General features: G+C 41.7%; 3 protein-coding genes across 3 annotated transcripts in view; 1 reads left to right on the top strand and 2 right to left on the bottom strand.

Moving 5' to 3' along the window:
• Window positions 1-4268, bottom strand: part of MAT1A (methionine adenosyltransferase 1A) — a 14831-nt gene extending 10563 nt beyond the window's left edge. The window contains exons 1-2 of the mRNA XM_052641112.1: window positions 4175-4268; window positions 440-517 (exon numbers count right to left, since the gene is read on the bottom strand). Of these exons, the coding sequence (XP_052497072.1) occupies window positions 440-517; window positions 4175-4268 (172 nt within the window). The remainder of the gene's footprint in view (window positions 1-439; window positions 518-4174) is intronic.
• A 33318-nt stretch (window positions 4269-37586) lies between these two features.
• DYDC1 (DPY30 domain containing 1) lies at window positions 37587-55416 on the bottom strand. The gene is made up of 6 exons (XM_052641398.1): window positions 55270-55416; window positions 52696-52797; window positions 45351-45443; window positions 41827-41883; window positions 40919-41020; window positions 37587-37616 (listed from the first exon to the last, which is right to left on the bottom strand). Exons 1-6 carry the CDS (start codon window positions 55414-55416, stop codon window positions 37587-37589), a joined length of 531 nt encoding a protein of 176 aa, XP_052497358.1.
• A 10789-nt stretch (window positions 55417-66205) lies between these two features.
• DYDC2 (DPY30 domain containing 2) lies at window positions 66206-71612 on the top strand. Its single transcript, XM_052641402.1, has 3 exons — window positions 66206-66352; window positions 66489-66659; window positions 71346-71612. The coding sequence occupies exons 1-3, from the start codon at window positions 66206-66208 to the stop codon at window positions 71610-71612; spliced, it is 585 nt and encodes a 194-aa protein (XP_052497362.1).
• The last annotated feature ends 477 nt before the right edge of the window (window positions 71613-72089 follow it).

The following is a 72089-nucleotide window of genomic DNA, read 5'->3' as shown; positions in this document are numbered from 1 at the left end:
CCTCTTTTGCCCCCTTACAGCTAAAGCGCCACTGCAGGCTTTAGGGTATGGGGTCCTGAGCACAGAGTCAAGGCAAGTTATTTATAAACACGTCAGGGTGAAGTTCACCCTTAGAGGGACACGGGTCCCTACAGTGCTCAGTCTGAGGGCTAGGGTGGCGCTGGAGAGGGAAGGGTGGGTCTGAGCATTGGACAAAACAAGCTGCTGACTGTGAGGAGAGTGGGGCTCTGGTCTCCACACTAGGACCCCTACCCTATGACCTTGGCCAAGGGATACCCAAGATCCCCTCTGTAAAGTTGAAGCGACTAGTCCTATCACCCCAGGGCCCTCTAGGCCCCGAAGTCCCCGGTTCCCTGCTGTGCCAAGGGCTTCAACCTGGGCACAGGTTTCGAGTCGAGCCCACTTAGGGCTCCAGCAGGAGGGGCCAGGCATCTCTTACCACAGGCCACCTTGGCATTGGGGTCCTGCTTGAGGTGGGCATCCAGCACTGCATCACTGATCTGGTCGCAGATCTTATCTGGACAAGAGGGAACATGAGCAAAATTCACAGACATGTCAAGCCTAAAAACTGAAATGTTAAAACAATTAGATATTTTGCCAATTTACACATCAAGTCTACCCAAGAGGACACTTTTAAAGCATAAGAAATTGTAAATTTTTGGAATTTTTATTTCTTCCCACTTTTGCCTTAATTTTGGATGATGTATATTATATAAAGTCATAGAATTTCCTAAAAGAAAAGTATATTCCAAAGCCAGTTACAAGAGTCTAAAGTAATTCACATATACACACACGTATATTCTTCCAATCAAAAAGTATCTCATTCATAGAAAACTAGATTTATAGGAATATCTAACTGTATCTAAACAAATAATAGAGACAGATGTGCAAGGAACTAAGATACACACACAGAAATATCTCATTCCTCAGCATATTTCCTTAAATTCTAACATCAAGAAAAGTCCTAGAAACAGAATTTAAAACACTAATGGCATCAGTGAGATTAGGCGCCGACGGGTAGAAGAGGCCAGAACAGGTAGAGGCTTGTACTGCTGGTTCCACCAGTTAGAGTGCGCTGTGCATAAAGCCACGCCCACTTCCATGACTCCAGCTCTAAGAATCCTGCAAGAGAACCTCTACAAATCACGGCCATTGCTGTTTTGCTGAACACTTCCACAAGCTGCTCTGAGATCCTCCCCACCATCATTCAGCCTCCTGAAGGCCTGATGTCCCAGCAGCCGGGTCTGATCTGCTCATCAAGGTGGGACTGACAAAAGTTCAACATGGGCTGGTACTTCATCTTGTTCTTCTATGATTTGCCTTAAATATTCCTCATGGTCGATGGGATTTCCCTAGTGATCCAGTAGTCAAGAATCTGCCAATTGATGCAGGGGACGTAGGTTCAATCCCTGGTCCAGGAAGATGTCACATGCTGGAGCAAGCCGGGTGTGGCCACTGCTGAGCCCCTGTGCCTGGAGCCCGTGCTCCACAACAAGAGAAACCACCACAATGAGAAGTCAGCACACTGCAGCTAGAGAGTAGCCCCCTCTCAGTGCACCTAGACAAAAACCATGCACAGCAACGAAGACCCAGTGCAGCCAAAATACATAATTTAAAAAAAGACTCCTCATGGTCGAGCATGTAGACACTGGAGAAATCCACTCTTGCTCTGGAGTTATGTGTACTGCCAATGTTTACCAACTCAGAATTAAAAGTGACGTCTATTTGCACATATTACATCTTGTTTAGTGTTCAAAATACCTACAGAGTCCACTCTTAGTAAGTTAATAAGATTTTTCCCAGACTTATTGGAGTATAATTGATATATTAAAATTTGAATATAATTAATGTATGTAAATTTGGCAAGTTTGGTCATATGTACATACTTGTGTTATCATCACCACAATTAAGATTTAATATACAACCATCACCTCTCAAATTTCCTTGTGTCCCTTTTGTCATTTTATAAGTTTTTAAATTAAGAAGGCAGGCCCAGAATCAAGCATTTCTGATTTTGAAAGTACATATGAAATTCTGTAGTTAAAATGTTAATCTGAAGGTTAATTCTCTAATCTTTCCTTCAGAAGCTGCTACTAAATATATATTTGAGTTTTTCCATCTCCCTGCTGATCCTGGTTATAAATCAAGGTTTGCCTGAGTTCATGCCCCTGCAACCACCTACCAGTAAAGGCCTCCTACTGCTCAAATACCACTTTAGACCCAGCCATCAGGACTCCTAGGAGCCACTCACATGCTGATCATGGGCGACTCTGCTCACTCAGAGGACACAGGTCACATTTTGCAGTGCACACAGGGAAATGGGGTAGGGATATTAGGGATAAACTGGAGTTGAGAGAGGGTACTAAGATAGCTGCGTAGATTAAGATAATGCCTTAGGAGGGCCTTTCTCAACTGTTTAAGGCTTTCAAATTTTCTATCAATATCACTTAGTAGCCTTAAGACAGCTAATAGTTTTCTTGGAAGTTGAAAAGGAAGCATTAATCTTATCTTTCTGATGGAGAGGAATTCAGCACTGGAATGACAAGAAAACCACCAAGAAATCTGTTTTACATGGACAGCTAATGTACAGTGGTAAGCTAAATCAGACAAATTGAAGGGCTGCCATTAAGCAGACAAAACGGTCAACTGAATAGAATTTCCATTTTCTGTCCACTGAGCACATAGCTGTGTGTACAATGGGACCACTGGCCACTGTTTGTGAAAAAGCACCCTCTTCCTCCACATGGAGCAACTTCTATATATGGCCATTTTCTGACCTGTAGATGGCCTTAATAAGTCATGGAGCTGTCCAGAATACATCAGACATAGCAGAGAATCTGAGCCTATGAGTAAAGTAAACCTAGGAGTTTATAAAGTCATGCAGAATGAAAGATGCTGTTTACACTGAAATGAGCTAAGCTACAAACAACATTCAGTTTAAGCCAAGATTTCTCAGCAGCACTATTGACATTTTGGGCTGGAAAATTTCTTTGTTGTGGGGGATGGTCTTGTGTTTAGAAGCACACCTGGCCTCTCTCCACTAACTGCCAGTATCAGGCCATGCCTCAACCCCCTGGAATAGCTGTAACAACCAAAAAATGTTTCCAGATATTACAAAACTCCCTTAGGGGAAAAGGGTTGCAAAAGTTTCCCCAGTTGAGAACCAGTGGCTAAAGCATATGGAAGGGGGCAGCGCACTGAGATATCTAAAGCTGAGTCACAAGGTATAAAAATTAGAGCTCTTTGAGAAATAGCAAGGATGAGGAAGATGAAAAAAAGTTAAACTCGATGATGATAAGTCACCAAAAAGTTCAAATACTCTGGTGAATTTTGAAGAGGTGCTTAAAAGCATAAATCAGTGTGTCTGGCCCCCAGGGTTCTCCTAGATCAGTGGTCCGCAGAATGTGGCTCCCACATCAGCAGTATCAGCATTGCCTGGGAACTTCTTCAGAACACAGATTCTTGAGCCTCACCCAAGACGTATTAAATCAGGAACTCTGGGGGTGGGGCCAGCACTCTGTGTTCTAACAAGCCCACTGGGTGATGGTGAGGCACCCTCAAGTCTGAGAACCACTGTCCCAGAAACTGGAGGCTCCCATCGTGGTCCTCACGGAAGCCTCTCTCATTTCTCCACATCGCACTTTTCAGAGATCAAAAAAAATAAATGCTGGGATTTTCTTGCAGGACCTAGAGATCTGTCTCAGCCCCTATTAGAATGCACTGCTGTTCATTTCTAAACTCTACATGCTTTACATTCAAAACTTAGTGACCCATGGACTTGTTTGTGGGAACATTCTCTGTTGACTTAAGCTGCTCATTGATAAAAAAAAAAAAAAAGCTTTACCAGAAAACAAAACAAAACTCTGTATAAAGTGAATACCTGATGATACCTTCTACACATACAATATGTTTATCCAAGCAACCATATATTCTCTATTGTAGCCCCAAGGAAATGCTGGTGGTGGGCAGCAGCACAGACCCTTGGCTTCATTAACTTACAATCTAATATTTGCATACCAAGTAACTGTTTTACAAAACTGCAATAAAATAAAAAAGACTGCATATTGCTCTTCTTGAGATCCTTGATAGTAATTTATGCACATTGTTTTCCAGGCCTTTAGTAACAGCCCCCTACCCTGTATAGGTTGCCATCTGTCCAAGACCACCTACTCACCCGGGTGCCCCTCTCCTACAGATTCCGATGTGAACATGAATGCTCCTTCCTCACTTAGAGAATGATCACACAGGCCATCCACTGGTCCATTCATCTCTTCACACTTCTCCACTCAGCTTCTTCGAGGTAACAATTTTAATGCTGGGACCTGGCCTAAGGTTTTTTTAATTTTCCTCCTTTAAACCCAACAGGCTCGTCTTTGGCAGAGCCACGGGGCTCACTTCTGCCTAAGTGCCCGCAAGCACGTGAGAGTAAAGGTGCGGATGGGCGAAGAGGAGGGACTGGAGAGGGGTGTGTCACTCCCTCTGACTGGCCAGAGCTTGCTCCTGAGGGACTCCTATATATGGAAAAGTGAAAGTACCTCAGTAGTCATGTGAGAAAACTGGAGGAGTCCATTTTCTGGGAGAGGGGGTCTTCTTACCTTGCGGAATTTTAGCCCTCAGCTCTCATCTCCCAAGCCCTAAGCGTGTGATCAATGTATGGCAAAGAAGGCTGCATAGACTCTGCAGAACTGAAGCTCCTCTGGGACTCTGCTTTAGCTCTACAGCTCATCTCCTCAGTGCTCCAAGGCTAACATCCCACGTAGGAGGTGGGGGTCTGTGGTTGCCCAGGGATACAAATAGGAAGTAAGAAACTCCTTCCCAGGGATACGGTTTAGGCTGAGATCACAGCACAGGGTGGCTGGCCGTCGCTTCTGTGTTCCCGGCCTCCTCCGCCCACATACCTTGTCTGGATTGGGCTCTTCCCCTTCTTCTACCTTCTCAGAGCAGAGCATGCACCTGTATTCTGAGCCAGTTTAGACATTCAACAATAGATTCATTTAGAGAAAAAGCTTTTGAGCCCACTTTTTTTCTGCTAATAGAAATCACATAAACTGTCAACTTCTCTAAGATGCTGGCAGTCACGTTAACAACCAAGATGTTAAAAAATATCTAGATAGGCTATGGAGAACAATGATTTTTGGGGAAAAAAATCCTGAGAGGCAGATTCATTATAGGGAAATTATCAGACTCCAGTTTCCCAAAGCTTCCATATGATAAACACATATGGTCCTACACATTAGGTCCTATATACTTGAGAAACATCCTTCTGGCAAGATCTGCATTATTTTTGCTTTGACCAAGAAAATAAGTAGGGTTATATACTGAACCAATTCTTGCATTAAATGCCAGCATCTTTTACTTCACTCTCTCCAGCTCTCAGATCTAACTGCATCCTTTGACCCAAGGAACAAAAGGGAATTGAAAGCACAGAGAGAGAGAATGGGTGGAGAAACTGGTTCCCACTAGAATGCAATAAAACGTAATCAACCAAAACCTCATGCACCAAACATTGCTCTGTGGGAAGCAAAAAGTAGAACACGGTTGTATGAACTAATAATTCTGGCAACCAAATTCCCTCTTTACTTAGAAGATGAACATTAAAAAAATTTTTTCCAGCGCTCCAAATGCTAAGTTTTCCAACTGGTCAAGAGTGGCAGTACTACCCCTCCATATTAAAGTCACCTCTGCTGGGATAAAATAAGAGATTTTATATATACACATTCAATCAGAGGCATTTCACAAAGAGGGAGCTGGAATGCTCAGTCACAAGATTGCAGAATGTCCAAAGGGGAAAAGGCCACTGGAAAGGAATGGAAAACTAGGAATCAATATAGGGACTTTAGACAACATGGCCTTGTCCCTGTCAACACACAGGAATCCTGTTTGCACTTAAAATATTTCAACATCATTGTCCCTTTGTAAATTTCTTCTGGGTACATTGGTTTCAAACCTGGAGGCGATATGAGCTAATGTTTAATGCAAGCTGTAGACCTGGATTACACTAGCAGTTAACAACTATAGTCATTATGTTCTTTTTTTTTTTCCTTTGTTGGCAAAGTGATGACTCTGCATTTTATTTTTTCATTTAAATTTATTTATTTTAATTGGAGGCTAATTACAATATTGTATTGGTTTTGCCATACATCAACATGAATCCGCCATGGGTGTACACGTGTTCCCCATCCTGAACCCCCCTCCCACGCTTTAAGAACAAGATGTGCATCCAGATCCCTAGAGCTAGCAAGAAGTCAGAAAACAAAGCAGGCTAATTGCCCTCTGAACTCCAAAATGAATAACAGCATCATGGGGTAAAGAGGCAGGGGGTGGGTGAGGGGGAGTGAATGGAAGTGGAAGGGACAACGTCCTGTCCAGAGAAGCAGCACTTCAGAAACATATGCAGGAGGCTTCTGCAGCCTGGACACAGATTCACAGGGAGAGAGGGATCTGGAAGGCACCTAGTTGAGAATCCACTTTATATGAGTCTCATATGACATTCCTACTAAATACTAGGCCACCATAGGCTCTTTCAGCAGATGAATGTTAAAAAGTGCGCAGAACACAGTGGTTAGGAGCATAGGCTTCAGGGCTGGGGTCCTGTTTTGCCTCTAATCCTCTATGCACCCTGGGGTGGTTTCTTACCCTCTTAAGGGTGCTGTTTCCTCATCTTTTAAAGGGGGTTAAATAATTACCTACCTCATAGCATTGTTGTCAGAACTATACGAGATCACATGGGCATGTTAAGTACCAAGCATACTCCTAGCACATAATAAGGATGTAATAAAATATTACCCAAGCGCCTTATAGGGGCTTCCCAGGAGGCATCAGCAGGTTCAACCCCTGGGTCAGAAAGAACCCCTGGAGTAGGAAGTGGCAACCCACTCTAGTATTCTTGCCTGGGAAATCCCATGGACAGAGGAGCCTGGTGGACTACAGTTCATGGGGCTGCAGAGTGACACAACTGAGTGAGCACACAAGCACCTTATATGTTTATGATGATTTTCTCCTGGAAAAAGAGTAGATATCTATATGTATGTTATTTGCATCTTGTTTTTTCTTTTTGACAATATACTTTTGTCCTCTTTTTACATCTCATTTTTAGCACTTGACTAGTATCCCACATGAGGCTATAAAATACATTATTTAACCAGTCAGCTCCCAGTGGCTGGATATTTTCAACTTCTCTAATTATTTAACGTCACCATGATGCTGCAGAGAAAATACTAATCATTGGCATGCTTTTAAAAACAAGACAAAATGCAAGGCCCTGATAACACTGAGCTAGATCAAAGATTTCCCTTTTGCAATAAATTTTACCCAGTTAGCGACTGAGAGACTTCACTTTCACTTTTCACTTTCATGCATTGGAGATGGAAATGGCAACCCACTCCAGTGTTCTTGCCTGGAGAATCCCAGGGACGGGGGAGCCTGGTGGGCTGCCGTCTATGGGGTCGCACAGAGTCGGACATGACTGATGCGACTTAGCAGCAGCAGCAGCAGTAGCAGCAGCAGCAGAGAACAGAAACAGCTCTGCAACCAAGAGTCAAAATAGCAGCATCAATCTGTCCTTTGCAGATGGAACTGGCAGATATTAGCAACAATGTAATTATATAGAAAGCTGAACCCACAAGAACTACACAGCCCTAATCTACCATCATAAACTCACATTAAAGCCTCCATTATGCACAGACTGTCCCATTCTCCCTTACACATGAATTGTCCTAATGTCCCCCAACCCAGCCCCACTGATTACCTATGCCCAATACAGTGTGTCAAAGGCCCAAAGTTGATCTCATTTCCATGCAACAACCTTCAACTCTAAAGCTTTGCTGACAAACCTCTGAAGAAACTTGGCTTTGAAAATACCACTTTCAGTTAGATTTACCCCTGCTGCTGCTGCTAAGTCGCTTCAGTCGTGTCCGACTCTGTGCAACCCCACAGACGGCAGCCCACCAGGCTCCGCTGTCCCTGGGATTTTTCAGGCAAGAACACTGGAGTGGGTTGCCATTTCCATCTCCAATGCATGAAAGTGAAAAGTGAAAGTGATTTACCCCTGAGGAATCTCTAAATGTCAAAAATAACAAGTGGAAGACCATGCATTATCATCTGGGGCTGAACTTCAGGCTTCTCAAAACAGGAAGGTAAGGGTAAGGCAGAGTTACAGATGCCCTAATAAGCACTAAAGAATATCCTAAGACGGAGACAATCCGCAAAGACTGGGAGGGCATTTTTCTATTTTCTAGGATCCCGGTATATAAGGAATCTGTCAAAACAATGGCCAGCCACTAAGCTAATGAAACACAGACTTCACACAGGACAAAAGTGCAGAACACAAAATAGTTCAGGAAAACATGAAACAGTGACCCAACAAATGGCAACAGCAAGTGCAGGGAGAGGAGATCTTTTTCCAGAGTTGTCACATTATAACATTAAAAAATGTCCATTTTCCAACAAAAATTTACCAGGCACAAAAAGAAACAAAAAAGTATAGCCCTTGTGCAATGGGGGGAAAAAGAAACTAATAGAAACTGCCTTTGAGGAAGCACATGCATTGTACTTACTCATACTTACTGGAACAAAGACTTAAAATGAACTATCTCATCTATTCTCAAAGATACAAAGAAACCATAGATGAAAAAAATTAAAGGAAGTCAGCATAGTGTCTCACCAAATAGAGAATATCAATAAAGTGACAAAATTTTAAAAATAAACCTACTGGGAATTTTGGAGCTCAAAAGTATAACAACAGAAATAAAAAATTCATTAGAGGGGTTCAGCAGCACATTTAGGCAGACAAAAGAGTCAGTGACTATGAAGATAAGCCAATTCAGTTAAGTTCAGTTGCTCAGTCCTGTCTGACGCTTTGTGACCCCATGAATCACAGCATGCCAGGCCTCCCTGTCCATCACCAACTCCCAGAGTTTACTCAGACTCACGTCCATCGAGTCGGTGGTGCCATCCAGCCATCTCATCCTCTGTTGTCCCCTTCTCCTCCTCTCCCCAAATCCTTCCCAGCATCAGGGTCTTTTCCAGTGAGTCAACTCTTTGCATGAGGTGGCCAAAGTATTGGAGTTTCAGCCTCAGCATCAGTCCTTCCAAAGAAATCCCAGGACTGATCTCCTTTAGGATGGACTGGTTGGATCTCCTTGCAGTCCAAGGGACTCTCAAGAGTCTTCTCTAACACCATAGTTCAAACACATCGATTCTTTGGCACTCAGCCTTCTTCACAGTCCAACTCTCACATCCATATATGACTACTAGAAAAACCATAGCCTTGACTAGACTGACCTTCGGTAGCAAACTAATGTTTCTGCTTTTCAATATGCTATCTAGGTTGGTCATAACTTTTCTTCCAAGGAGTAAGCGTCTTTTAATTTCATGGCTGCAATCACCATCTACAGTGATTTTGGAGCCCCAAAAAATAAAATCTGACACTGTTTTCACTGTTTTCCCATCTATCTCCCATGAAGTGATGGGACCAGATGCCATGATCTTCGTTTTCTGAATGTTGAGCTTTAAGCCAACTTTTTCACTCTCCTCTTTCTCTTTCATCAAGAGGCTTTTTAGTTCCTCTTCACTTTCTGCCATAAGGGTGGTGTCATCTGCATATCTGAGGGTATTGATATTTCTCCCAGCAATCTTGATTCCAGCTTGTGTTTCTTCCAGTCCAGCGTTTCTCATATGTACTCTGCATATCAGTTAAATAAGCAGGGTAACAATATACAGCCTTGACGTACTCCTTTTCCTATTTGGAACCAGTCTGTTGTTCCATGTCCAGTTCTAACTGTTGCTTTCTGACCTGCATATAGGTTTCTCAAGAGGCAGGTCAGGTGGTCTGGTATTCCCATCTCTTTCAGAATTTTCCACAATTTATTGTGATCCACACAGTCAAAGGCTTTGGCACAGTCAATAAAGCAGAAATAGATGTTTTTCTGGAACTCTCTTGCTTTTTCCATGATCCAGCGGATGTTGGCAATTTGATCTCTGGTTCCTGTGCCTTTTCTAAAACCAGCTTGAACATCAGGGAGTTCACAGTTCACGTATTGCTGAAGCCTGGCTTGGAGAAGTTTGAGCATTACTTTACTAGCGTGTGAGATGAGTACAATTGTGCAGTAGTTTGAGCATTTTTTGGCATTGCCTTTCCAAAATATACAGGGCAAAACTGACATAATTTAAGGTAGAAGGTAGAAATAGTTGGAGATTTCAACTATTTGAAGTATTCATTTTTAATAATATGTAGAGTAACTAAACAGAAGATCAATACAGAAAGAGAGGACTTGAAGAACACTGTAGACCAACTAGACCTAACTAATGTACATAGAAAAGTCCATTTGAAAGTAGAATATAGATTATTCTCACGTGAACATGGAATATTCTCTGGAGTAGACCATGTGTTAGGTGACAGAACTTTCAATGCATCTGAAAAGACTGAAATCATACAAGGAATCTTTTTTGACTACAATGGAATGAAGAGAGACATCAGTAACAGAAGGAAGCTAGGAAATTCACCAAAACATGAGAATTAACCTGCACAATCTTGAATAAAAATGAATCCAAAAAAATTACATATGAAATTAAAACATACTCTGATGTGAAGGAAAATTAACATTACAGAATTTGTTATGCAGCCAAAAGCAGTGCTCAGAGTGAAATGTATAATTTTAAATGCTTATATATATATTTTTTAAAGATCCCAAGCCAATAACTTAATTTTACACCTTGAAAATCTAGGGGAAAATAGCACATTCGACCCAAATCTAGCAGAGGAATAACATAACAGGGATTAGAACAGAGATAAATGAAAGAGAGAACAGGAACACAAAATAGAATCAACAAAAAGTTGGTTCTTTCAAAAAAATCAAAATTGATAAACATTTAGCTCAATGGACCAAAAGACACCAAAGAGAGAAGACTGGAGTTTTTAAAAGCAGAAATAAAGTTGGTGACATTAGTACAGACCTTATGGAAGTGAAAAGGACTATGAGAGCATACAAGAACTGTAACCAAATTAGATAACTGGAAGAAGTAAGCAAATTTCTCGAAACACAAACAAAATTGACTTAAAAAGAAATAGAACATCTGAAGGAAAAAAAACTTAATGAGAGACTGATTGCCAATCAAAAACCTTCCAATAAAGAAAACCCCAGATCCAGACGATTTCACTGTTGAAGTTCCCCAAATACTTAAAGGATACTTAACACCAATCCTTCCCAAATTCTTCCAAAATATAAAAGAGGAGGCAATACTTCCTAACTCATTCTATCTGGCCAACATTACACTGATACCAAGACAAACTAAGATATCAGAAGAGAAGAAAACCATAGACCAACGTCCCTTATGAATATGGATGAATGAGTCTTAGCAAAACACTAGCAAACATGTTTCAGCAACATATTAAGAGAAAGATACATCATTACCAAAGTTGATTTACCTAGAAATGCAAGGGTGGTTAAATATGAAAATCAGTGTAATACACTATAGTGATAGAATGAAGGGGAAAACCACATAATCATCTCATTTAATGCAGAAAAAGGACTTGAAAAATCAAAGTGATAAAAATATTCAACAAATTTGGAGTATAAGGAACTTCCTCAACATGATAAATAGCATTTTTGGAAAACCTACAGCTCACATTATACTCAATGGTAAATAACTCAAAGCTTCCCCCCCCCCCCCCGCCCCCCGCCAAGATAAGAAACAAGAGAAGGAAACCCATTTTCACCGCTTTTATTCAACAATGCACTGGAAATTCTAGCCAGAGCAAATGGGCAAGAAAAAATAAACAAATAAAAGGCACTGAAACTGCAGAGGAAGAAGTAAAACTGTCTCTATTTACAGATGACATCACCTTGTATATGGAAAATTTAAAGAATCCACACAAAAGTACACTATTAGGGCTTATAAACCAATTCAGCAAAACTTTGGGGTATATAATAAACACAAAAATCAGTTATTTCTATATACTATCAATGAATAACATGAAAAGGAAATTAAGAAAATGATTCCATTTACAATACCATCAGAAATAATAAAATAAAAATTTAACAGGGTTCAAGGTTTTACAGTGGAAAACTACTAAAAATTTCTGAAATAAATTTAAATGGAAATACATCCCATATTTATGAGTTTGAAAACAAATTGTTAAGATGGCAATAGAACCCAAAACAATCTACAGATTCAATGCAATCTCTATCAAAATCCCAGAGGCATCTATTGCAGAATTATAAAGGCTTATATTAAAATTAATACGGAACTGAAAAAGATCTCAAATAGCCAAACAATCTTGAAAAAGAAAAATGAGGTCGGAGGACACAAATACATTTTCCAATTTCAGCTACAGAAGCTACAGTAATGAAAACAGTGTCCGATACTAGCATAAACAAAATGTTTCCAAAACTAGAAAGCAATACATCATTCCCAAACTTCTGGGCTGTTTTAGGTTTATTTCTCATAGAGAAATAAAAGCAAAACATTTCAGATTAAATGGTGCTGTGGGGTTCTAATTATAGCACTCAACCATAGTAGGCCTTCTAAAAAAAAAAAAAAAGTTGAGTTTTATTCTGGTGTAATTTATGGTAGCTGTGGGAGAATTTCAGAAAATACAGAAAAGAAAAATAATATATTATATCCTTCCATTCATAGATTGATGAGCATGATTAATATGTTGGCATATTTTCTCCTGAAGGAAATATATCCATGTATCTCTATAGTATAGTCCCCTGTATGTGTTACTTAGATTAAAAATCTGAGAGTTAATTAAACCTTCTGAGTCCGAGTTCCAGATGAGATGGGGAAGGACAATAAGCAGGCTCTTCCCTGTCTCTCTCACTGAATGCAGCTAAAACATCTTCACAGAATACATGAAGTAGCTATGTGAGGATTCTGCAAAGTAAACAGTAGTAGACAAATAGGGGAAGAGACCAAAATTCAAAGTATCACGGAAAAGGCAGGGAGGTTCCCTGTTTTTCACCGCTCCTGTATCTTGGCCCCAAGGCAGCACAAAACTCAGGAGTGGGTGTCGGGGCGCACACAGAGAAAGCTCTGGAAGAGGCCCTTTTATTGACTCAAGAGCAGGAAAAGGGATTCCTAAGTTGAGACAGTGGAGGGAAATCGTTTGTACTTCTTTTCCTTTTTCCATTCTCTGGAGCTCCTGCCCCTAGACAATTCCGGGGTGACAAAATTAGCAGCTGGGCCTGTAGGCACCTAAAATCCTGAAGGAGGGGAAACTTCTCTCCAAATGGAGGTGCTGTAATCCCAAGAAAGTGGGACCAATCCCTGTGGTTTTTTCATAGGCACCTAGCTAAATCCCAGGTGCAGGCTTAGCCATACAAAACGTACAGCAGAGCAGGGTAACTAAAAGCCAGTTTTCTGCACAACAGATTAAAAGGACAGGCCCAGAGTGGGAAAAAAACTGGAAAGATCACAGAGGGAAGAACGCGAGAAAGAGCTCCAATAACACTGTAAGATGCTAATAATAGGGGAATGGGGATTCAGTGTATACAGAAACTTTGTACTAACTCTGCAATAATTTTGTAAATCAAGAAGAGTTCTAAACGTTTTTAAAAATTGAAAATTTACCTCAGCTCCTTCACCCCTATATTCATTCACATGACTCACTGAATTATTTACCAAGCACCTACTGTCATGCTCCAGATTCTGCTCTAGTCTCTGGAAATACAACCAGCAAAACAAAACCCAGCATGACTCCTGACATCAAGGAGCTGACAGTGCAGCAGAAAGCAAAAGAAATAACACGAAGGCATTGTCAAGCCGCAGAAAAAAGTGTCACCACTTTCAAAATTACAAATTATCTTCTTGAGAAAAACCTGTGAGGGCTTCCCTGGTGGTGCAGCGGTTGAGTCCGCCTCACAATGCAGGGGACGTGGGTTCAATCCCTTATCCAGGAAGATCTCACATGCCTCGGGGCAGCTCAGCCCATGCGCCACAGCTATTCAGCCTGCACGCTCTAGAGCCCGCGCTCCGCAGCAAGAGAAGCCAGCACAACCAGAGGCTTATGCACTCCAGCTAGAGCTTAGCCCCCGCTGGCCACAACCAGAGAGGACCCACAGACAGCGATGAAAACCCAGCACAGCCAAATACAACCAACTAAATACATAAAATTATTTAAAAAACACAAGAGGAAGAAAACTCTTTGAGAAGTTAAAGGCCCAGACTGAAGACCATACAACCTGACAATTGACAGCCAAGGAGCAAGAATTCCAAAGAAGAGGAAGAGGCCGCTCTGGAGCTAAATCTCTAGCAGCCCCTGGCCTTAGCAGGAATAATTCCTCTGAGTTTAAGTTTACACCGGAAGATCAGGCTAGCTGTCATCTCTCCGTAAGCCAGTCTGTGCTGAGGGACAAGACGTGGATAGGAAGCTGCATGCCCTGCTGGGCTGCCGTCTCAGCAGTGGTAGGAAAGGAGCAGGGTAGCTGCCAGGACAGGCTCCCCCAGGCTGCCCAGGGACCCACGCATCTACCATCTTTCCCCGTTCATATATGACTGCTAGGCGTTCATTCTGTGAATATGAACTAAATGCCTACTCCGTATCAGGAATAGAGCAGGCCCTCCTGAATATTCCAGGCAACACCAGGAGAAAATGTTCCAGGCACTGGGAAGATCGTTTACAGAGACCCACAGCTAGAGAGAGTATGAGGCCTTTGTGATATTTCAAGTTACTTGGTGAGGCTGGGGTGTGGGCTGGGGAACTGCCAGAGAGAAGACTAGATGTGGTGGCAGGGGCTAGATCACGAAGAGCTCTGTTCCTGTAAGGAGTCTAGACTTTTTCCTAGTTACAAAGGGAAGTTGATGAAGGGCTTCAAGCCTGTGCCTGGAAATGAGAAAGTAACACTGAAACATATACATTATTACTACATGTGAATTAGATAGCCAGCGGAAATTCGCCGTGTGAAACAGAGAGCTCAACTCCCATGCTCTGTGGCAACCTACAGGGGTGGAATGGGGTAGGAGGTGGGAGGGAGGTTCAGGAGGGAGCGGACATTCTTATGCCTGTGACAGATTCTTGTTGATACATGGCAGAAACCAACACAATATTGTAAAGCAATTGTCTTCCAGTTAAAAATAAACTAATCTAAATTTTAAAAGATGCGCATAGATGAGACTTTCTGTGGGAGCCGTTTTGCCAGCTGCTGCCACTGTTTTATGCCCGCCCCAGGGGGCAACAGAGGGTGAGACGGTTGGATGGCATCACCGGCTCAACGGACTTGAGTTGGGGTAACCTCCGGAAGTTGGTGATGGACAGGGAGGCCTGGCGTGCTGCGGTTCACGGGGTCACAAAGAGCTGGACACGACTGGGCAACTGAACTGACTAAACTGAACTAGAGCTGTCTGTCCCAGAGGCAGAGAGATTACTTGGCATAGGTGGAAAGCAGAAGTGGGATTTGATACCTCATTGGACGTAGGAAGCAAAAAGGTGGGAGGATTCAGGGATCACTTCCAAGTGACTGACCTGGGTGAACACACGGGATGCCACAGCAGAGAGACAAGGACAGCAAATGCCAACGCAGGGTGTTCTCAGGATGAACTAGGCCCTGCCAGGAGGCGAGTGAGTGCCGACGCTCTGGGGAGGACTGCGTGCTCTCAGGGACTTGTGCCAGTCTCCTACCCTGCAAATATACCGGCATTGCCTGTTACGCACATTACATTCCCATGTCTTACTCAACAGGTCAGGTTGTGTTAAATGAGCCTCCAGAAAACTGAAAGTCTTTACAGACATAAAGTATTAAAATAATCCCATACTCTGATCAATAAAGCCATTTCTACAAGAATTTCTATAAGCATGTGATTCTATATTTAAAAACTAATATTCTGAAGGTTACTGTTATCATGAAATAAACACTACTCATTTTACATAAGCAAGCACACTTGCCAAGGTAAATACATAACTGAAGTGAAAATGGAGCCAGCACGGGTATGTTTAATGTCAGCCAGTAATTTTGGAGGAAAAAGCAGGAAGATGGGTGGGACGGAAAAGCAGCATGGGATTGGCCCACTGATCTCCCAACATAGAGATGTCTCGCTCGAGGGAAGGAAGGGGCGGGTTACAGAGGCCCAGTTGTTAGACAGGGAATCACAAATCCCCTGTGCTCCTATGGAGCCCTCTACTCAGCTAAAAATTGCTTTGCTGTAGATGATTTAGCATTTTTAAAGTAGAAAAATAATGAGTCAAATCTAAGATTCAATTCACAGCAATCAATATGAATGTTAAATATACTATACATGATTTCAAGAAATTAGCCATCCCCTCTCAACTCTAAACTGAGAAGTTAGCTAGGATGTATCTAGACATCTGTCAGCATAGGCTAAGGACCCTAAGGACTACAGACTACATGTATGCATATAACTTCCATTTTGATTAAAATCAGCATGGCTGTAGTCAGTCATTATAAATAAGTTCTATTTTAAAAATTGCAGGTTATCCCAACTGACCTTAGAAATTTAAAATATCATGTCCTTCCCTCTAAACTCATCAATACTGGTAGGAAATCTGCAAAGTGTATGGATTGACAGTGACCTGACCTCAGTCCACAATTTACTTAATGGGGTTAAATCGCTAACCTACAGTTTCACAACACAGCCAAAGGATATGGAAAAGAATGAAGTTGTCACCTTTCCCCCAGAATACAGTTTCTTTGCTAAACAAATCTCCATCCCCAAAACCTAAACACTTTAGAGGCAAAAATTGTAGAAAAAGAAAATCACAGTCATTAAGTCATCTGGCTTTACTTTCTCTCGATATTCTGTCTTTCCCTTATTTAGTCTGAAGTGAAGTGTTAGTCACTCAGTCGTGCCCAACTCTTTGCGACTCCATGAACTGCAGCCCACCAGGCTCCTCTGTCCATGGAATTTTCCAGGCAAGGATACTGTAGTGGGTTGCCATTTCCTCCTCCAGGGGATCTTCCTGACCTAGGGATCGAACCTGGGTCTCCTGCATAGGCAGGCAGATTCTTCACTGACTGAGCTACAAGGAAAGCCCTTATTTACTCTAGAAAATATTTTTATATAACTGAACAGTGTTGTTGAGATCTAAATATTTTAAATGAAATAAGAAACTAAAATAATCATTTAGTTAATTTAGGCCTCCCATCCAAAAGTAAATAAAGTTGGATCAGAAGTATTTCATGTTTGGGAATGTCTACAAAACTGTCTTATTTGGGGGGCTGAGGACAGATTCTAAAAACCTATTTTGAAAAGCAACACACACCTACGTGGAAGCAGCCTTCCATTCCTACTGTCTCTGATGTAAATATTCCATATTAATAAATATATACAGAAAGTCTTGCAGTTTACAAAGCACTCCTGTAAATGTCAGCTCTCACAGTAACTGAGCAGGCTGCCATCCCCATTTAACAGAGGAGGAAGTCCAGGGAGATTCCATGATTTAGTTTGGGCCACGCAACTGCTAAGTGACACCACGCTCAAACTCAGTCCTTCCAACTATAAGTATTCTCTCCTTTACCCACACTGTGTTGCCTATTAAAAGTGCTTCAACTTTTCCCTAATTCAAGATAATAAAAAAGTAAGTACTCACAAAGTTGTGGTTGTTTATTTATCTGCTGCCAGCTACTCTTCTCCTTTCTGCTACCAGAGCTTAGGAGAAAAAAAAAAAAAAGCCTCTCATAGCCTCAGGTGCAGAAAGTTTGCCATTGAATGCTCCAGAATTATACCCAAAGGGTCCTTGGATGATGAAACAAACACATCTCTAATTCCACTGCTCAGCATGATCTGCTTTCACTGGCTTCTGAGACATAAGGATCACCTGTACTGCAGCACCATATCCAGTGACTCACCAGACACCATAATGGACAAGTGACACTGCTCAGCCCAGGCTCTGAACCTGCAGCAGAGGGCCTACCACCCACCTCGTCCACCACCACCGCCCAGCCTCCAGCACCCTCCTTGAAACTGCGGCACTACTGCTCAGCCCTCAAACTCCTCCAGCCACCCATGTGTCTACCAAACCTCTCCAGTCCATGACCCCACACACACGCCTTCTGAGTCTACCTTGGACCTTTGTTATTCACTGCAGTTCCTTAATGAGCAGCCTCAGCATCACCTGCCCACCTGTTAGAAATCCAAAAGGTTAGGGCTCCACCCTAGACTCGGAAATTAGGATCTATGCTTTAACAAAATCCCGCCAGTGTGGCTGAGTCCCTTTCCTGTCTACCTGAGGCTATCACAACATTGTTAACTGGCTATACTCCAGTAAAAAATTAGAAGTTCAAAAAAGTTAAAAAAAAATAAAAATTTTTAAAAGAAATTAAAATTTGAGAAGCACTACCCTAGGAAAAAAGGTCAAAGGATGTGAAACTCCTCCTGTCTAGTTGCCACCCCATGCAGTCTTTGGGCACCAGTATTTCAGGCTCTCAGAAGGTGTTACAGCCAAGTTCAAACCCTCCAGCAACAGCCCCCCTGTTCATGTATTCCCCTAGTGTAACCAATTCAGCTAGTGTATCCAGTTCATCTAGTATATCCAATTCAGCTAGGTTTCCCAGTTTAGCAAATAGTCTCACTAAAGTATTAATAGCTATTAATGCCTACAAACATTCTCCGATAGAATGTTACTGAGAGAACACAGTGGTAGCAAGAAAATTCTAAAGGCAGAGAAATCTGGGTTTATATCTCAGCTCTCTCAGTGATTAGCAGTGAGAGTCCCAGAAGCTTAAAAAGCTCTCTGAACTTCCATTTCTGCCCCCATAAAGCAAGGAAAATGCCTACCTTGCAGAGGGAGTACACATACTACTGCAAAATATCTTGCACACCACGCCCGGCACACAGTAAGCACTCTCTTCCTTTTGAATAAATGAGCCAACAACGTCAGAGATAACTGAACTTCAAAACTGTGGATGCAAATAAACACCTAGGAGGTGCTGCTCCAAGCAGCGGAGCCACATAGGAGACATTCTGGAGCAGGTCAGCATTTCTTATGACTTGAAAAATCCACCAACCATTACCAGCCTGAAAGTCACACACTGCACACCTCCCACCTGGTAAAACTCTCCTATGCCAAATTATACTTCGGAGTCATCTGATTCAAAAGCTCTTTTTCTTCTCTCCTTGAAGAAAGTGCCTAATCATCAAAGTAAAAGGCAAAAAATATTAGCAGTGGTGGAAGTAGGCTGAGGTTTTAATACTACAATAGGCTCATTTTTAGCACTTAAAGTATCATTTCAGCAACATCACCAATGGACAAGTTATTAACTAGAATCAGAAAAGGAGTATGTCAAGACTGTATACTGTCACCCTGCTTATTTAACTTCTATGCAGAGTACATCATGAGAAACGCTGGGCTGGATGAAGCACAAGCTGGAATCAAGATTGCCAGGAGAAATATCAATAACCTCAGATATGCAGATGATACCACCCTTATGGCAGAAAGTGAAAAAGAACTAAAGAGCCTCTTGATGAAAGTGAAAGAGGAGAGTTGAAAAGTTGGCTTAAAGTTCAACATTCAGAAAACTAAGATCATGGCATCCAGTCCCATCACTTCATGGGGAATAGATGGGGAAATAGTGGAAACAGTGGCTGACTTTATTTTGGGGGGCTCCAAAATCACTGCAGATGGTGACTTCAGCCATAAAATTAAAAGACGCTTACTCTTTGGAAGGAAAGTTATGACCAACCTAGGCAGCATATTAAAAAGCAGAAACACACCTTGTCAGCAAAGGTCTGTCTAGTCAAGGCTATGGTTTTTCCAGTAGCCATGTATGGATGTGAGAGTTGGACTATAAAGAAAGCTGAGCACTGAAGAATTGATGCTTTTGAACTGTGGTGTTGGAGAAGACTCTTGAGAGTCCCTTGGACTGCAAGGAGATCCAACCAGTCCATCCTAAAGGAGATCAGTCCTGGGTGTTCATTGGAAGGACTGTTGTTTAAGCTGAAACCCCAATACTTTGGCCACCTGATGCAAAGAGCTGACTCATTTGAAAAGACCCTGATGCTGGGAAAGATTGAGGGCAGGAGGAGAAGGGGACGACAGAGGATGAGATGACTGGATGGTATCACCGACCCAATGGACGTGGGTTTGAGTAAACTCCGGGAGTTGGTGATGGACAGGGAGACCGGGCGTGCTGTGGTCCATGGGGTTGCAAAGAGTCGGACACGAATGAGTGACTGAACTGAACTGAAGAATCACTTTATTATTCAATATAACTGATAAAATCATGCTTTAGCCTGATTTTTAAATTGTCAATTTACTATACTTGAAGAAAATTAATTTGAAAATTTTAAATTAAAATATGTGGAAATAATTTATAAAGATAATTGTTAAATCAGATTGGATATAAATTTTTCAGACTTAATAATGTTTCAATCACTTGTTAAAAGACAAAAAAATCATAAAACATGAATGGAAAAAAAGGTACAGTTAACTAAAATAAAACATTTCTACTAAACAAGAAATACCATCAATAAAAAATATAAATAGATAATTTGAACAAGCAATTCTCAGAAGAGCAAACCCATTGTTTGGTAAACATGAGATGATTCGTAACCTCACTAAACATCAGGAAAAATTCAGATTGACAAAGAAGCTAGCACATTACAGTTCTGGCATTGAAGTGTGACATTACCAAGTACTGGAAGGGAATGACACACAAGGAACCCCATATCCTGCCAGTAGGACTATATAGAACAGTCGCATGACTGCCGTGGGAATCAATTTGCCATCATCTAGACGCTTGAGAATAGGGACCAGGATCACACAAGGGGGTCTCGTGTCTCCCAGAGCAGAGTTCTCCAACATGTGATCGCTGAGCCGGAGCAACACCACACCCGGTAGCTTAATAGAAATGCAAATTCTCCAGCCCTAGCGCAGACTTACTGCCTTACTAGGGGTGCATTCAAAGACTTCACAAATACTCTGATGCATGCTTGAGTTTCAGAATCACTGCACCAGAGAAGCTCTCACATATTAGTTTTCACCTGTTCCACAGGACATAGTGTCGGAGAAGGCAATGGCACCCCACTCCACTACTCTTGCCTGGAAAATCCCATGGACGGAGGAGCCTGGTGGGCTGCGGTCCATGGGGTCGCTAAGAGTTCAGCACTACTGAGCAACTTCCCTTTCACTTTTCACTTTCATGCATTGGAGAAGGAAATGGCAACCCACTCCAGTATTCTTGCCTGGAGAATCCCGTGGACAGGGGAGCCTAGTGGGCTGCCATCTATGGGGTCGCACAGAGTTGGACACGACTGAAGCGACTTAGCAGCAGCAGCAGCAGCAGCAGCAGCAGCAGCAGCAGCAGCAGCAGCAGCAGCAGCAGCAGCAGCAGCAGCGTCATTCAGTAGGAGATAGTGTCAGAATACTAGGGACATGGCCCCTAGTTCACAGACTCTCTGGAAAGGGATGTAGGGTAGAGTGTCACTAAGTGTCAAGGGATGGTATGCAGACAATCAGATTTCCTCAAGTGCACACATTTCCACAGAGATACATACAAAGATGTATATTACAAATAAAGCATTTAAAACAGTCTAAACACCTGCCAGCAGAGGAGTGGGTACAATGGTACATTGTACAACAGTTAAAATAGATGAAGTGTATTCATGAATTAGCAGAAATAAATCTTGAAAATATAGCAGGAATGAAAAAAGCAATATGCAGAATGACACCTATTATAGTTTGATACCATCTAACATTAAGTTTCAATCTCACTCCAAAATATCGATGCTACTTTTGAATAAATCAATAATCATTTGCATGAAAACATCTGGGATGCATGCCTGGGCAGTACATTTACTGATCTCAAGGGAATGGTTATCTGTGGGCAAGAAATGAGAGAAATGTCAAATATATGATGAAAAGTTAATATCTGTTAGGTCTGGGTTGGGGTAAAAGATACTGCTTGTATTATTCTGTGTGCTGTGCGTGCTAAGTCACTTCAGTCTTGTCCGACTCTTTGCGACCCCATGAACTGCAGCCCACCAGGGTTCTCTGTCCACGGATTTTCCCATCAAGAATACTGGAGTGGGTTGCAATTTCCTTCTCCAATTATTCTGTGTACTCTTGTGTATATTTGGGGTATTTCATAATAATTAAAAAAATTTAAAATACTATTTCATTATACTTGTTAATACTAGAAAATCTTGTTTCTGTACAAAAAAGGAATGTTTCAAAGCCACAGCCACAAGAGGTGTAGGGCCTTTAAAAACTGAATCTTTGTGACATCTAGTGGTAGTAGTAATAGTTACAATTTAAGGGAAGCCTGGTAGGCTACAGTCCATGGGGTTGCAAAGAGTTGACAGGACTGGGCTACTAATAATACACAGTTAGAAGCAAATTTGATTCAATGTACCTGATTTCTGCGTTTAAATAAATTTCACAAAACTTTTAAAATTTGCCCTTTTATTTCTGTTTTCAGTAGTCTATTATTGTTGTTCAGTTGATAAGTTGTGTTCACCTCTTTGCAACCCCATGAACTGCAGCATGCCAGGCCTCCCTGTCCCTTACTATCTCCTGGAGATTGCCCAAATGGTCTATACTTGAATATTTTTAATAGGGATGGCACTTAGTGGGGATGGCGCTTAGTGGGGATGGCACTTTGGAATAAGGCTATCATCTCGTATTTATTCATTATATGCCTCAGTCACTGGTCTTGTGAACAATGTATCAGTAATATTAGTTTCAGTATCCCCCCAAAAGGGGACCCCTGTCACCCCATTCTCTGGGAGAGAGCAGCAGAGAGGCTTGGAGCATCTCCCTCACACCCTGCTACACACCCAGCTGCCAGGCATCCCTTCCTACCCCTGATCTGCTTCTCCTGCATAATCCCTCTAAGCCCTCAATGGCCCCACCATTATTCTAGGCCAGGGTTCTTCCTGCAGTCAGCTTCCAAGTTTGCTTATGGAATTTGTCATAGGTAACACTTGTTTTTTTTACATTCCTCCACTAAACTGTGGGTGACTTGAGAGCAGGAATCACGTCTGATACATACCTTTCCCTTGAGAAACCAGAACAGTTCTTAGCACATAGTGCGTGCATGCATGCTAAGTCACTTCAGACGTGTCCGATTCTTCAAGACCCCTTGGACTGTAGCCCGCTGAGCTCCTCTGTCAGTGGGATTCTCCAGGCAATAATAGTGGAGTGGGTTGCCATGCCTTCCTCCACGGATCTTCCTGATCCAGGAATTGAACCCACATCTCTTAAGTTTCCTGCATTGGCAGGGGGTTCTTTCCCAAAGAACATTCACTAATGAATTTCCACTACCACAGCCCAGATTCCACCCTTCATTACCTGAAGCCTAGACTAAGACCACAGCATTCTAAGCCAAAACCATGCTAACCACAACTTAAACTAAGCCTCTCAAAACCATCTCTTTGCAAAATAGCACCACTTTCTCATCCCCATTCCCAATAAAGTTTTCAATGTACGTGTCTCATATCCATTCCCACTCTCACCCTAAATGTTTTAGCTTTGACTTTAATAGGCTTCACAAACTGGTCCAGATCAGCCTTCCTGAACTTCCCTCCTACTTCATCACTAAACAGACCTACTATTTCTCAGGCATCCTGCAGGCATTCTCACCTTCATTTCTCTGCTCACATTTCTACTGCTCATCCACAATCAGTTCTGTACCTTTTTCTTTTTGCATGTGTGTGTGTCTTGTTTTGTTTTGATCTCTCAATTCCATGAATCTCTAAGTGACTTCTATCCATGTAAACAGTTCATAGCACTAACTACCCAACTGGTTGTCTGCAGTTCCATCATTATTTACTTTCTCACCATGTGCAGAGGGCTTTGCAAGGCTCTGAGCACCTCTCACAAAAGTCTATGGTGGGATTTGCTAAGTCCTCAGAGGGGAGCCAACAAGAGGAACTTGTTGAAATAAGGAAAGTTAGGTAAAGGGCGGGAGGCCACTGACCACAGTTGGGATAAGCTGTTACCTTTTTTTATCTGAAGGGAGCTGGCACATGATGCTGAACAGTGTGTTAAACAAGCAACGTTTTATAATTTGATGAAAGACTGATGACAGTGACACCAGAAAGGGGACAAGCTACAAAACCTACCTCATGGCTTTGGAACATGAGAGAAAGAGGAGTATCAGGCTCCCTGTACTGGATGAAAGATAACCACAAGAGGGTCCGGGAGGACTCTTCCATCATAAATTTGGCACCTGAACAGTAATGAAGCCATTTATGATACTGCAGAGGTGAGTATGCATAGTTATGTATGGATGTGAGAAGTGGACCATAAAGAAGGCTGCGCACCAAAAACTGATGCTTTGAACTGTGGTATTTCAGAAGACTCTTGTAAGTCCCTTGGACTGAAAGATCAAACCAATCAATGCTGAAGAAAATCAATCCTGAATATTCATTGGAGGGACTGATGCTGAGGCTGAAGCTCTAATATTTTGGCCACCTGATGCAAAGAGCTGACTCATTAGAAAAGACCCTGATGCTGGGAAAGACGGAAAGCAGGAGGAAAAGGGGACAACAGGGGATAAGATGGTTGGATGGCATTCCCGACTCAATGGACATGAGTTTGAGCAAGCTCCAGGAGATGGTGAAGGACAGGGAAGCCCGGCGTGCTGCAGTCCATGCGGTCACAAAGAGTCAGACCTGACTGGGTGACTGAATAACAGCAGAAGGTTAGGAGGATGAGCTTCTAGGAAAGTAAGTCAAGTCTGCTTCAGATGTGGCTTTTTGTAAAGCTCTCAGCATAGGTAAGCACATTCAGCAGCTTAAGCATGTCACACAGAGCTGGGCAACAAGGCCAACTCCAACACATTAGATGAACAGCTCCGAAGTTCCTTTCTGAAACTTCCTTTCAAACACAGGCTCACAGCAACAATCCTGTAAACTCAGAGTAGAGCCTTCAACATTAAGAAGCACTCAGCCCACTTCTCTCCTTCACTAACTTCATGCCTCACCCCTTCCCACCCACTCACAAACCCACTTCTGTCTTGCCCCCATCCTTAGAGTGCGTGTTTAGGCTGGACAATGGGCACTGGTCCTGCTTCTGATTTATAGTCAAGCTCTTTGGTAGGGTCAGAATCCTTCCTTAACACTGACTCCTTGGCTGGGCCAAATCTTTGCAAAATCCTCTACCATGAGCTATGCTATTTGCTCTTGTCTCTCCATCCCTCTCCTATCATTGCTCTGCGCCAGGCCAGGAATCTGCTTTGAACAAGGCTACTCACCTCCTCCCCTAGAGCCACAAGGCTACTCACCTCCACCCAGCTGACAGGGAGCCTGGGAGCCACACACTCCACTGTGGTTCTTGTTGGACTCTAGACCCCACGGTCTTGTGATATCTACCAAATGTCACCTCTAGGGCACCTCCATTACCCACTGACTGCCCTACCTCTGATTCTGTAAGGGGCTATTGGAGCATATGATTTAAGAATGCTGAGGAGGTCTCTACTTACCTAGCAGAGTACCCAGCATGAAATAACATGGTAATGGTAACAACTTCACTACTTGAGTACCTGCTAAATGCTAGGGAATGCTACTAGAGCTTTATATGAATTAAGTCATTTAATCTTTACAAGTGTAAGAGGCAGGCATCATTACTTATTACACAGATAAGGAAAGTGAGGCAGAGTAGGTATCTATAAAGTGTTTTCAGAATGAATAAATTTAAAGTGGGTACACAGAGTCATCCAACAATCATTTTATTCATCCATTCCCCCAGCAGATATTTTAAAATTCATCCTCACTCAAGTACATAACCAAACTCTGTCCTCCTTTCCTTCTTTACCAAGAGGACTAGAAGTCCATCCTGCAAATTCTAGAATGCACCACTATCCCAAATGTTCTTCCCCTTCACTCACAACATCTACTTCCCACCCCTGGATGAGAGCAAAAGGGTAATTCCAAAGTGCCTTCCTTCCTCTGTAATTTTGTTCCACACCTAGTTCTCCTTCTCCAGGAACCCTGTTCTAAGGCTCCTGAACCACACTTCCAGCCTCTGCCTCTCAACTTGCCAACAAGTTGACTCAACTGCCTCTTGCCTACTGCCAAAAACATGAAACTTTTTTCTACCCAAAGGAGAATCCCTTCTCAATCTTGCAAAATTCTCAAGCACTTTCTCTTCATCACAAAATTTCTCCAAAGAATAGCTTTATAATATCTTTCCCTTCTCTACCAAAATTCATGCCTTAACCATATGATCTGAATTTCACATCCACGTAATTCATGAAAACTGTAAAAAGCCCTCAAGAACCATCATGGGTCTTTCCATACATCACTCCAGTATCTCAAGTCTAAACCATGGAGGCTGGCATCCCTGGCCTCCATGATCTGGCTCCTAATAGTCTCTCTAGCCCTCTCTTTGACTAGTTCCTTCATATCCCCATGGGCTTCCCTTGTGGCTCAGTTGGTAAAGAATCCACCTGCAATGCAGGAGACCTGGGTTCAATCCCTGGGTTGGGAGGATACCCTGGAGAAGGGGAAGGCTAACCTCTCCAGTATTCTGACCTGGAGAATTCCATGGACTGTACAGTTTACGGGGATGCAAAGAGTCAGACATGACTGAGCGACTTTCACTTCACTTCACATCCCCATGGGTTTCACATGTTCAAAACTTACCTTTCCCTTAAGGTTCTTTTCAAGGTTCTCCCTTTCACAAAGCTTGCTCAAATAACTCCCTCCTCAGGTTCAAGAGGAAGAGGACATATATATACCTATGGCTGATTCATGTTGAGATTTGACAGAAAACAACAAAGTTCTGTAAAGCAACTATCCTTTAATTAAAAAATAAATTAAATTTAAAAAACAACTCCCTCCTCTAATTTCTTTGGTCCTATTTGTGCCAATTAATTGCTTCAAACAAACTGCCCCAAATATGTGCACACAGTTATGCTTTTTAGTGACACAAAAGCTCTGTCAGGGAAAAAGTAATACTTTATTTTTATGTCCTACAGTAACTAGCAGAGGCAGGACTAGGGCAATGCAAACAGAGTGCCTAGGGGGCAAAATTTAAGAGCCAGGCATTCTCCTGTTCCTGTAATTACAGAGTTTGCACTTAAACTTTTATCACATTTGCCTTACCCTGGCCCTGCCCTGTAACTAGGGATGTCTCTTTGATACAGATTGAGAATAAAAGAATCTAAACTGACTAATCAATGAATGAATCAATGGTGTGTAAGTACTTTGGGTGGTAACTACTCATCTTTGTTGGAAATGAGATTGGAGATGATATATATATAATGCAATCACGTGAGACAGGAAAAGAAGTTTGCTAAACAGTTTCTAGGAATATAATAACACCCAGGAAGATAGAGTCTCACCTAATTCTTACATAAGATGCTGCTGTATCTGAATATAATACCTGGATTTATTTACTGCTGTCAAGCTGTGAGGAACCTGAGGGTGAAGCCAATAGGAGAGAATGACAGAGCTGCCCTGATCTGCCACGCTTGGGGCCTGCCATCCTCTGCACTTCTTGTGGAGATGATTAGTTATCTGATCCCTGAAGCCAGCTGAATTGGGGCTTTAAGTTGTTTCAGCCAAAGCAAGACTAATATGGTATCATTTCCCAAGATGGAGTGATGTGTGTGGCAGAATAGCCAGGTTACCTCTGCACCACCCTCCTCCCTTCTTCTTCCAAGAGAAGGATGAGTGGGTCTGCTGTAAAGGCCGCAGGCCCTCCTGGGACTTAGAGCTCTTGCTCCTCAATGTCTCAGCCAATCAAACCAACCAAACACCCTCTGTGCTTTCATCTCCCCCTCTGAGAAGCCAATAGACCAGGCTCTCCACCTGGCACAGACAGAACTGCAGCTTCCTGACTGCTTTTCTCGAGACTAACCAGTAGGAATGAAACACTGTTTTGGCCCAGTGTCCAAAGGGCACTCTTTGATGAAATTAACATCTGTGAAGTCGATTCTTTGACTCATAAGGGGCATCTGGCCCCTTATGCCTGGTTTCAAACAGGATAAGAGATATAAGTCATTAGGTACATTCAGGACTCCTGAAGTCCTCAGAAAATAATCACACTGAACGTCATAAAACTAAGAAAGATGAGTATAGCAAAGGAACAGTTTTTCATGAGAAAAAGTCTATAGGGTTTGATCTTGGGCTTCAAGCCAGAATGGTGTATAAGGTTCAGGTCTTGCACATGAAACAAAACCAGGACAAAATACCTGAAACAATACATTTCAAGACAGTGATGGCTGAGCAACAAGGGACAGTAATCACGAAATGAGAGAAAAAAGTGTTCTCTACTACAGTGAAGGAGGGGGAAGTATATGAAGCCTGGTGACTCCTTGACTGAAGGGAAAGGAACTGAAAGCATAGAGAAACCTACAGAGGGTCCTCTTCGAGTCTTCAGCTGGGTAATAAATGCCTGTGTATGAGGAAATGACACAAAGCTAAAGAAGGAACCCCCTGAAATGATTAGACAGCATGGCTCAAAAAGACTCAGGAAAAAGTTCTCTTCCCATCAATCACACATCAACAAAGTGGTTTTACTATATGCAAAAAGAATCTGGAAAAGAATGAATATATGTATATGTAAAACTGAATCACTCGACTGTACACCTAAAACTAACACAAACTGTAAATCAACTATACGCCAATAAAATTTAAAAAGAAAATAAATAATTTTCTAAAATAATAGATTTTAATTGGAAAAAATAAAGTCATTTCAAAAATACAATAAAATAATTGATCTTCCCACAGCCAAAGTGGGACTCCTCATAACTCACTAGCACCGGGTAGCATACGTTCGAGACTATTGCCTTAGTTGCAGGGCAAAATTAGCCCAAGACGGAATGCTCTCTTGGTCCCAATTCACAAAGCTTCTTAAAACTAAGACCTGAAAAGATATCAAACTATTTCCAAGTAACTTAATTACACCTAGGAAAAAAGCTCGAAAATATTTACTTTAGGAATAAAAATGCGCAACATTCAAGAAGACAAAATTCACATAAAAAGTTACCAAGCAAAGAAGAAAAATAACCTATAATAAGGAAAAAATAAATCAAAATTGCCCCAATGCAATGACAGAATTACTAACCAGAAACATTAACGCAAGCATTCCAATTGTCTCCTATACATTTTATAAGCTAGCGGAAAGAATGAACATATTAAGTAGAGGATGGATGATATTATAAAAATAATAAATATAAATGCTAAATATACCAGACAGGATTAACAGTAGATATCGCAGAGAAAAAAAAAAATCTTTAGCAACAGAAACTTTCAAAAGTGAAACATGGAGAGGCAAAAAAACAAAAAGAAGGGAACTACAACATGAGTGAGCTCAGTTCACCCTAGAGAGAAAATAGTGAAGAAATACTTAAGAAATAAAGACTAGAACTTTTTCCAAATTTAATAAAAACCTAAGCCAAGAAACTCAAATAAACCTAAGGCATACAAAATATGAAGTAAAGTACACCAAGGCATATCAAAATCAAATTGTTCAAAACCAGTAATAAAGATAAAATATTAAAATCAGAGAAAATAGACATATTACATAAGAACACCTAAGGGTGATGTTAGATCTCTTATCAAAAACAAAGCAAATGAGAAGAGAGCAAGAAATCATCCTTAAAATACTGAAAGAGAAAAAACTGTCAACTTACAGTTTTATAAGCAGTAGAAAACTGCTTCAAAGACAAATGTTAAAATCCAAAAAACATTTATATACAAAATTCAAAGGCTTACATCTCATATCATTTACATGATAGATGATTATAGATTTCATTTAATGTTAGAAAGAAATGTACCATTTGGCCTTATCTCACTAGGATGCCTAAGAACAAAACTAAACAATTTTAAAATAAAGGTAAAATAATGATTTCCAAAAATAAAGATCTCTAAAAATATCTCCCAAAACCCTCTTCTCCATAAAAACAGTAATAATGCTGGTATAAACTGTCAAAACCAACTTTTTCAGAACTCAAAATTAACCAAAGACTGGCAAAAAATTCAGGGAATATTCATTCAAGAAAAATAGCTGAATCTCAAGAATAGCATGAACCCTGTGGCTACTTACCTTTCTCTATTCCCATTCCCCTATCCCAAGTCTATGGTAGTCTTGAAAATCAACAGAGCTTTCATGTTGACACCATGGTGAAAATCAGTGACCTATTAGCCAAAAATAAATAAATAAAAAAAGGCAGAATCAGGATGGAACTTATCTAAAGGCCAATCCCCAGAAAATAGTCATTATTTGACTTGCCTGGAAGTTCCATGGAAAATCCCACTTGAAAAAACTCTATCTGACATGACTCGAAGTTCACCTATGCAAACAAAAAATCAGCACCAACTTTTTTTTAACATCATGGCTGACTGATACAGTGATAATGACTGGGACAAAGAACAAGATGACCAAAACCTTAAGCCAAAAAGCTTAAGAATGAGATTCCGTAGGGGACTATTAAAAGTTCTGCAATATTGCTAGAAATTGACATGTTTGCTGGGTTGCATGCCTAAGGCTATATATACAGTTAAGAAAGACCCAAGAAGACCCTAAGCTCTCATCTCTGGCTGAATGGGAGGAGGCTCAACACAATCAGAAAGCGAAGGTTAAAGCAGAGCTGTAAACTACATACCTAAGCATTGAATGTGCGCCACAACAAAGTCTGGAAGATTTATTGGTTTCAAACATCTAAAGAAACCTCTGTCAAATCAAAGGCTGACTAAGCAACCCAAGCAGACTTCAATGACCACATAGGACAAAACATACAGACATGATAAAATAAATTCAGAAAAGTTACTAAACAAACAAATAACAAGAACAAATAGCAATAGTAAATTCTGGGGCGAGGGTAGAATCTGTTTTCCAGAATTGTTAATACATATGTTTTGAAATCCCCACTTTTCAAAAAATTGCAAGGTATGCAAAGAAACAAGAAAGTATGGCCCATATTCAGAAAAAAAAAAGGATTATTAGAAATTGTCCCTAAGGAAAAGTCAAGCATGGGATTTATTAGACAAAACCCTAAATCAACTATTTTAAATTTGTTCAAAGCGCTAAAATAAACCATAAAAACTAAAGAAAACATAGAAATTCTGGAGTTGAAAAACAGTGACTAGAATGGAAAATTCATCTGAGGCATGCAGTAGCAGAGTTGAGCTGGCAGAAGAATAAATCAACATTATGGAGATAGGTCAATTGACATTATTCACTCGGAGACAAACAAAGAAAAAAATATGCAATAACAAAGCCTGAAAGACAAATAGAACACCATCAATTATACCAACATGTGCATAAATGAGTTGCAGAAAGAAAAAGAAGCTAAAATAATATTTGAAGAAATAATGGTCCCAAACTTCCCAAATTTTACAGAAAATATTAAACCACAAATCCAAGAAGCCCCAGTGTACTGCAAGTAGGATAAACTCAAAGAGATGCATAGTGAGGGAAATCATAATCAATCTATCCAAAAATAAGGACTGAATCCTGGGAGCAGCAACAGAGAAGCAGCTTATCACATACAAGGGATGCTCAATGAAATTAACAGCTAATTCCTCATCAGAAACCTTGGAGGCTAGAAGGCAGTGGGATTACGTATTCAAAGTGCTGAAAGAAAACACTGATAATAACTCTATATCCAACAAAACCATCCTTCAGAAATAAATGAGAAATTAAAACAAAGCTAACAGAATTCATTGCTAGCAGACTTGCTCTGCAAGAAATACTAAAGAGAATTCTTCAGGCAGAAATGAAATTGGACAGTAATTTGAATTCCTATGAAGAAATAATGAACATTGATACCCATGATTATGTATTTTTTGTTTGTAACTTTTTCTCCTATATTATTTAAAAGCAACAATTAAAAATCTGTGTTAATGGGCATACAAATTTGAAAGTGTTATTTCTATGACAATGATAGCACAGAAGAAGAGGAAGAAAGTAGAGCTATGTAGAAGCAGTTTCTGCTTCTTAATAAATAAAATTAAGTAGGCATTATTCTAAACCAGAGTATTATTTATTAACATATTTCTTTTAAAGGACAGTGTCTTCAATAAACAGTGTCAGAAAAATTGGATAGCCACATGCAAAAGAATGAAACCACTAGCTTACACCACTCACAAAAATTAACTCAAAATTATTAAAGCCCTAAATCATAAAACTCCTAGAAGAGAACATAGGTGGTAAGGTCTTTGACATCATTCTTGGTGATTATTTTTTAAATTTGACATCAATAAAAAATCATTAACAAAATAAAAACAGGCAAAGGACTTGAAAGAACATCTCTCCAAAGACATAAATATGACCAACAAGCACATGTAAAGATGCTTAGTTATAAGTAATTACGGAAATACAAACCAAACCACAATGACACACGACTTCACACCCATTAGGATAGCCACACACAAAAAAAGAAAATGGTAAATATCAAGTGTAAGTGGGGATGATACATTGTTGGTAGGAATGTGAAATGGTGTAGCTGCAGTGGAAAGTAGCTTGGAGGTTCCTCAAAAACTTCAACATGGAATTACTGTATGACTCACTCTGAGGTATATACTCAAAAGAACTGAAAACACATGTCCACATACAAGTTTGAATACACAAGTTGATAGCAACATTATTCACAATAGCCCAAAGGCAGAAATCACCCTAGTGTCTATGAACTGACAAATGGGTAGGTGTGGTATATATCAAAGCAGTAAGTTATCATTCAGTGACAAAAAATGTACTGATATATGGTACAACTTAGATGAACTTTGAAAACATGATGGAGGTGACAGAAGCCAGGCCATATATTCCATTTATTTGAAGTTTCCAGAACCGGTAAATTCATAGAAACCTACTCAGCAGTCGGTAGGGGCTGGGAGGAGGGAGGAATGGGGAGTGATTACTCAGTGGGTGTGTAGTCTCCAGCTCTGATAAAGACATCCTGGAACCAGACAGTGAGGATGGCGGCATGATATCAAGTACAGCGATGGCTGACTTTATTTATGGCCACTGAACTGTACACTTTAAAATGGTAAAATGGTAAATTTCATGTTATGTGCATCTTACCACAATAAAAAGTAAAACATATAAAAAGTCTAATTCTTTATGAACATTGAGCTATACAAACAATTGTTTCAGATCTTTAAAAAAAAAAGTTACTTTAATTTTCTTGTCCCTATCCAGAATCCAAATAGTGAACTGACAGAAAATACTGACTTTGATGAAGAAGGCAATGGCAACCCACTGCAGTATTCTTGCCTGGAAAATTCCATGGACAGAGGAACCTGGCAGGCTACAGTCCATGGGGTCGCAAAGAGTCGGCCATGACTGAGCGCATAAGCAGCACTGACTTTGAGGCCCAACAAAGGCCCAGTCCAGGTCAGCTCTGTCACTTACCAACTGTTTAAAATGAGGCAAAACCCCTCTCTTCGTGCCTCAGTTTCTTCATCTGCAGACTAGTGAATCATACCAATTATGCACGGTCCTGAGTAGTGGAAACACCATACATAAGGAATAAAGGAGCTTATTCACTTACCAAGGTAATGATAATAAAAAATAACTAAATCAAAGAAGTACCATGAGTCCATAATGATAATCAATTAAAAGAAATTCAGGAAAAATTGTCATTATTCATAACTACTTGAATTCCTTACTTTTAAGGTTAGCAATTAAGGGAAAAGAAACAATTATCTCTTTTTAGGAAGAATTACTTTTGGGGATAACCAAATGATTCTCAATGATTATGAAAAACTTTTCAGAAGAATGCTGGACATAAATGTAAGAGGAAACTAGAATTAACAATGAATTTCACAAACTCCAATGCAAAGTTTGATTTGGATAAAAATTAGCAACTAATATTAAAATGATTAGGATTGGATGGTCACATAGTAACCATACAAATTACTTCAGAGTTGCAAGAGGGGCACGGAAGACTAGAGGCACAGAGTATCATCACCGTAACCCAACGGTTCTTCTTAACTATACCAACGGTGGGTCAGATGCTGTGATTTCTGATGTTATACAGAAAAATTAGATTAGGAGTTGCCTAGAGTTGATGGGGGAAGGACCTAGGTGTCATGACCACTAAACCAGACAGTTTCTTCTTGGGGTGATGAAAATGTTCTAAAACTGATTTTGGTGACAGTTGTGCAAACCAGTGAATGTACTAAGAACCAATGAATTGTAAATTTTACATGGGTGATTGTGAATTTTATCTCAATAAAGCTGTTATGTCCCAAAATATATATAGCTGGATAAGTCATCTTCAATCCAAACAAAATTTAAAATATAGCATCTACAGAGCAGACAACTGAATTGGAGAAAAATTAGGTATCCAGAAGTATCAAACACAAATGAACAATAGAGAGCTTAAAGAAAAAACACATTAGGGGGAAAAAATACTGGAAAGTATCTGCTTTCTCTATTTTAGCTGAAAATAAACATTTACATAGTACCAAAATTGTGTGACACAGTGACCACGAAAGTTCCAAGCATTTAAAAATGTTGAAAAATCAGTGCTCCAGCATCATAATATTAAACCAAAATTTTAATAAAAGTGTAGTTTTAAAAATTGCTATGTCTCAGAAGTTAACCTATAACTTCAGCCTTAACTTCAGCTGAACAGTGAACTTAACACTTGGCTATTCAAGATTCAGCCGAAACGTCTATTTAACTGCATGATGCCAATACATGTGGAATCTAAAAAACTATAACAAACTAGTGAGTAAAACAAAAAGAAGCAGAAACCTATAGTTTATTTCTGTTTAGATCCTTTATGTCTCTCCATTCTTTCATCTCTTCCTTCTCTTTGCCTTCCACTAACAGCCAGATCAGGAGGAAAACCTACAGTCAGTCAGTCAGTTCAGTCGCTCAGTCGTGTCCAACTCTTTGCAACCCCATGAATCACCGCACGCCAGGCCTCCCTGTCCATCACCACCTCCTGGAGTTCACTCAGACTCACGTCCATCGAGTCAGTGAGGCCATCCAGCCATCTCATCCTCTGTACTGCCCCCAATCCCTCCCAGCATCAGAGTCTTTTCCAATGAGTCAACTCTTCGCATGAGGTGGCCAAAGTACTGGAGTTTCAGCTTTAGCATCATTCCTTCCAAAGAAATCCCAGGGCTGATCTCCTTTAGAATGGACTGGTTGGATCTCCTTGCAGTGCAAAGGACTCTCAAGAGTCTTCTCCAACACCAGAGTTCAAAAGCGTCAATTCTTCAGCGCTCAGCCTTCTTCACAGTCCAACTCTCACATCCATACATGATCTCAGGAAAAACCATAGCCTTGACTAGATGGACCTTAGTTGGCAAAGTAATGTCTCTGCTTTTGAATATGCTATCTAGGTTGGTCATAACTTTTCTTCCAAGGAGTAAGCGTCTTTTAATTTCATGGTTGCAATCACCATCTGCAGTGATTTTGGAGCCCCCAAAAGTAAAGTCTGACACTGTTTCCACTGTTTCCCCATCTATTTCCCATAAGGTGATGGGACTGGATGCCATGATCTTCGTTTTCTGAACGTTGAGCTTTAAGCCAAATTTTTCACTCTCCTCTTTCACTTTCATCAAGAGGCTTTTTAGTTCCTCTTCACTTTCCACCATAAGGTTGGTGTCATCTGCATACCTGAGGTTACTGATATTTCTCCCGGCAATTTCAACCAAAACAGGATCTTATCTAGCTACTTAAAAGTATGCCAGAACAGGAGACATCCCCACCCCATCCTTTGTTATCATTGTTTAGTCTTTGCTACCCTATGGACTGTGTAGCTCACCAGGCTTCTCTGTCGCTGCAGGAGATGCGGGCTTCATTCCTGGGTTGGGAAGATCCCCTGGAGAAGGAAGTGACAACCCACTCTAGTATTCTTGCCTGGGAAATCTAATGGACAGAGGACCCCATCCTTTGGGTGGGTCTAAAATACGTCTTGCTGCCATTAGCAAGAAACTCTAAGACTCAGATTCAAACTCAGCATAAGTGTCTGCCCGAAGATGACAGTCTTGCCCTCGTCCCAGTGGGCATCTGCTGTATCTGTGAGTCATCTCCTGGTAGAGATGGGAGCCTCTTCCCTTGCACCCTGATCACCAGCTGAATCTTCCTGAGGGCTCTCTCCCCAGACAAAGGTTGAACACCTTTCATCTCCTTTCTTATCCCATTCTACCTTCTTCCTCTTATGCCAAGCTCTGGCTGGGGACTCTTGACATAAGACCACCCCCTAGCCCAGAGCCACAAAGCTTCACCTTGAGTGTTGACTAACACTCAGAAACTCTTGTTGCCAAATCCCAGGGCCAGACTGCACTCTTTGGGGAGGGGCATGGGCTGACTTGAGTCCAAGATGCCCTCTGAGCCTGGTTTTCCACACCTAGCCCTCCTTGATGGTGCCACACTGGTTGAGGCCAAGGCCTTGAAGGACACTCTCCTGCTGCCTTCAACACTTCTGCCTGGGTGCAGTGAACACAGGTCATCCATATGGGGGGGCAGAGTGCCTGGCAGCCTGATGGACACAGAAGTTATCGATGGCTCCAGGGCCCCTGGAACTTTTTTCTAAAAAAAAAAAATGTACAGAACTGGACTTCCCTGGTGGTTCAGTGGTTGAGAATTCACCTGTAAATGCAAAGGACACAGGTTTGATCTCTGGTCTAGGAAGATTCCACATGCTACAGGGCAACTAAGCCCCTGCACAACTACCGAAACCTGTTCACGTAGAACCTGCGCTCCTCCACAAGAGAAACCACAGCAATGAGAAGCCTGCATACCACGATGGAAAGTGGCCCCCGCTCACTACAAAAGCCACCCATGCTCAGCAGTAAACACCCAGCGCAGCCCCAAATTCTTTAAGTTTTTTAAAAAAAGTACAGAATTGATGTAACGTTTCTTTTCAATGAAATCTGTATTCTTTCCCATAATTTTTTTCCCCCTTTTTCTTTTCCCATTTAAGCAATTAGGTTGTTCTCTTCTCATTGTGTCAGGAAAGGTATATTATAACTAAAACCAGATATTTTTTTTTAGAAGAAGCCTCTTCTTGGCATAAACATTGATTTGGAAAAATTTTTTATAAAAGCAAATATCTCCCTAAAGTTCAAAGCTAGCCCTGAAACTTCCAAGAGGCCAAGAGTGCAGTCAGGGTCCACAGACCGCCCAGCATCCACTGAAGGAAGCGAGATCTTCCCTTCAACAGCAGCACCTTATCCCTCTGCCCAAAGATTGTTCCAAAAGAAACAAAGCTTCCCTATCCGGGAACTTGACATCCCTCCCCACCCCAGCTGCGTCAATAAGCATGGATTAAGTGGAACTACAAAGATCATTTCCCAGCAAACTGGGGAAGTCTTTGCAGTGCACTCCCGGGAGGAAATCATCATATCTAAAGCATGCTGAATGTTCCTGAGCCCTGCAGAGTGGCAGCCTCTTTCACTTCTCACAGACCAGTAACTTTCACCTCAGGCAATCTTGTTCTCATACAGACGCACACAGTTCTTCTCAGCTGGTCTCCCACTTGCTCCTTTTGGTTGCTTTGGAAAAAGTTCTCTCCTGTTCTCTCAATGACATCATACATGTAACCAGTTACATTAAGAAAACAATATTTTAAGGCCACACTTGAAACTTATTTATAAAGCTGTGGTTAGAGGGAGGAAAAGCAGAGTACAAGTTTGGAGGGAAAAAAAAAATACAATTGGGGACCTCCTATTTTGAATCTTGAAACAAGAAGAAAAATGTATTGTTCTTAGGTTGGTTGAGCCTACAAGTCTTGATCAATGTTTAATGCAACCTAAAAACAAAATGAAAAGTAAATATGCTTTAATACAATTATAAATTTTAATTAATACAATTATTAACTATATGCTTTGTATTTAAATTAATTAAAATTAATAAAAATTAATTGTAGCATATTATATTAAAATATGCTTTAATACAATTAGAAATTTTAGTTAATACAATTAGAAATACAATTTTCCTTGGAAGAAAAGCTATGACCAACCTAGACAGCATATTAAAAAACAGAGACATTACTTTGCCAACAAAGGTCCATCTAGTCAAAGCTATGGTTTTTCCAGTAGGCAGAGTTAGACTATAAAGAAAGCTGAGTGCTAAAGAATTGATGCTTTTGAACTGTGGTGTTGGAGAAGCCTCTTGAGAGTCCCTTGGACTGCAAGGAGATCCAACCAGTCCATTCTGAAGGAGATCAGTCCTGAATATTCATTGGAAGAACTGATGCGAAAAACTGAAACTTCAATACTCTGCCCACCTGATGCAAAGAACTGACTCATTGGAAAAGACCCTGACGCTGGGAAAGACTGAAGGCAGGAGGAGAAGGGGACGACAGAGGATGAGATGATTGGATGGCATCACTGACTCGATGGCCATGAGTTTGAGCAAGCTCTGGGAGTTGGTGATGGACAGGAAGGCCTGGCGTGCTGCTGTCCATGGGGTCGCAAAGACTCAGACACAACTGAGTGAGTGAACTAACTGAATACAATTAGAACTATGAAAAGTACAAGCTACACAAAATTAGAGCTTAGGTAACTTCTATGTGACTATGTAAATAAAGTTTTTTGATAGTTTTGGATTATTTCACATAAAATCCAAATTCAACATAATAGTAATTTAATTGTATTTTCAATGTATTTATTAACCCATCCTTTCTTCTACTTCCCTTGCTATTCCCTCTTATTGTTGTCTGTATCTTTCTTGCAGATTCCTGTACCCATTCCTTAGATGCTGAAATTTCTCATGGTTTCACCCTGAGAGGGTTTCCCAGGTGGTTCCGTTGTAAAGAATCCACCTGCCAATGCAAGAGATACAGGTTTGATTCCTGGGTTGGGAAGACCCCCTGGAGAAGGAACTGGCAACCCACTCCAGTATTCTTGCCTGGGAAATCCCCTGGACAGAGGAACCTGGTGGGCTACGGTCTACGAAGTCAAAAAAGAATTGGACATGACTTAGCAACTAAACACACACACACACACACACACACACACTTCACCCTGAGACCCCTCCTCACATTCTGCATTCCCTCTTGAGCATCTGACTCACTCTCCTAGCTTCACTTAGTATATATAACTAAATTCCTCTCTCCTGTCTGGACTTCTCTCCTGTCCTCCAGACCTACCTGCATATCTCAGAGTGACCTGAAACTCAACACGTCCACAATTGAAGCCATTGTTTTCACAAACCTACTTTCTCTTCATATGTTCCTCAGTTCAACCAATGGTAAAGTTCAAAAACTGGTGACGAGTCCAGTTGCCCAAGGCAGAAATCTGGGCTTCATCCTTGATTTCTTTCTCCCCCTTATCCTCCCAGCTAATATGAATCCACTCAGCTGTCCCCATCTGTGCTGTGTGCATCCTGGTCCTACTCACCTTGCACCTGAATGACTATGAGAATTTCCTAGGTTGTCCGCTCTTCCCACTCCCACCCACTCAGATCTTCTCTCCACCTTCTAAAAACACATATCTAATCCTCACATAAACCCTTTTGATGACTTCTACTGCAGCTAAGTCCAAAATCCCTAACATGACACACAGAGCCCAGTATGATCTTGCCTGTACGCACCTCTCCAACCTTCAAATCACTTCCTTCTCCTAGCTCCATGCAACTCAAACCAAAATACTGGACTATTCCAGTTCCTTGAAAGCATCTTGCTCTATCTGCTAGACTTATCTCAGGCTAATTCTTTAAATGTCATTTCCTGCATAAGACTCACCCAGGCTAGCTCAGGTTTCCCTGCTCTGTCCTTTCAGTGAACTTTCCCCACCAGCCCATGGCTCCCAAAGGGCAGAAACCCAATCTGTTTTGCTCTCTGGTATTTTCTAGCTCCCTGCATAGTACTGAACCACAGCAGCCATTTAATAAAAATGTATCCACTGACTGATTAGAACCAAATCCACCCAGCTCCACTTTCTGAACAGCTCTTAAAACACCATTTACTAATTTCGGTCATCAGTGCTATCTCTCCGTAGATTACAATAGCCCCCTGGTGGGTCTTCTCAAATCTATCACTCCATTTTCTTCTACATGCTATAGCCAAATGGCCTTCCCAAGATGCAGCTCTGAGCATATTGACCTCCACTGCCTTTAGGATGATAAATATATGTCTGAGCACAAATTCAGGTCCTTTAGTGGTCTGGCCCCTGATTTCTCCACTGTCCCAACTCTGATCTCTCCCTGCCTCCCATTCCCTCTCTCTTCACCCTGAGCTGGATCCTGATACTTTCTGTGCCCCCAGACTCCCACCCCACCACTGAGTGACAAGGCTGACTTTCTCCATGAAGCTTTCCCTGATCACGGGTCTTCAGCCAGGCAGCTGTTCTGCTTTGTCAGTGCCCACCAATGCAGGTGACTCAATGCAGCCTCTTTCAGGGCATCCTGGGTTATAGCTGCTGACGGCATCAGATATCAACAGCTCCTTCTCTCGCTCTCGAAGCATACTGCTTTGGAGGACAGATTACCTGGCCACTCTAACAGTGACAATTACCTGCTTGTCTAGTTGTTTGTTTCTTTCCTCGACAAGGTCAGAACGACCTGTTTTGGCCATAAAAGCACTGGGCACAATGTGTGTGCCCAGGAAACACTGTATGATTATTAAATAAGCTAACGTACATAAATACTGTAAAAGCATGCACTCTCATTAGGTTATTTACTTGGCTCCACGGTTTACTACTGAGAACCAAAATACCGGTCCCCAAAATTTAAAGACTATGTATTTTACCACATGGTTTTAAATATACGTTTTGAAAAGATTTTGAAATTTTCAAAGCCTCACTTCCGAACAACCGTATCACCCTCTGCACAGGAGGGTACATTGCTCACTCCACATTAATACCCAGCTACCTCCCCACCAGCGCCCACACTTCTGTGTGGAGCCAGACCAGGGCCTGCCCTCACTCTTGGGGCCAGCAGCGCACTGCACAGAACACCAATTAGAAAAAAGTTGGCACCCAGAAAGCTGATTTCTTTCTGTGAAGCAAAAGATCGACTTTGCCATCCAACCCTGGCCTGAGAGACACTGGGCTTTCCCAAGTAAAACAAGAAACTCTGCTTTGCACAAAATACTTTCCTAAGGATACTTACGTCAGAGAGCATTGGCTCATCGAGTTCTTCCACTCTGCTCAAGTTTGGTGCCCCATATCGATCACTAATTTCAGCTAGTGTTTTGCCTGAGTCGGCTCCATCCTATAATCATATGATCATAAGTGAATCATATAATTCATTTTCACTTTCAAATGACTTTGAGATTAATACATTAATTTGCTTTCAGTTCTGCTAAGGCATTTCTGAATTATAACATCAACATTCAACACTGTCAGTTAATGGAATGAACCAATACCTGTTAGTGACAAGTGAATTCTAAAAACAAAGGCTAAAATGTGTTTTTAAAAAAATACATCATAAAATTTAAAACATATCACTGCATGTAATCATATGGTCAATAATCTCATAATATTCTGGTTTTTAAAAATACAAAAACAAACTGGATATTCCAGTTTTATCCACTTTGAGATTTGGCTTTAAAGTACACCCTATTTGTGACTTGTTATTACTAGATTATGTATTTGAACTATCCGTTTTGATAATCTCCATATTAAAACTTTAGCTACTGGGCTTCCCTGGTGGCTCAATGTTAAGGAATTTGCCTATCAATGCAAGAGACATGGGTTCGGGAGGACCCAACACGCTGCAGGAGCAGTTAAGCCTGTGTGCCACAGCTACTGAGCCTGGGCACTGCAACCACGGGGCCCGTGTGCCCTACAGCTTGTGCTCCACAACAAGAGAAGCCACCACGGTGAGAAGCCCGGGTACCTCAGCTGGAGAATAGCACCCACTCACTGCAATTAGAGCCTTCTGCAGCAAGAAGACCCAACACAGCGAAACACAGATAAATAAAACTGTTTTTAAAACGTATCTACTAATGCACTAAAATTTAGTGTCACGATCCAGGATACTTATTCGTATCCCATAACATAACTTTTTGTTCTCACCTCTCCATGTAAAGTATCTTCACCCTTAGCCATATTTTCCATGCTCATTCTCAACTCCTATAATATATAAAAATGGAGAAAAATACTTTGAATATGCTTTTCATTTTGATTCCAGGTTTAATTTTTAAGCATTTTATTTTTACATTATGACCCATTTAACAGCAAAAATGCTAACCTTCTTAAAGAAGAAATCTGAATACAAAACTACAGATACAGTCTCATTTAATACTCTATTAATAGGTGACTACCATATTCTGTTTATAATTAAATAAAATGTTCCCTGGTGGCTCAGATTGTAAAGCATCTACCTACAGTGCAGGAGAACTGGGTTCGATCCCTGGGTCAGGAAGATCCTCTGGAGAAGGAAATGGCAACCCACTTCTGTACTCTTGCCTGGAAAATCCCATGGATGGAGGAGCCTGGTAGGCTGCAGTCCATGGGGTTATGAAGAGTCAGACATGACTGAGTGACTTCATTTTCACTTTTCACTTTCATGCATTGGAGAAGGAAATGGCAACCCACTCCAGTATTCTTGCCTGGAGGATCCCAGGGATGGGGGAGACTGGTGGGCTGCCACCTATGGGGTCACACAGAGTCGGAGACGACTGAAGCAACTTAGCAGCAGCAGCAGCAGAATATTTTAAAAAATGAAATAGGCTGAAACACTAACCCTGAAGCCAAATTACTAACAAAAGTGAAAAGTGACAAAAATTTTAATAAACTCTTAGAATAAGAGATTTTGAAAGAACTTTCAGTTAAGTAGAATTTTATACATAGTGAAAAAGAAGCAAATATTTCTAAAGCAATTAGTCTGGCCCAAGGCACTACCTAATACATGTGACCTCTCCACAGCACCTGGCAATGCCCTCTATAAAGCACTCTGAATACATAGGACACTGCTTTCTGAATGTGAAAACCCAGAATCTTCTAACCAAACCAAACCTTGTTGTGGCCTCTATCTTTTCATTCTAAGGCAGCAAGCTGACTTAACTGCTATTGAGCTGATTCACTTCAGCTGTCCAAGGGTGAGTCATCTTGTAACCGTTTATATAATGGCCCTGATGATTAGGGACACATGTGGTACATGAGAGTCCCTTGGACTGCAAGGAGATCCAACTAGTCAATAAAGGAAATCAGGCCTGAATATTCACTGGAAGGACTGATGCTAAGGCTGAAACTCCAATATTCTGGCCACCTGATGTGAAGAACTGACTCATTGGAAAAGACCCTGATGCTGGGAAAGATGGGAGGTAGGAGAAGGGGACGACAGAGGACGAAATGATTAGATGGCATCACCAACTTGATGGACATGAGTTTGAGCAAGCTCTGGTAGTTGGTGATGGACACGGAAGCCCAGCATACTGCAGTCCATGGGGTTGCAAAGAGTCAGACAAGACTGAGCAGCTGAAGTGAACTGAATGGTACATATGCGCTTCCCACGTGGCGCTAGTGGTAAAAAACCCAACCTGCCAGTGCAGGAGATGTAAGAGACATGTGTTTGATCCCTGGCGACCCACTTCAGTATTCTTGCTGGGATTATCCCATGGACAGAGGAGCCTCGCGGGCTACAGTCCATAGGGTCGCAAAGAGTCAGACACAATGGAAGCAACTTAGCACTATATGCTTTTCTCCAGATCACTCCCTTCTCCTGCACACATCTTATCCCACAACTTCGTGGTTTTGACGGAAAAATTCATGTTCTCATAGGATTCTGTTCCCCAACCAAGGGTTGGATACTTGACATAAATTCATCCAGTCAGAATCCTTCCCAAGATTCTTCTCTTAACTGAAACCTAAAAGAAAGGAATCCATTCCTTTCGGATGGTCGGAGCCACAGCATTACAAGACGCAGGAAGCATTAAGGACCATGGTGACCCTCACCCATGTGCAGCGAACCAGGCCGCAGTGAGAGGCAACAGCAGAAGTGTGAGCCCTGGCAGCACTGATTCTCTTGCCCCCAGAGGCCTAGAAGACCCAGCTCAACCAAACCCCTTCACAGTTCAGTTGTAAAACCCTTGCTTCAACCCAGGAGCCTTCCAATACATTTCCTTTTGCAAATGATAGTTTAAGTCATGTCTCTGAAGCCACAAGAAGGCCAGGACGAAAAGACCTGGATGAATCTGCCTCCAAGCAAGGCAGTAGGTTGCAGGGAAGAAAGGGGTGATAAGCCAGTAGGAATATGGATTATTAATGTCACTGCAGCTCTGGACACTCAGTCTGAAATGCCCAGAAAGTAAGTAACATGAACAGGGACCCTTTGAAGCCAATCCCTCCTATAAATCACAGACTTTCCATATCACTCAGCTATAACTATCAGAGCATCTCAATAAGATACACTTTCAATTCTTTTATCATTTTGATCACTATCTTCTTGATGTATTCTGAGTTTTCTTCTTTTACTTGCGATCACTCAGTCTTAACTGAAGCGGAAGGGTGTGTGCATTGACATGTGTGTGCATGCATGGATATCCATGTACCCTACCCTCATTCAGACAAAGACAACATCAGCATCTCTGTTCTTAAAACTCTGTACGGGTATTTGATTTTATCCTTTTAAAATCTCATCTTTTTGACTCACAAAAGTAGTCTTCCAACACTTGGACTACAATAGGACTAAATGATTTCACTTTGTAAAAACAATTCTTATTCATCTCTTATAGAATGATAAGCATTGTACATTGATGGCAAAAAAATAGTAAATTAATTAAATCTCATTTTTTAAAAAATTTAATTTACCCTTTAATTTATTTTTAAATTGCTTTAAACAATGATACTCTCATCTAAGCCATTAATAAAACCTGCTACTATTTTAAATTTTTAAAATTTTAATCATGGAATAAGTAGAGCAATAACATTTGAGTAACAATTGATAGTTGTAAGCATACAATATGAAATATCCAGTTGAAAAGTATAACTCAGTCATGCAAAATTTAGTCTATACAACATATACGTTTTGGATACAAGAAAACATTGACCAGGCAAGAGGCTTGACATAAAACAGACACAGTCAAGGGAGATGGACTTTTTTGGCATAAGTTACTGAAAAAGTTAAAGATATGAAAAATCCAAATAAGAACATATTTTAAAATGTAAGTTATTGTTCACAATACATCCAGTGTGAAGAAAAGAGACAAACTATTGTTTCAGAGATGAGAATACCTCCAATACTACAAAGAACTTTGCCTCCAGTATCAGCTGCCATAATTAGGAACCACTGTCTCTTGACTAAAATGTTGACCACATCAATATTAGAGAACGCCACTGCTGACAAAGCCGTTTCACACACACGGTCTTATTTGATCCTTACAACAGCCCAGTGAGATATTGCCAACAACATTATACTGTTCTCCCTATTTTTCTAAAAGGTAAACTGAAACTGAAAGGGTTATAGGACTTGCTTAAGTAGCACAAATAATATGTGGCAGGTCTTTAGATTGTGAATCCCCTACTATAACAACTGAAAGTAACAGTGAGGATTCTAAGAGGTTTTCCATAAAACAAACATTTATAAAACTTTAATTTACCTTCTCAAATTGTTCTTGAGCTCTCTGCAGTTCTTCTATTCTCTGTCTCTCTTTTTCTTGCTCTTCCAACTCCAGCTGGAATTCTAGCTGTTGCTGAATATTCAGATATAAATAAGTCATATTAGAGTTTATTGCAAGGAATTCACTCGATTACTCTGAAGTATCCCAGGATAATTAAGGTTACACCCACCTAAATTTCAGAAACTTAAAGAGAATAAATGGTCACAGGCTCCCAGTACTTCAGCTTTTACAAATATTTCTGATGTACAAAATTTAAAAGGAAGGTTCCTTAATTGCTGATTTTAGAAAAGCAGTATTTGTACAAAATTAAATCATTTCTCCTATTCTTCTAGAAGCTACAAATGAGACTGCAGTGATTTTTCTCAGATGAAATTTCTTTAAGAACAGATAGATCTTCAAATAGCCAAACTCTGGTTGTAAAACAGTAGATAAAAACATTTTAAGTATATTACCTGAACCCAGAGATAATCAACAACATATTTGGTCCCATCTCAACATATATCCTAGCTCCAGGAGAACAGAAGTCCACAGACTAAATTCCTCTGGCCAAGCCTGACCCAACTCCTGTTTTTTTTATAGTCCACAAGTGAAGAAAGGTTTTTATACATTTTTATGGTTGAATAATACCAAATGAATAATATTTTATTTCACCTGAAAATTATATGAAGTCCAAATGTCAGTGTCTATAAATAAAAGTTTCTTGAAACACTGCCATGCCCACACTCACTCACTTATCTACTGTGACTGCTTCTGCCCCATGACAGCAGAGCCCAGTATTTGCAACAGAGGCGGCAGGTGGTGCTCTCACTGCCTTGCACTGCTGCTCAGCACAGTACACACAAGCTCACTGACACCATCAGAACTCACAGAGTGCCATAGTATCACTACACCAGGCTATTTCTTTTAACCAGTGCATTATCCATCAAGAAAAGAAGTGAATTTTGAATGCTGCTCTTTTAAGACAAAGCAGAATGTGGGTTATTTTACTATCAAATTATTCAAGAGCAAATGATGTTTCTCATTCAATGACAGTGCACTAAAAGAATACAGTAAATGTCAATATTATCAGAGTAAGCACTTATCACAATGGTTTCAACTCACATGAACACAAAGGTTGGAAATATTAGATAATTTAAAACAAAATTATTTCAAGAGCAGAATTTCTTCACAAAAATTAAAAGTGAAAAGGAGGCCGCAATGAAAATGAGCTCCCAAATGGCTCCTCTGTTAGCCAAGCAAAGAAACACGTTCATCAGTGGTGATTTAATCAAAACAAGTTTGATTTCAGTGTCTAAAAAAATAGTAATAATAAGGTTATTAGCCTTTTGGTGAGAACAGTTGCTCAGAGTGGATGACATGAGGAGCAACTTCAATGGCCAATTAAAGACAAGGGAAATATTGATATTCCTTTCCCTTGATGAGTAGACGAATGCTCTCAGCACTGCTTAGCTATTGTTTATCGAAGGAGTTGATGCTGAGTTTGCAGTGACTGAAAAATCAACCTCCATGAGCAATCTTCTTGGGACAGTACTACAGGCAAGAACATCTTCAGACATTGAGGAACATTAATTCAGTACAACCAGATATGAAATCTGCTAAGATGTGTAACAAACTGCCAAAAAAAGTGTGTGTGGAACAGAAAAAGGCCTAATTGGACAAATTTACAAAGTTTGTGAAAACATAGTGTTTAAAACCTATGAGTTTTCACTGTATGATTCAATGGCAGCTACTCTTCAGGAAATATTTGACTCTATCATGTGTTAGAGTTCCAGATGAACTTCCAAATGTTCAAGCTGGATTTAGAAAAAGCAGAAGAACCAAACTGCCAAATCCGTTGGATCATCGAAAAAGCAAGAGAGTTCCAGAAAAACATCTGCTTTATTGACTATGCCAAAGCCTTTGACTGTGGATCACAACAAACTATGGAAAATTCTTAAAGAGCACCAAAGAATTGATGCTTTTGAACTGTGGTATTGGAGAAGACTCTTGAGAGTCCCTTGGATAGCAAGGAGATCAAACCAGTCAATCTTAAAAGAAATCAGTCCTGAATATTCATCGGAAGGACTGATGCTGAAGCTGAAACTCCAATACTTTGGCCACCTGATACGAAGAACCTACTCATTGGAAAAGACCCTGATGCTGGGAAAGATTAAAGGCAGGAGGAGAAGGGGACGACAGAGGATGAGATGGTTGAATGGCATCACCAACTTGATGAACATGAGTCTGAGTAAGCTCTGGGAGTTGATGGACAGGGAAGCCTGGCATAGTGCAGTCCATGGGGTCGCAAAGAGTCGGACAAAACTGAGCAACTGAACTTAACTGATCATGTGTTATTGAGCCAGCAGTGTTGAAACTGAGACCCCCTAAAGTTGAGTTCCTGTACTGAGTTTATGATTAATCTCTCTATCCAAAACTTTATTCCCTTTGTTGTCCTCTCTGACCTCAATTCTGTGCTAACCGAACACTATAATCAACCAGAGTCAGATGACTAAAATTGCTATTGTCGGTAACATCATTAATGCACCAAAATTGCTATTTTATCATTAATGTACAAATTCAGATCATTTCTCTAGGACAAGATGAGCTAACTGACCCACTGAGCCATGGACCACCTGGCCAGGGAACTGTAAATGGGTGACACCTTGACTTCCAAAGGAGTCAGTGCTGAGTTCAAAACGACTGAAAAATCAATCGCTGCCTGAAAAAAGCAATGATTAAGAAATATCACAGAAGTATTGAGGCAACATGGATAATCCTAGAGATTATCTTACTAAGTATAAGTCAGACAGAGGAAGACAAATATCATATATCACACTTGTACATGGAAACTGAAAAATAGTACAAATGAACTTAACATAAAAAACAGAAACAAGCTCACAGAGATAGAAAACTTATGATTACCAAAGGTAGGGGGAATTGGAGTAGGGGTTAACAGATGCACACTGCCATATATAAAATAAACAAGGATACTGTATGCCACAGAGAGCTATATTTAATATCTTGTAATAAACTATAATGAAATAGAAAAAGTATCTATCGATATATATATAACCAGATCACTTTGTTATACACATGAAACTAACACAGTATTGTAGATCAACTATACTTCAATTTTAAACATAGAAAATGTCACAGAAATGTCACAAGATTAATCCCAGCCTCTTTGCTTTTCCCCTTTAAGAAACTCACTCACTCGGACACTAAGTGAGAGTGGATACAGTTTGTCTCCTATGCCCTTGCTTGTTACCCTGCAGTAAACTCTGTACTTGCCTTCACCACAACCCAGTGTCAACAGGTTTCGCTTTACTGTGCACTGGATGAACAGACTTAAGTTTGGTTCCGTAACAGTGTCAACAGCGACCCTCATTTACCCTTATGAATTTAACCATCATCGGTTCTATGAATTTTCATAAGAAATAGAAGCTGGGGACTTCCCTGGTGGTTCAGTGGCTAAGACTCCATGCTCCCCATACAGGGCCTGGATTCAGTTCCTGGTCAGGGAACTCCAGGTCACATGCCACAGCTAATAGCATTCACAAGCCTTGGCTAAAGACCCTCCGTGCCACAACACAGAAAATCCTGCGCACCACAATTCAGACCCAGCGCAGCCAAATAAATAAATAAAAACTTTTACAAAGACCACATATTTAAAAATAAAAAGAAATAGAAGTTGAATATATCTCGATAGTTTCATGCCTAATAGTTTTGTTGTGAATTTTTGAGCTCAGGGACAAGACTGAGGTATTTCTGAATGAGAAGGCCATTTTCAACCACAATTATCAAACATTAATTAGCTTCTGCTGTAGACTTTTAATCAATTCAACTAAAAGTATAAGGCAAAATAGCACTTATATGTAAAACTGAACACTTCAGTAAAATCATTTTTACAACAGCTAATACCGTCTGAATCACGTCAAGCTGCTGTATACATTCCCGGTGCTGTCAGAAACGAGATTTCCATTCCCATACAGATCTGTGCCAGATACATTTTCCAAATTCAAATTATAGTTTCAGAGTGTGTTTAGGCCTGATGTAAGTGCAAAGGAAATTCCCACATTTCAAAATCCATTTACAATGGATTTCAAAACTGTAACTGAGAAGCTTTTACCAACCTTCAACTGGAAGGGATTAATTTACCAGGTAGAGACACACTAAAAAAAATATCAAGAGAAAAATTGAGCAGACTTCTACAAGTGCCTTCCAAGAGATCGATACACTGAATATTATAGGCACAGGGACTAATTATCAATAGTTGGTAGGACCTATGAGTGAAAAGACATTTTCATAGATGAAATACATAAAATCTCATTACAGATCAGCATTAACAGAAACATTTCCATCCCTTTTGATGAGAGGGAACATTATCTTTGAAGTCCAAGTAGGTGAACTCTTATCTTTAAAGGGGGAGTGTAATTCTTCTCAACAGTAAGCCTACATTACAGAAAGAAATTATATTTTTTTTATTTTTTATTTCATTGATAAAACATTTGTAGAAATTTCTCTCTTGCTATGGCTACATAATATACTGTAGTCCCCACACAATATCCTCAGTTTTGCCTCTTGGCCTGAAAATATACACCTTTACAGGAAGAGTTTGTTAACCTCACTAGAAAATAATTTCTTACCATCAGTCCAGTGCCACCCCATAAACAGGATAATAGAAGCTCATTCCATTAAGAGAATTTTAAAACTATATTAAGGATTTGTAAAAATACATTTTTTACAAAGAGATAATAAACAGTGATTAATAGTTATTCACAAAGGGCTGTTAATTTCTTCATATTCTTATGTCATCCCCACTAAAATAAAAGTGATGGGCTAGCTAGCTGAAATGCAGAAATGTTATCATTCAATCATTTCAGACATCAGTACAGAAAGTGAAATAACTCTAATCAGTCAATAACAATGCAAAATGTAGTTGTTAAATACCAGCCACACTGGTCAACATAACCAGTTTCTTCACATTTTCAGGAAATGTTTGAAATTCAACTGCTTTCTTCACATGTGACCAAAAACCATTAGAAAAACATTCAAACAAATATAAAAGCTATCACTTCTAAAATGAGCTCTTAAGTAAAAAATACCAATAAAAATGTTTCCCTCTTCACAAGGACCTGGGCTTGCTGAAGAGAGTCTAAAATGTCAAAGAACTTCAAGTCAGCTATACTGTGAGGACACTTGCTTTTGCAACCAAAAGGCAGGTGACCAGAGTCCTGACCTCCAGTTCATTTGACTCAAAGGGCACAGAGAGCCTCTCTGATTTTTCTTCATCTTAGCCTCACTGTTTCAAGTGCTTCTCTGCTGGTCCATCTTTCCACACATCCCTTCTTCTTCTCTCATCTCTCTGCCCATCAATCTACTTCTTTAACCAGCCACCGTGCCTTCTGCAGGATATCACTGTATCTTCCACCCACCCAATACAATGCTTAGGGTTCGATGCACAGCCAGAGAAAAGTTTCTAGTATTGTCAAACTTTATTGAAGTAATGTAAAAAAGAAAAGTCAACGGAAGTTGGGGTATCTCCACAGCTGTGATCTAATTGTCTTGGGGAAGGAGAACTGCTAAGAAGTTCCCTTTATTCAGATAGACAGGGGACAGATGCAGCTCCAGGAGCTGGAAGAGGCAGGGCAGATCCCCACTCAAAGTTGGGGAGACTGCAGCAGACACTTGCCCATTCGGATGGGCATTTGACATCCAACACTTTGCAAGCTCCCCACAAAAATAAGCCCAATGACTGAAAAATGAAGACTCAGAAGAAGCATTAAAGGCCTCTACAGCCATATCCATCTAAGGTGCCTAGAATGTTTTACCAAGTATTGAGGATGGGAGACAAGATAGAGAAGCTATTTTCCATGTCTACATTTTCCTTTTTATCCACACACCCAGTGAATCCCTTTCTGAAATATGTAAGCTGGAGCTGAGTCTCTAGAGTTAGGGACTATATGGTAGAAGTATAAGGGTGACTCAAATTTGGTTTAGAAGTGCTCCATAAATTAAATTTAATCCAGAAGTCACTCTAGGACTTTCCCCTATCTGGTTTATAGTCCATAACCCACCTCTTCAACCATTCTCAAACCAACATCCTTAGCTCCCCAGTCCTGCTAACCCAAACTCACTTCAGTCTGTCTGTCTCCTTCACATCTTTACCAGTATACCTCGGGTAGGAAGAGAAAATCACACAACATCAAAATCAGACCAAACGGCCCCATTATGGCTGGTTGGACTCAGGGAATTCAGTGCTACCAAGGAACGCTTAGTTTCCTTGGTCAACTCTAGTTCTGCAAAGTCACCATTTCAAACCTTCACCACTCTCCCGTCACCTCCTACCTTACCACCTCATTCTGGGTAGATGATCATGGTCCCTGCTTTATAAAAAAGCAACAGTCACACAGAAACTGCTTTCATCTTTGCTCCACAAAACCTACACACATGTACTTAATGCCGTTTTCTCCCCTTCCCTTCAATCAAAGGACACTTTCACCTGCCTAATCTTCATTCCAGAGACAGTTTCCTCTGGTCTCCAGGAAAAGCTGACCCCAGTAACCATCCCCTTCATTTCTTTATATCAACCACTCCCCTTCCACTCTGTTCCTTAAAACAAACAAAAGAAAACCCCTTCCCTGAAAATCTCCTTGAAAGCATTACATCTACTCACCATCTCCACGTCCCCTGCGCTACCCCACCCCACACAGCTGCTCCCACCTAGGTCACCTGTGGCCTCAAGTGAGCACCTGGCAATTCGGCTCTCACTTGACCAACCACAGACATGACTGACCACTCAGGTCTCACTGAGATGCTGTCCCCTTGGCTCCTGCGATAGCAGACTCTCTGGGGTTTCCTCCTACTTCACACTGCTTCTTCCCCAGTAAGGAAGCCACATACAGGGGCTTCCCTGGTGGTCCAGTAGCTAAGACTCCATGCTCCCCATACAAGAACTAGGTCCCGCATGTCACAACTAAGAGTCCGCAGGTCTCCAGTGAAGATCCCCCATGCCAGCAACTAAGACCTGGTGCAGCCAAGTAAGATAAGCAAATAAAAATAAGCATTAAACAAAAGAAACCACATAACAGACATAACGCTGAAGATGTAAGAAAGCCTCGTCTAAGCAACCAGAGGCGAGGAGTTTTCTGCACCTTGGTGTCGGGGCACCGCCCCGAGGGTGCCGCCGCCCCGAGGGTGCCGCCGCCCCGAGGGTGCCGCCGCCCCGAGGGTGCCGCCGCCCCGAGGGTGCCGCCGCCCCGAGGGTGCCGCCGCCCCGAGGGTGCCGCCGCCCCGAGGGTGCCGCCGCCGGGGCTCCAGGCGCCGCCGGCCTCCCTGGCCTCACCTGCTGGAAGAGGAGCCCCTCTGCTCTAAGTCTCTCCATCGCCTCCTGCTCCTTCAAAGCCACTGCTCTTTCATGCTCCAGTTGGGCCATTTCCTCTTGTCTCTCGCATGATTTGAAGAAAGACATCCCATTACTAATTACAGATAAAACAATTTGTGAAACACAGTCTTAGAAGAATCTTAACCGCCACCAATAGGGAAAGGAAAGCAAATTGCAGTTCATCCAGTAGCAAACTATATAATAATTGGGGAAAATGTATTATTTCAAAAAAGAGCATAAAATCGAAATTACACATTGAATGTGGGCACAATTGTGTTAAAAAAAAAAAAAAAAAAAAAACTCCAGACAAGTATGTAGAAAAAAGATTAGACTACCTAAAAATACCTAAAAATCTAAATAGAGGTCTTTGTTTTCTTCTACTTTTTCATGTCGCCCAGTTTTGTATAATAAACATACTATTTTTATAATAGAAAGAAATTATAATATTGAACTTCTTTTAAAAAGCAAAGACACTGGGCCAATTATTTCACTCATATAATTTTATAACAGAAGATCCAAAATGGAACAGGATAAAAAGCCCAGAAATAAACCCACGCATCTTTGGTTAATTGATCTATGACAAAAGAAGAAAGAATATACAGTGGAGAAAAGACAGTCTCTTCAATAAATGATGCTGTGAAAATTGGACAATTACATGGAAAAGGATGAAATCAGAACATTCTCTAGTACCCTACACCAAAGTAAACCCCAAATGGATTAAAGCCTTAAATGTAAGACTGGATACTATAAAACTCCTAGAACAAAACACAGGCAGGACACTCTTTGACCTAAATTGCAGTGATATCTTTTTTGACCCATCTCCTAGAGTATTGGAAATAAAAATAAACAAATGGGACCTAATTAAACTTAAAAGCTTTAGCACAGCAAAGGAAACCATAAACAAAATTAAAAGACAACCTACAGAATGGGAAAAATATTTGCAAATGATGCAACTGACAAGGAAATTAATCACCAAAATACACATAAGCAGCTCATATATCTGAATATCAAAACAAACAAACAACTCAATCAAAAAATGGGAAGAAATTCTAAACAGACTTATCTTCAAAGAAGACATACAGATGGCCAAAATGCACAGGAAAAGATGCTAGACATTACTATTAGAGAAATGCAAAACAAAACTACAATGAGGTATCACCTCACACCAGTTAGAATGGCCAGCGTCAAAAAGTCTACAAATAATAAATGTTGGAGGTGGTATGAAGTAAAAGGAACCTTTCCCTACACTGTTGGTGGGAATGTAAATTGGTACAATCACCATGGAGAAAAGTATGGAGGTTCCTTAAAACATAAAAATAGAACCCACATGCTCCTTCAATTCCACTCCTGGACATATATCTGGAGAAAACTCTAATTCAAAAAGATACATGCATCCCAATGTTCACTTAAGCACTATTTACAGTAGACAAGACATGGAAACAATCTAAAAGTCCAGTGATAGTTAAATGGATAAAAAATGTGGTACATATATACAAAGGCAAGCTGCTCCTGCTGCTAAGTTGACGGCAGCCCAACAGGCTCCCCCGTCCCTGGGATTCTCCAGGCAAGAACACTGGAGTGGGTTGCCATTTCCTTCTCCAATGCATGAAAGTGAAAAGTGAAAGGGAAGTCGCTCAGTCATGTCTGACTCTTAGCGACCCCATGGACTGCAGCCTACCAGGCTCCTCTGTCCATGGGATTTTCCAGGCAAGAGTACTGGAGTGGGGTGCCATCGCCTTCTCCAACAAAGGCATACTGCTGCTGCTACTGCTGCTGCTACTGCTGCTAAGTCACTTCAGTCATATCTGACTCTGTGGGACCCCATAGACGGCAGCCCACCAGGCTCCCCCGTCCATGGGATTCTCCAGGCAAGAACACTGGAGTGGGTTGCCATTTCCTTCTCCAATGCATGAAAGTGAAGAGTGAAAGTGAAGTCGCTCAGTCATGTCCGACTCTTAGTGACCCCATGGACTGCAGCCTACCAGGCTCCTCCGTCCATGGGATTTTCCAGGCAAGAGTACTGGAGTGGGGTGCCATCATCTTCTCTGACAAAGGCATACTGCTCAGCCACAAAAAAGAATGGCATTTGCAGCAACATGGATGGACCTAGAGATTTTAATACTAAGTGAAGTAAATCACACAAAGACAAATGTTATACAATATCACTTCTTTGTGAACTCTAAAAAACGATACACACGGACTTACTTATAAAACAGGAACAGACTCAAAGACAGAAAACAAAGCTATGGTTACCAAAAGGGAAAGGTTCGGGGAGGGGGGAGGGATAAATCAGGAATTTGGAAGGAATGTAGACATCCTACTATGTATTAGTAAAGAAGGACCTGCTGCACAGCACAGAGAACAAGACTGACTATTTAGTAATAGTCTATATGGAAAAAGAATCTAAAAAATATATATGCATGTAATACACGCATGGATATGAGTCACTGTACTGTACACCTAAAACTAATATAATATTGTGAATCAACTATTCTTTGATAAATAATAAATTTTAAAACCTATATCCATATCTACCTGTTTCTCCATGGTCACATTTTTCTTATACTTATAAATCCACAGTGCTAAATATTCTATTGGATCCACTGGACGCATCCTTGCCACTTCCGCAAGACCTTCAGTTAGACATGTCCCAAGAAACTTTTGAAGATATGCTGACTCCATTTCTAACTGCTAAATAAAAACTTCTAAAAGATAAACATTTTGCATTAGTGCAGGAAATTTTCAATGAAGGCACAGTCAAGGCAGAGTCCAGTTGAGGCCAACAAAGCATTACCTTCTGTCACCAGTCATGGGCACCTGCCATCAGCACATCAGGGCACAAGCAAGCTGGCTCTGGGATGCTTCTAGCAGTTTCCAAAATGGCTCCACAAATGTTGCCACAACTAGAATAGTTTCCAAATCCTGAAGGACCCTGGAGTCCAAGAGTCAGAGAAGGGTTACTTTCATTATTGTGAGATGTCCATATGACAAGAGATACATGTCTTATTAAATCCTCACAGCATACCTGAACATGGTATCTTTAGCCTCACTGTGCAGATGAGGACGACCAGGCACAAAGAGTGTAAGCAAACAGCCCAGGATCACACAGGTTGTGCATGATGGAGAGGGAATCATACCCAACTCTTGATTCCAGAGCTGTTACCGTCCCTACATGACTTATTAAGATGTTCGTTGCAAGCCATAAGACTTATTTCTTGAAAATATCACAATCGTCCGCCTCAAATTTTTTAAAACTCCAAACATCTCAAGGCCAAAGAATTAACAAAAAAAATCCAACCTTCCAAGAATAGCATATGAAGTTCCTCATGCTTTGGCTCCACTTTTCTTTCCAGGATCACTTCCAGATATTAATTCTGGCTCCTGGGCTTTAACTACACAGAAGATCTTGCCATCCTGCTGCTCACACCTTGCATGTTTCCATCTCCATGACTTTTGCATATGATGGCCCCCTCACTCTCCCTCAGCTTGGAAAATACTTCCTCACCTGCAAGGCATCAATCCTCTCTCATTTCTCCCTGCTGTGGCTCATACAACAGTCTCCCAGGCAATGCAAAGATGGTCCTCCTTCCCCAAGCAGCTCACACAGCATTTGTCACACCACCTGAGCACTCTCTGTGTATGCATACATCTGCCCTCCCACAAGAGGACAAGTTTTCCTAGCTCCTCAAAAAGTATGGCTCAATCACACTGTGGACACAGCTGGCCCTCCTCCATGGGCAAATGAATGAGTTTCTCCACTCTCTCAGTAATGTCCCAATTTACTAATGAATCTGGACAAGAATAATCTTAGACAAGAATGGAAGGAAGAATAAAAAAAAAGAGGGAGGGTGGGAGGAATGCAGTAACCACTCTGTTTCAGGTGCTTTGAAAGCAGTGATCACCTTTGAATTACCCGTATGGAATTCAGATTCTTCTGAGAATCTGATGACATGTATTCATTATTCAACAAATACATACTGAGTATCTGTTATATTCAGACATAAGCAATTTCAGGGGACAGAATGCCAGTGTCTAGACGGGTCCCCTAAACAACTGCACCTAAAATTCTGCACAATGACCCCTTGACTTCCATCCATAGATCTCAAATCTACTCTCTCTCTCTCCTTGATAGGAGTACAAAATGACATAACACCACGGAGAAGGATTTGTAAATATCTTGAAAATTACATATGTATTTACCACTGGACTCATCAATTTCACATCTGGGATCCTATCTTACAAAAATGTGAAGTGATATTATTACTGAAATGCAAGTTCATATGCCTGTCACACAGTAAGGCCAAAACAATACCTAAGAGTCAGAGTTTGGAACAGAGAAAGGTTTATTGCAGGGCCATGCAAGGACCTGGGTGGCTCACGCCTTAGAAACCCGAAACTCCCGCAAAAGCTCTCAGCCAGGCCCTTTTCTAGGAAAGATGAGAGAGGGGTGGAGTCAGTTGTTATCAGATCATGGTCAGGTAACGATGCTCCTGTAAATGTTCTGCCCAAAAAGTTGCGGGGTGTGGGGAGGAACAGGTTCCACAGAAAGCCACTGCTAGTAGGTATGGGGGAAAGGTTCACCGCTGCCTCAAGCCCCGGGCTAAAGCCAGTGGGTGGCCCTGGCAAGGGCTCTGAAACTCTGCAGGACAGAGCCCCCGGCCCTGGGCCCTCCAGCCCACCCACTGGCCCGAGGCCAGGTGAACTGGAGGGCTCCATGGAGAAGGCCTGGATCCGCCTCTTACCTCACTCTGCACCTGAGGACCACCACTCCACAGCTCACTACTCCACCAACAGACCCTCGGCTGTGTTCCTGAGTAACGGTAGCTGACAGTTGGTTGCTTGTGGGCGGAGCCCACTGCAGCAACAGCCAATGGTTAAGCAGGACCACTAACGGTCACTCACTGATGGTTGGTTCGTTGGTTATGGGCGGGTCCACTGCCTGTACTGACTAATAGCTGAGCCGAACCATTGCCTGCTAAGGGGGGTCCAGAGGAAGCAGCAGAGCAACTGCTGCGTTCTAAGGGATGAGCTCCCTACGCTCTGTTACAATACATACACAGGGTTGTTTTGCACTCACTAACAATAACCAAATTGGGAATCCATCGTTAAGGTACAGCCACACAATGGATTATTGTGCAAATAAAATGAGAATGAGGAAGGTCTCCCAGACCAGGAGTGAGCTCTAGGACATAATGTGAAGGCGTGGGGGGGGGTGGGGGGGGGGGGGTGGGATGCCAGATGCAGAAATTGCATCCAGTATGCCCTCTTTCGGAGAAGGCGATGGCCCCCCACTCCAGTACTCTTGCCTGGAAAATCCCATGGACGGAGGAGCCTGGTGGGCTGCAGTCCATGCGGTCGCTAGGAGTCGGACACCACTGAGTGACTTCACTTTCACTTTTCACTTTCATGTATTGGAGAAGGAAATGGCAACCCACTCCAGGGTTCTTGCCTGGAGAATCCCGGGGACCGGGGAGCCTGGTGGGCTGCCATCTATGGGGTCTCACGGAGTCGGACACAACTGAAGCGACTTAGCAGCAGCAGCATGCCCTCTTTGGTATTAACAACCGCTATGGGGAAAGGAATGTGTACTTGTGTATCCACAAACATTGTCATAAAGACAAACCAAAACCCGGCACAAATTTAATGCCCTACCTAGCTGGCACTAGCATCTTACCCACACAGAAAGAAGAATGATTATAACAGAGTATGGCACACAGTATCCTAATTGTACTTCTTCAATGGGATAATACTCTAAAGACAAAAATAACTACATTGTCATCTCAATTCCATCTGAAACACACGAGCAATTTTTAAAGGACTTTTTCCTGGTGGCCCGGGCAGTGAAGAATCTGACTGCAGTGCAGGAAATCTGGAACAGATTCCTGCTGCAGCTCCAGAAAGCGAACACAGGAGAAGACCACCCTGGTCTCCGGAAGGAGAAACTGCCCAAGGAGGAGTGGTCTCCAACAGAAGCCGGCTGCATCTGCTCATGAACCGAACCCAGGTGAAACTCGTTACTTCGATCCGCTTGCTTCCTCTCCAGGAAACAGCAAAAATACCCAGCCTGTTGCAACGCATATTTTTCAGACACAGCAACAGGCATCTTGGCTCAACATAAGAAAGCTCATTCCCACAGAAACAGCTGCCTTAAGCAGCGAGAATACACAGAAGAACTGTACAAAAAAGATCTTCACGACCCAGATAATCACGATGGTGTGATCACTCATCTAGAGCCAGACATCCTGGAATGTGAAGTCAAGTGGGCCTTAGAAAGCATCACTGCGAACAAAGCTAGTGGAGGTGATGGCATTCCAGTGGAGCTATTTCAAATCCTGAAAGATGATGCTGTGAAAGTGCTGCACTCAATATGCCAGCAAATTTGGAAAACTCAGCAGTGGCCACAGGACTGGAAGAGGTCAGTTTTCATTCCAGTCCCAAAGAAAGGCAATGCCAAACAATGCTCAAACTACTGCACAATTGCACTCATCTCACATGCTAGTAAAGTAATGCTCAAAATTCTCCAAGCCAGGCTTCAACAATATGTGAACTGTGAACTCCCTGATGTTCAAGCTGGTTTTAGAAAAGGCAGAGGAACCAGAGATCAAATTGCCAACATCTGTTGGATCATGGAAAAAGCAAGAGAGTCCCAGAAAAACATCTATTTCTGCTTTACTGACTATGCCAAAGCCTTTGACTATGTGGATCACAATAAACTGTGGAAAATTCTGAGAGAGATGGGAATACCAGACCACCTAACCTGCCTCTTGAGAATTCTGTATGCAGGTCAGGAAGCAACAGTTAGAACTGGACATGAAACAACAGACTGGTTCCAAATAGGAAAAGGAGTGCGTCAAGGCTGTATATTGTCACTCTGCTTATTTAACTTATATGCAGAGTACATCATGAGAAACGTTGGACTGGAAGAAACACAAGGTGGAATCAAGATTGCCAGGAGAAATATGAATACCCTCAGATATGCAGATGACACCACCCTTATGGCAGAAAGTGAAGAGCAACTAAAAAGCCTCTTGATGAAAGTGAAAGAGGAGAGTGAAAAAGTTGGCTTAAAGCTCAACATTCAGAAAACGAAGATCATGGGATCCAGTCCCATCACTTCATGGGAAATAGATGGGGAAACAGCGGAAACAGTGGCTGACTTTATTTTTCCGGGCTCCAAAATCACTGCAGATGGTGATTGCAGCCATGAAATTGAAAGACGCTTACTCCTTGGAAGAAAAGTTATGACCAACCTAGATAGCATATTCAAAAGCAGAGGTGTTACTTTGCTGACTAAGGTCTGTCTAGTCAAGCTATGGTTTTTCCAGTGGTCATGTATGGATGTGAGAGTTGGACTGTGAAGAAGGCTGAGTGCCGAAGAATTGATGCTTTTGAACTGTGGTGTTGGAGAAGACTCTTGAGAGCCCCTTGGACTGCAAGGAGATCCAACCCTCCATCCTAAAGGAGATCAGTCCTGGGTGTTCTTTGGAAGGAATGATAGGAAAGCTGAAACTCCAGTACTCTGGCCACCTCATGCGAAGAGTTGACTCATTGGAAAAGACTCTGATGCTGGGAGGGATTGGGGGCAGGAGGAGAAGGGGACGACAGAGGATGAGACGGCCGGATGGCATCACTGACTCGATGGACGTGAGTCTGAGTGAACTCCAGGAGTTGGTGATGGACAGGGAAGCCTGGCGTGCTGCAATTCATGGGGTCGCAAAGAGTCGGACACGACTGAGCGACTGAACTGAACTGAAGCCTGGCGAAGCTGTCCGAAGAAACAGAGGTTCCTCGGTCATGCTTGGGAGAAAGCCGGCAGAGTGGGAGAGGAAGGGGTCGGATACGGTGGCCAGTTAAATTTAAAATCTCAGATAAACAAGAAACGATTTTGTATTATACACTCTACTATACTTGTGCTAAACAGTAATTTCTTATGTCTCTGAAATTCAAATTTAACTGGGTACCCCGAATTTTACCCGACCTGGATTCCGAGAGCTTCGGTAGCTTTTCTATTCCAGACCCGCCTCCCCTGCCCCTCCAAAAGGCGCGGCGCTGCTCACCCAGTGAGGAGGAAGAGGAGGAGGACTCAGCCACAGAGGTGCCGCCCTGCGCTGAGCTATTCCTCTCTCGCACCACTGGCAAGGTCCAAGGGCCAAAGCTGCCTCTGCCCGCTGGAACGCAGCCCAGCACCGGAAGCTGTTCTTCCCAAAAGGCGCCTGCATTCTAGAGGCTGGCGCCTGACGCATGCGCCTACCTACCTGCAGATAGCGTCCCGTTGCTAGGCAATGAGCCCGCGCGCCCCTGGGCTGGAGACTGCCTGGGTCCGAGAGAGAAGAGTGCGTGCTGAGAGCTGAGCTGACTACGCTGGACCGAGGTCAGAAGAGGGGGCGCGCGGGCCGGGGCGTGAGCGATGGTGAGGGTTGGAGGCGGCGGAGGGGACTGTACGGAGGAGTAGATGCTGCAGAGAGGAGAAGCTGGAGGAGTGGAAGGTAGGATGCGCAGCTGAGAGGAGGCTGCGCCCATGGTGTACAGGGTGCTGGATGGAGAGCCGGAAGCACCAGGGTACGTGAGCAGAGACAGGATGTGCAATCTAGAGGCTTTGAGGAGGGACCAGCCAAAAAGGGCAATTGACCAAGCGAGACTGGCAAGCGCAGTGCACACGGAGAGAGCCAGGACGGAGGCTGACCCGGACGGGGAGGGGCGGGGCGGGGGCGGGAGTGGATGTGCGCAAAGGCTACCTGTAAGTGAAGCCCGCACTGCTTAAGGCCAGAAAAGAGTGTAGCAATCTAACATCCTGGTATTTTCGCACCTACTGGTGACTTCTGCTTGGATCCTGGCCACTGGGGTTGGGGGTGGGGCGGGTGGGGGGTAGGGATAGCACATCTAAGAGCTGTAAATTCAGTTTTACTTGGGGACTTAACTGAGGATTATAGCCCTGCAGACAGCCTCTCAGACAACTCTGAGAAACTGCTTCAGCATGGAAGAGGCGAGGGCAGAGGTCAGCGTATAGGAGATTTGGAGAACGGGTACCTGCAGTCAAACGTATATCTAGGTAAAAGTCTACTGCTAGTTATCAAGCACACACAGTTTAATTATTTTATGGCTTTTCTAAGTATGTAAGATGCAAGAAATTGGGTTTGTAAATTTTTGTCCTGAAAGTTTCTGTCTGAAGGTCTATTCTGTCAGTTTTCCCAGAAAGCAGAGTATCTCATTCCTGATTTCCACCCTGAACTCTTTTCAGGCTGTGTTAGTGACCAGTTAACAACTGCTAATGACTCAGTCCTTGTGGAGCCAGCTGGCTGGAGACATTCTTTAGCTGGCACTACTTTCAGAGCGAGCACGGGTGCCCCCACCTCCAGGAAGTCTTCCAACCTTTTTCATCTCCCCCACCATCTGCAGCCTTCCCTGGGCTAGTTGTTTCGCACAGTTCTTGGCTAGCATTTCCCATGTTTTGTTTCAGTTTATGTGGGGCAGTGCTGGGCACAAGATGCTTCACTAAATGTTGGTTGAGATAATAAGTGCCAGCGGGAGCACTGACAGACGGAAGGCTCCTCAGCGTTTGGTCCTCAGTGGCTGACACACTGCAGTAAGCGTGGCAAACTGGATAAACGATCTGCTCCAAACTTGGTGATCCCGCCCCCTGGGAAGGGTAGTTGTACTGGGATTAAGGCAAAGGAGAGCTGTAACTGTGTATCACCTGGGGATTCTGTTAAAATGCAGACTCTCAATCTCTAAATCTGAGGTGGGACTTGAGAATCTGCATTTCAACAACTCCCAGGTGATGCAATGCTGCTGATTGTGGACCACACTTTGATGAGAAGGGGTGTAGAAAGTAGTTTACTTGGGTGCATTGGTCCAGGTGCATTAGTCACAGATTGGCAGAAGGAGCCGCCAACACATCCCCATCCCCTCCCTTCACCACTACCCCAAACGTAGTGACTTTAAACACACATTTATTATCTTACAGTTTTTGAAGTTTGAGATCCAAGATGAATCTTACAGGGTTAACATCAGAGTGTTTCAGCAAGGCTGGTTCCTCCTGGATGCCCCAGGAAAGATCCCTTTCCTCGCCTTTTCCAGCTTCTAGAGGCCACCCACCCTCCTTGGCTCATGGTCCTGAATCACATCACCTTTTCTCCCTCTGCCGCCATCACCACACCTTCTTCCGCCCTGTCTGACTTTTCTGTGTCCCTCTTATAAAGACTCTTGTGATTACATTGTGCCTACCTAGATTTATTGCTATTTTAGTTGCTAAATTGCGTCTGACTCTTTACAACCCCATGGTCTATAACCTGCCAGGCTCCTCTGTCCGTGGAATTTCCCAGGCAAGAAGGAATACTGAAGTGGGTTGCCATTTCTTTCTCTAGGTGATCTTCCGGACCAAGGGATTGAAGCCACGTCTCCTGCACTGACAGGCAGATTCTTTACCACTGAGCCACCTGGAAAGCGTGCATACCTGGATAATCCAGTATAATTTCCCCAAAACAAACAAAAAAAAATGCTTAATTTAATCACATCTGCAAAGTCCCGTTTGTCATATAAGGTAACGTAGTTCATAGATTCCGGCTATTACTTTGTGAACACCTTTGGGAGCCATTATTCTGCCCTGACACACTGTGTATTTCCTAGGGACAAGGACATTTTCTTACTCATATTTCAATTACCACAACCAGGAAATTTAACCTTGATATAATTCTATTATGGAACTTACAGTTCACATTCTGTTTTCCCAACAACGTCCTTTACAGAATTCTGTCTCCTGGTCTACATCCAACTAAGGATCATATATTGCATTTAGTTGGGATGGCTGTTTAGGCTCCTCTGATCTGGATCAGTGCCTCATCTTTTTTGTCTTTCATGATGTTGACATTTTAAGAGTGTACCCCAGTTACAGACTTTCTCTCAACTTGGCTTTGTTTGATGTCAGATTCCAGTTTTGCATTTGGGGCAAGAATCTACAGAAATGTGTTGTGTCCCAGGAGGAAGTGCATCACATCAGGAGACACATAATGTTATTTTGTCCCTTTATGGGTGATGTATGCTTTGATCATTTGGTTAACATTGTGCCTGTCAGGTTTTACCACTGTGAAGTTTCTGTATTTCTTTTTGGAGTTAATCCATAATTTGTGGAGAGAAACTTTGGGACTTTGAATATCCTGTTGCTGCTGCTGCTAAGTCGCTTCAGTCGTGTCCAACTCTGTGCGACCCCATAGACGGCAGCCCACCAGGATCCTCCGTCTCTGGGATTCTCCAGGCAAGAACACTGGAGTGGGTTGCCATGTAGTTCTCCAATGCATGAAAGTGAAGAGTGAAAGTGAAGTCGCTCAGTCGTGTCTGACTCTTCGCCACCCCATGGACTGCAGCCTATCAGGTTCCTCCGTCCATGGGATTTTCCAGTCAAGAGTACTGGAGTGGGGTGCCATTGCCTTCTCCGTATGAATATCCTACTCCTTGTCAAATATTCACCAAGTTTTAGTGTTCATTGATGATTGCTTCAGTTATACTATGATCATTACAAAATATTTTTAAATTTCATTTTTCTTTCCACATTTATTAGTTGGCATTCTTCTTTATGAAAGAATTTGCCTGCTCTCCCATTCAGTAATTTATTCTTATATGGACCCATGGATTCTTACTTTATTCAATTGATTATAATCCATTACAGTCATTATTACTGAAGCTGAAACTCCAATACTTTGGTCACTTGATGCAAAGAGCCAACTCATTGGAAAAGACCCTGATGCTTGGAAAGATTGAGGGCAAGTGGAGAAGGGGGCGACAGAGGATGAGATGGTTGGATGGCATCACAGGCTCATGGACATGAGTTTAAGCAAACTCCAGGAGATAGTGAAGGACAGAGAAGCCTGGTGTGCTGCAGTCCATGGGGTTGCAAAGAGTCAGACACGACTTAGCAACTGAACAATAACAACAGTCATTACTAATTTTGGTGGCCAAATTACCTCAGATTTGGCTAGTAATAGCCCCTTCAAGCTGACTCCTCTGTCCCCAACCATTTTATTTTTTAGCATTTTCTTATTTTGGGGGGAAAGCAAAATATTCCAGATTTATTAGACTTTCCCTGCCTTGATCTTGGTCCTTTCTCCAAGGAACCCTGATTCCTTTTAAATTGTTAAGGCTATTTAAGAGCAAATTCTATCTGAGGCTATGTGGGTGGGGTGGGTGATAGGTGGAAATGAACTAGGAGTTTGGGGCAGCAGATGCAAACGATTATATATAAAATGGGTAAAACAACAAGTCCTATTGTATAGCACAGGGAACTATATTCAATATTCTGTGGTAAACCATCATTGAAAAGAATATAAAAAGAATACATATATTAATGTATATGTATAACTGAATCATTTTGCTGTATAACAGAAATTAAAACAACAGTACTGATTAACCATACTTCAGTTTTTAAAAAAGCAGATTCTTTGTGTTCATTGCTACTGAGGTGTTCTTGGTTCTAGGCCTTTGCAGTGGAAAGACCTAGGAATATTTTCCCCATATTCATATCTACCAATCTAGTTACCTTTCCCTCCTTAAACTGAAAAGTGCCTCCAGAAAATGTTAGGACTTGATCTAAGCCTATTATTCACTTTATTATTAGCTCTTTTGGAGTTAAAATGTGTCAGCTTCAGAAATATGAAGATGGTCAGGAAGAGGCTGGATGCCAGGCGATTTCATGTCACAATCTTCCCCTATAACAGCTAATAGTAAACATTTATTACTCGCCAAGCTATGTGCTTCACATGTATTTAGTATCTTTTCTAATCCTCACAATTATGAAATACATATTTTTGTTATTCTGTTCCTAGATCAGAAAGCTGAAGCTCAGAGAGACTTGGTAACTTGCTGAAGATCACACAGCTAATAAACAGGAGACCCAGGGCTGGAACTTGGTCTGTCTGATCCTGGAGTCTGTGTTCCTACTGCTGCAGACACCTCTGCTCAGGTAGCCCTGGGCAGTAGCCACAGCGCCAGGCATTTTCCCTCCCTCTCTGCCTCAGGGCTTCTCAGTGGTCCGTGGTGAAATATATAAGCCTGTCTTATCTATGTCATAGATGACTGTAGCTTTTAACCTCACAATAATGTGGCTTGCTAGGTGCCCAGAGACCCTCTTACACCCTCCTGCCTGCTCAGCCATTTCCTCCCTACTCAAGAGTCGAGATGTGTGAATAAGTGGAGGCCTCAGCCACTCTTACATACCCATTCACCAAGCTCCTGGCCAGATGAACCCCAGGACCTATTTGTGACCTAGGACAGCTGGAAAGCTTTAGAAAAAAGTTCATTTGCATGTAAGAGCTATTGACAAGTGCATATATATTTATTGGTAATTTAGGGGAAGGATGGGCTCCCAGAAACATCTCACTTTTGTCCCCAAATAAATCTCCATTGGTTAGAATGTGTCTATTTTTTTTTTTAAGTCCAATTAGATTGTGACCCTGTTTTGATGTTTCCCAAGCCCACCAGGATGGAAACCAATTACCTGAAGAGGTGCTTTGGAAGTCGCCTGGCCCAGGCTCTGGCAGAAGTGGCGATGGTTCAGCCCAGTGACCCCATAGAGTACCTGGCTCACTGGCTTTATCATTACAGGGAAATGGCGAAAGCAAAAGAACAGGTGCATGCAGTCAGTCTGGGGAGGGCTGTGAGCTTTCTCATAGTAACCTGAAACCCAAAGCAGAACTCTGGGGATCCCTGGGGAGGGTCCAGGCCCCTGGGAACTGACCAGACTCTACTCTGTCCTATCACCCCAGGATAGACAAGAGAAGACCCAGCTGCAGAGAGAATATGAAAATAGCCTCAAAGAAACCAGAATGGCAGAAATGCTGAAGCAAGAAGAACGTGCGATTCAAGAGCACTGTGAAAAGTGTCACCACCAGCTAGGGAGGAGAAACTCGGCGATGGGCACACAACCACATCCCGTGGTGGGTACCAGGAAATGCACGGAGTGCACTGAGGCTCCCCAAACCTACTTTCCCTCCATAGTCATGTGTTTGTATGTAGATCAGTCTTACTGACAATCCTTGTCAATGAACAAAATGCTTAAAGGCATTTTAGATTTCAGGAAATATCTTACATGTATTGGTTTAAAAAACCAGAGTTTAGAAAAATCTAAAGCATCACTTGGAACAAGTATATTTTCATACAAGATTCTTCGAATTCTTTTAAAAAATTACTCAATATTTTTCAGAAACCAAATATGGTTTCCAGTATATACTTCAGATATATTATTTTATGTTATATACTATTTACTTAACTAATTTAATATATGCTATTTATTTATCAAGCCACAAGATGTCTCCTGTAATGCTCTAATACTGGTCATGAATTATTAGAATAGTTAAGCAACAACTCTGTGTTTATTAGTCAAGCTTATCTTTTATCTCCCACAATTTTTGCCGCAGTCTTCTGAAAAACACCATGTGTCCTTTTGTGCTTTCTGCAAAGTACATGACACCTGGAGAGCAGATTGACTTCTTGAACTTAATATCTGACATCTTTGTAATCACTGTATTCCTGTGCATGAAAATCTTTAATGTAGTCTTATATAATTTATTAGCTTTTGCTAGTTTCCAAAGCCAATTTTGATGAAGACATGAAAATATTAAGCTTTATGTACATTTATATCAACATGCTCACCTTTCCTCAAAATTAATAGATTTATGTTTTAACTCTGGATATTTTACATGTAGATCAAAAGAAAGATAATTTCCTACTACAGTCTGAAAGCAGTAATTGAAGGAACCCTCCCTCAGGAACAGTTCATCATTTGAGCAGTTGTTGGGAGATGGTAGAGGTGAGATCATTAAGCAAAAGTTGTCATCACCTCGGTTGCCCATGCTAATTCTTTTCTAACACCTTGCTTCACTGTTAATAGAAATGTAAATATATAAGGCAAGGAAAGACTCCCAAAACTGTACCCTGGTTTTATGATGGAAAACTTTGCTCACATCAGTATTTTGAGTTGTCCCTCTGTGTTGCACTCAGGAGGTTTCACACCCTATAGCTGTTCCTTAGCAAGATTTGGTTGAATAAAAGGTTTGCTGTTCTTTTGCCAAGTGTGAGACAATTGGCAATTGTCAGGGAAATGAGAGCCAGCCTGATGCCTGGATTGTGAGCAAGTTCTCAGTTTTAGGAAAGAGTTTACGTGCAAATTGTAACTATGGAAATTTATTCCCTTTGTAAGAAGGAAGCAAAGGGAACCCAACAGGGGTCTAAAAGAAAGCTTATTGCTTACAGGGCAAGGGAGAGCCACATCCTGGTACAAATGGGTGAGGAGGTGGTGACCTGAAGGTCACTGAGTCGTGTCCAACTCTTTGTGACACCATGGACTATACAGTCCATGGAATTCTCCAGGCCAGAATACCGGAGTGGGTAGCCTTTCCATTCTCCAGGGGATCTTTCCAACCCAGGGATCAAACCCAGGTCTCTCGCATTGCACATGGATTCTTTACCAGCTGAGCCACAGGGAAGCTGTGGGGGTACATCAGATAGAATAACAGTCTAACTTCTGGTTTCTTCTTGGCTCCAAGTGAATCCCAAACTATTCCTTGCTGCTGTCACCTTTAGCTTTCATCACTGGAACTGTAAAACCTATCTGAAGTAGGCCCAGAATGGGTTGCATTGGGTTTCAGAAGGCCTGCTGATTTAACACCTGTCAGTTCAGTCAGTTCAGTCGCTCAGTCATGTCCAACTCTTTGCAACCTCATGAATCACAGCACGCCAGGCCTCCCTGTCCATCACCAACTCCTGGAGTTCACTCAAACTCACGTCCATCGAGTCGGTGATGCCATCCAGCCATCTCATCCTCTGTCGTCCCCTTCTCCTCCTGCCGCCACCCAATCCCTCCCAGCATCAGAGTCTTCCAATGAGTCAGCTCTTCACATGAGGTGGCCAAAGTACTGGAGTTTCATCTTTAGCATCATTCTTTCCAAAGAACACCCAGGACTGATCTCCTTTAGGATGGACTGGTTGGATCTCCTTGCAGTCCAAGGGACTCTCAAGAGTCTTCTCCAACACCACAGTTCAAAAGCATCAATTCTTCGGTGCTCAGCCTTGTTCACAGTTCAACTCTCACATCCATACATGACTACTAGAAAAAACATAGCCTTGACTAGACTGACCTTTGTTGGCAAAGTAATGTCTCTGCTTTTGAATATGCTATCTAGGTTGGTCATAACTTTTCTTCCAAGGAGTAAGCGTCTTTTAATTTCATGGCTGCAATCACCATCTGCAGTGATTTTGGAGCCCCAAAAAATAAAGTCTGACACTGTTTCCACTGTTTCCCCATCTATTTCCCATGAAGTGATGGTACCAGATGCCATGATCTTAGTTTTCTGAATGCTGATCTTTAAGCCAACTTTTTCACTCTCCTCTTTCACTTTCATCAAGAGGCTTCTTAGTTTCTCTTCACTTTCTGCCATAAGGGTGATGTCATCGGCATATTGGAGGTTATTGATATTTCTCCCAGCAATCTTAATTCCAGCTTGTGCTTCTTCCAGCCCAACATTTCTCATGATGTGCCTGCATATAAGTAAAATAAGCAGGGTGACAATATATAGCCTTAACATAGTCCTTTTCCTATTTGGAACCAGTCTGTTGTTCCATGTCCAGTTGTAACTGTTGCTTCCTGACCTGCATATAGGTTTCTCAAGAGGCAGGTCAGATGGTCTGGTATTCCCATCTCTTTCAGAATTCTCCACAGTTTATTGTGGTCCACACAGTCAAAGGCTTTGGCATAGTCAATAAAGCAGAAATAGATGTTTTTCTGGAACTCTCTTGCTTTTTCCATGATCTAGCAGATGTTGGCAATTTGATCTCTGGTTCCTCTGCTTTTTCTAAAACCAGCTTGAACATCTGGAAGTTCACAGTTCACGTATTGCTGAAGCCTGACTTGGAGAATTTTGACCATTACTTTACTAGCATGTGAGATGAGTGCAATTGTGCAGTAGTTTGAGCATTGTTTGGCAGTGCCTTTCTTTGGGACTGGAATGAAAACTGACCTCTTCCAGTCCTGTGGCCACTGCTGAGTTTTCCAAATTTGCTGGCATACTGAGTGCAGCACTTTCACAGCATCATCTTTCAGGATTTGAATTAGCTCAACTGGAATTCCATCACCTCTGCTATGCTTTGTTCATAGTGATGCTTTCTAAGGCCCACTTGACTTCACATTCCAGGATGTCTGGCTCTAGGTGAGTGATCACACCATCATGGTTATCTGGGTCGTGAAGCTGTTTTTTGTACAGTTCTTCTGTGTATTCTTGCCACCTCTTCTTACTATCTTCTGCTTCTGTGAGGTCCATACCATTTCTGTCCTTTATCGAGCCCATCTTTGCATGAAATGTTCCTTTGGTATCTCTAATTTTCTTAACACCTGTACTCAAAATTTTGCAAGACTTTCCTAAATATCTTAAAGCCATCATTGCTTTTAGTGCCCCAGATTGAATACTGTTGGTCTAGTGTGTCGGTCAAAAGAGAAGTAGAAAGAGAGCGCTATGTGTGGTACAGATCACATCAAATGGGAATCAAGAAGAGACTCACAGAGAAGACAGCATTTGAGTCAGGCCTAGAAGAAAACTGGCAAAAGTTGTTCCTGTATTGGTGTCTCTTTATTAAGCAGAGGCATCTTTTAGTTAAGTAAATCATTATTCTGTTTCTAAGTCTGAAAATCCCACTGTTATAAAGATCTGAGCCATATAAATGTTTCAGGAATACGTTTTTATGGAAACAATATGTAGATTTGCTGCACCGATTCATTCATAGCACTTTGGAGTTAGAAGGGTCTTTGAGATCATGTGGGCAAGTACCTCACAGACCTCTCTGCAATGCCTCACAGGGTCCACTGTTGATTGGACAATGGGCGATGTTGGGGATAGAACTTAAGCTCCAAGGTTTCCTACCTCACCAGGGACTGCAATTACGTGGATGCTTGATGTCTCCTTGACTCTCATAGGTCACTGAGACTTTATTCATTTTTTCCATCTTTTTTTTTTCTCTGTGCTTTGATTTGGATAATTTCTATTGATCTGTCTTCAGATTTTCTGATCCTTTCTCCTGCAATGTCCAATATCCTATTTAGGAATTTAATGAATTTTTTTTTCATTTTGGATAGTTTATTTTTCAATTCTAGAATTCCATTCTGGCTCCTGTCTTCTCTGCTGATATACCCTATCTTTTCACTCATAATGGCCATTTTTCTCCTTTAAATCTGCAATACTTTTAAGTTCTTGTCTGCCAATCTCACCATCTTTGTCATTTTGAGGTCTCTTTCTAGTAAATATATTTTATCCAGATTATGGTTCACATTTTCCTATTTTTTCACATGTCTAGTAATTATTTACCTGTATGCTGAACTTTGTATGTGATACTGTATAGGCCATCTAGACTGTGTAGTTTTTCTTTAAAAGGTGTTGAATTTTGCTCTGTCTGGCAGCTAAATTATTGGTGAATTATCTTGAAACTGTCAGATTTGTTTTATGCTTTTCTGGACAATGTCTTTTTCAGTTTTGTTCAGGCTTGAGCATGAAAACGGCAATGTTGTGTTCCTGCTATGCCAAAAATGTTTAGTCTCTGTTAATGATTTTTTTTTTGCTCCTCTGCTTTTTATTTAGCCACTGATATCTGTAGCAAGTTCCTTGGAGAAGACTAAATTCATGCAGGAGAACCCAGAATCCCTTGAGAAGGAAGCCTTGAGGCAGGAATCCCTACCAGGAACTTCCAATATGATTCCAGGAATGCCTCAACAGAGCCCTTCTTCAGAGCCATCTGTCTCCAGCCAGGTTGACTTGAACACTGGAACTCCACAAGAAATAAATTACCAGGCTGTTCAGCATGAAATTGCTCTTGAATTTCATCCTGGCTCTGAATCTCCTCCCTAGGTTGTAGAAGGTGGATGATTCTAATGATGCTTCTCTCAAAGCTACAAGCTGAGAAAGTGGCCAACTCAAAGAGTTCTTACTTGAAGATGATTAGCTATGTGGATTAAACCAAGATATGAGAGGCTGTGGAAGGAGGTGTCTACAGGGACTCTCCAACCCAAGTCTCATCCTGATAACCATGAAAACCCCTTAATTGTGTGAAGATTTGAACTACATATAGGGTAAAATAAACTCATAATAAAGATTTAAAATAAATAACTGATGAGAATGTTTTTCCTCTTGCTTTATTATTTTTTGGAGACTAGACAGTGAAGACACATTCGTTTCAAATGTTTGCACCTCAGCTTTGGCTGAATTTTGCAATTAGGCTCTTCAGGGTGTTTACATGTCTTTATTTTTGAAACAATTCCAGTGACAGTAACACTCAAAGGTTAGAAATTTTTTCCATCATTTTCCATCTGTATTCATTCAGATATC

Source organism: Budorcas taxicolor, chromosome 5 (genome assembly GCF_023091745.1).
Source record: "Budorcas taxicolor isolate Tak-1 chromosome 5, Takin1.1, whole genome shotgun sequence".
Lineage (NCBI taxonomy): Eukaryota > Metazoa > Chordata > Mammalia > Artiodactyla > Bovidae > Budorcas > Budorcas taxicolor.
Note: the sequence above shows the minus strand (reverse complement) of the source record. Positions and strands in the feature narration are given on the sequence as shown.

Bases quoted from the DNA above. Each gene is read 5' to 3' on its own strand.
- DYDC1 (XM_052641398.1), bottom strand. From the start codon at position 55,416: ATGGAGTCAGCATATCTTCAAAAGTTTCTTGGGACATGTCTAACTGAA. The intron at 41,884-45,350 runs GTAAATTAAAGT...TATATATTATAG, and splicing joins CTCAAGAACAATTTGAGAAG to GAGTTGAGAATGAGCATGGA. The intron at 37,617-40,918 runs GTAAGTATCCTT...TTTTGTTTTTAG, and splicing joins ATGAGCCAATGCTCTCTGAC to GTTGCATTAAACATTGATCA.
- DYDC2 (XM_052641402.1), top strand. From the start codon at position 66,206: ATGGAAACCAATTACCTGAAGAGGTGCTTTGGAAGTCGCCTGGCCCAG. The intron at 66,353-66,488 runs GTGCATGCAGTC...CTATCACCCCAG, and splicing joins TGGCGAAAGCAAAAGAACAG to GATAGACAAGAGAAGACCCA. The intron at 66,660-71,345 runs GTGGGTACCAGG...CTTTTTATTTAG, and splicing joins GCACACAACCACATCCCGTG to CCACTGATATCTGTAGCAAG.